At 33.9% G+C, this 62452-nt stretch overlaps 3 protein-coding genes across 4 annotated transcripts; 2 read left to right on the top strand and 1 right to left on the bottom strand.

Annotated features, from left to right (window-relative positions):
- On the top strand, positions 7021-9949 carry LOC105172158. Its single transcript, XM_011093511.2, has 3 exons — positions 7021-8856; positions 8944-9521; positions 9616-9949. Exons 1-2 carry the CDS (start codon positions 7203-7205, stop codon positions 9504-9506), a joined length of 2217 nt encoding a protein of 738 aa, XP_011091813.1. The 5' UTR covers positions 7021-7202; the 3' UTR covers positions 9507-9521; positions 9616-9949.
- On the bottom strand, positions 14658-23865 carry LOC105172157 (crossover junction endonuclease MUS81). 2 transcript variants are annotated; one of them, XM_011093510.2, is made up of 16 exons: positions 22958-23865; positions 22254-22342; positions 22066-22144; positions 21817-21903; positions 21599-21724; positions 20610-20862; positions 20093-20297; positions 19882-20006; positions 19074-19222; positions 18662-18719; positions 18217-18375; positions 17344-17423; positions 17016-17087; positions 16856-16916; positions 16233-16319; positions 14658-15084 (listed from the first exon to the last, which is right to left on the bottom strand). In XM_011093510.2, exons 1-16 carry the CDS (start codon positions 23149-23151, stop codon positions 14980-14982), a joined length of 1929 nt encoding a protein of 642 aa, XP_011091812.1. In that variant the 5' UTR covers positions 23152-23865; the 3' UTR covers positions 14658-14979. The 2 variants fall into 2 exon arrangements, with proteins under 2 accessions (XP_011091812.1, XP_011091811.1); XM_011093509.2 differs by having other exon boundaries at positions 14661-15084; positions 16856-17087; positions 22958-23863.
- LOC105172156 (tRNA uridine 5-carboxymethylaminomethyl modification enzyme MnmG) lies at positions 32494-45431 on the top strand. Its single transcript, XM_011093508.2, has 13 exons — positions 32494-32813; positions 33492-33643; positions 34782-34873; positions 35654-35767; positions 37758-38088; positions 39107-39286; positions 39476-39556; positions 41102-41320; positions 41432-41574; positions 42349-42515; positions 43904-44121; positions 44272-44364; positions 44849-45431. Exons 1-13 carry the CDS (start codon positions 32603-32605, stop codon positions 45044-45046), a joined length of 2199 nt encoding a protein of 732 aa, XP_011091810.1. The 5' UTR covers positions 32494-32602; the 3' UTR covers positions 45047-45431.

Genomic DNA, 62452 nt, shown 5'->3' with positions numbered 1-62452 from the left:
AAAATCGGAGGGGATGTGATACTTTTCTCTAATCTTATCTACAGGAACCCTAACTGTACTGACCACAGCCTCCCAAGGGTTTTTGGCGAGCCGATCCTGGAACTTGGCAAGGACCAAAGGCCCAGCCTGTTCATCCTGGAGTTTGGTGGCTGGAAACTTTTTATTCCTCTTGGGAGAGGTGGAATACGACCCATGCGAAGACCTAGAGACAGACCTAGACCCGGACCCTGAGGACGAACCAGAACCAGACTCGGAAGAGGACCCAGAAGCAGATTCAGAACGAGAGGAAGACGACCCTGATCTAGATCGTGGCTTAGGGCCAGATCGCGACCCAAAATTCGAGCTAGAGCTGGAAGGCATCGTACCTTAAAGCAGGATGACTCTGGAAGCCGCAGATCGAATACGAACTCGTGGTGGTGAGCCTTGGTCGCTGGAAGTCTTTGCGTGAGGTGGACCGAGAAGTCAAATGAGGGGGTATTTATAGGAGATCCACTCTGGAACAACGCGCCCGGATGAACCGAGGGGATCTTGCCACGTGTACGCAATCAACGGACGCGACGGTTCGACTTCCTCAAAGGCAACGAACTTGCACTTTGAAAAAGTGGGGGAGTAATGATGGGTATATGTATAATCCCCCCGCAAAAAGACTGAAAAGCCCTTCATTAAGGGTAGGATGGTCATTTCCGCGACCGGATCCGCGTACTTCGCAACGGGCGGGTCGCAGAGGACCCGACCCGGGTCGTAGGAGGTGACAGAAGACCCGGACGATGACGGCCATCCGATTAGAATGGGATCAACCAGATGAGGCCACGTGGCCCAATACTTGCCGTACAACTGTGTACTATAAATAGACTCCGATACGCCATAAATGAGGTAACTGCTATACATTTATTGAGATCGAACTTTGAGATAGAATACATTTCTCTCGATCAACCTAACTTGAGCGTCGGAGGGTCATTGTCGGGGACATACCCGACGAGCTCACGGTTCTTGTTTTATTCTCAGGGGATCCAAAACCTGTTCCGGAAGAGTTAGTCGAACAGCGGTGAGACCGTCTCAGGAGATCGAATAATTCGACCCGGATCAAGTACATTACCCCACTATGAAAAAAATATAGCAATTTACCCCCTTGTATTTTTTAAAATATAACAATTTACCTCCTTATAGAAGGGTAAATCGTTATTTATTTTTTCATAAGGGGCTAATTTGCTGATTTGCGATATCACAAAGAGTTGCTTGCATTTTTGCCAATATCTATATATATATATATTATGTATAGGCATCTAATAAATAATGGAGCAAACTGAATTTAGTAGGAATGGGAGTGGGGTATCAACTGCCGACTCTGCCCCTCCTTCCTGTAGTGGAATTTTGAATTCGAATTGAAGAGACAAATATTTGAAATAATATTATTGTATTTTTAATTTCTAAAAAGAGAGGATTAAATACAAATAAAAAAGTATATATTCATTATTTTAAATAAAAAAGTGCTTCATTAAAATAATTTTATATAAAATAAAATTTAGAAATATTATTTGTTGAACATTGCACATTAAAAGAATATAAGCAATCAAATGAAAAAAATAATAATGTAATCTCATTTTACGCAATTTTTTCTATTATGTTTTAGAGTGCATTATATTGATGACAGTTAAATTTAATTATATAAATACGTCGTTCACTTTATAAAAAACTACACGAACACATACTGAAGGGGCGTTAGACGCAATGTATTCGGGAGGATCTGTGTAAATTTCATTATTGAGTAGAGGGTGTACTTGTAATTACAATGCAATATCAACGGATATATTTGTAATTTTGCAACAAATATGTGTATTTGTGTAACTATGCGTAACCTTAGACGTATATATATATATATATATATATATATATACTGATTGTATCAGTGATAAAATTCTATCAAAAAATTATGTATTTTAATTATGTCAATCGCAATGAAAATTTTATTAGTGGATGATTTGAAGTCATCTCAACTCTTAATATCTCCGTCTTATAGAGTATTTGACTAAACTTATTTAAAATATTTTATACGCTCCTTCATCTTATAAGATGTTTTATAAATATAAAGACATTAAGATTTATTTTCAAAATAAGCTCTTAAAGTGAATAAATAAGATATCAGACTTATAAGATGTTAAAATGCTTATCATAATAAGCTCTTTATACTGTAATAGCGATCGAAAAAACCATCAAACTATTAGAATTTAAAAACATAACTAGATTCTTTTTTTTTTTTTTTCTAGGGAGGAAAAATTGTCGATTATATGAAGGATAAAGGTGAAATACCAGTAAACATACACCTGTTTTTGTCAATTGGCTGTTAAAATTAAAGAGCTTATAAGATGTTCTAAAGAAAATTGGAAGAAGTTATTTTTTTTTCTAACGAGCATTTACGATAAAATACATCTTATTTTAGAATCTTATAATTTTTTAGAAATAGTTGGGAAATTATGCTCCCGTCCCCTGAGGTTTTGTGGTATTACACATAGATCTCCTATGATTGAAAAATTACATCTAGCTTCTGTATAACGAATAAGTCCATCATTTAGTCAAAATTCACTAAATCTGTTAATATTAATAAAGGATGAATGAAAATTAATATTTATCCTCGACTAACTTAGTACTGACTTGTTGCAGATCAAATCAAACTAAATTACCCTTATAATGGTGAAGATATATCTTCTCACACGCATTAATAAAGACGTATGAAGGTAATTTGCTCATAAAATGATTTACTTAACTTATACTAAATCAGTAATAAGTCAATTGGAGATAAATATAAATTTTTCTTATTTTTTTATTAATATCAGCAAAGTTCGATGAATTTTGACTAGCGGAGGAATTTATATGTTGAACGGAAGTAAACCTCTGAGGTGTAAGATGTGGTTTCTCCAACCATAGAAGATTTATGTGTAATTATACCAAATTTCAATGGAATAAAGTGTAATTACTCCTAAATAATGTTCAAGAGCTTATAAATTTTAAAAAATCTTTTAAAATATTTTGAGAAGTTTATAAACTCAGCCAATTACCTTTTTATATACAGTGTTATGGTATTAATTAGTCATTTAATTTATGAATATAAAAATAATTATCTCGAATGCACACGACTTCCAAAAAGAAAAATATATTCGAATTAAAAGGTATTTTTATTTTTAGTTTTTGGTATTAAGTATAAGGGTTAATGACATTTTGTCGTTTGAACTATGACCATTTTTACACTTTGACATCTAAAACCTTTTTTGTATCTTTATTTACCATCACAACTTTATAAAAATTTGCACTTTGTTATTTATAATTATTTTTTAACCAAATTTTTCGTTGAAAAAACATCGCATACAGTGTAAATGTGATATTTAAAAATTATATAAAGTGATATTTTTCGTATATGTACAATATGTGATACTTTTTAATAAAAAAATCAACAAAAGAAATAGTCGTATATAGCAAAACACAAATATCACAAAGTTAAATATAATAAATTAACAAAAAAAAATTAAATAACAAAATATAAAAATAATTATAATTCGAATGACAAAATTAAATCCACCCATTGATTATATTATGAAAAATAAGGAAATGAGAAGATGGGGAGGTGGGGTGGTTTTGGTGACGCTCCTTGGGACCCACAGCCACAGGGGGCGGCCCTTTTCCTGCCGACCATTCTCCTCACTCTTTTTTCAAATAAAGCGAATCTGACCGTCCAACTTTCATCGCTCACAGTTCATAACATACCATCCGCCTTTCTAGAATTGTGTTCTCGTTGCAATTTCGTACGAGAGGTTTTAGGACAAAATTGCAATTTTGGGTCAAAAAATTGTTTTATATTTCTGAAATAGCCAACGATTTTAGACATAGTGCAAAATTAACTCCACATCTTAAAAAAATATAATCCCACATTTTAGAAAAATATAGCAAATATAGTCTTTAATATTACAATTTTTTTATAATAGGACTAATTTTATAATTTTTTCTTAAAGTGTGGGACTGTTATTGATAATTTCAAAAAATATGGGACTAATATTATAAATCATCATAAATTTTGAGACCAAAATTGTAATTTCCTCGAGATTTTAGAGTTGCAAACCCTTGCGATGGACTTTATTGTATAGGTACGGAAGATCAACGACGGCCAAACAATCATAAAGCCTTGCCATGAATTTTATTTGTGGCGAGTTTGGTGAGATGTCATCCTGACTAACACATCCTCCGTCGCAAATATTGAATTTGTAATCGTCACAATTATCCGTCGCTGATGAGAGTTTTTTCTTTTTGCTTTTTTTTTTCTTCCTGTAGTTCTATATTTATTGATTCTAAAAACATGTCTCAAAACCGTACTCCCCATTAACATCATTGGGAGAAAATATGGAAAAAACTAACTGAGTATTCATGTATATATATATAGAAAATTACTTTTTTAGTCCGTCAAGTATGTTTAATATTAATAAAATATTATTAATTTAAAATTTTCAAATATTTTTAATTACGGGACACCACAGAGAAGGGCGACGTCGGTCGTTGGTCTGGGCGATGCAGCAGAGAGTGTTGGGGGTGGGGAGAAGGTTGGGCGACGACGGGGTGGGATAGGGGTAGCGAGGTTCTAGAGGCGGAGGAGGAGAGTAGCAACAGCAGAGAAGGGTTTGGGGTGGGGAAGGTGGGGGGGGGTTTTAATTTTTTTTAAATAAGAATTTTAGTTTTATAAATTATAATATAAGTCGAAATATATTTTTTCACCTCATCTCAACTGCCACATAAGTTTAAAAATCATCAAAATATATTCAGTTGGCATGCAACGTATTATTTCCGGCTATAAAAAGAAAAATCGTCCGCCAAAGGATCTGCCTTAATCAATTTTTTAAGTTATTGGATAAAAAAAAGTGGATATAGTTACCGAACTAAAATTAATACAGCATACTTAATGAACTCAAAAAATTAATTTTTCCTATATATATATATATATGTATAGAGAGAGAGAGAGAGAGAGAGAGAGAGAGAGAATGGATAATAATGCTAGCACCTTGTCCATATATTGGCTGCTAATAAGAAGTTTGTGCAATTTATAAATTTTATTACCTTAATTCTTTATTAATGTGTCTTTTCATGAACAAAATCTATGAGATTTTAGCTAAAATGAATAATACTTCATACCACAAAATACTGTGATCGTATCACAAGTTGCATCAGTTAGTTACATGAATTTCATTAGGAGTAATTACATTTACACCCCTGAACCTGCGGTCTGTTCAAATAAGCTATTCCCCTCTCTTGGATAGTTACACATACATCTATAAAAAAATATCAATATCATCTACACAAACCATCATATTGTTTAAAAAATTACACATATACCCCTAAAAATGTCAAACATAAACTATCCCTATTTTTTCACGGTTACGACTTATTTCCATAATTATACAAAGATTAAAAATATTTATATAAACAGACTATAAATTAAGGGCATCAATAAAATCATATAATATTAATATGTGTTGTTTGGCAAGTGAGATAAAGCTCTAGCTGTCTATGTCCTGATTATAACAAAAACTGATGTTTATTTTTCTCAAGGTCAAAGCACACTCCTCATATGATATTCAAAATTTATCATATGAAAAGGTATTCCAACATAATGAAACTCCCAATTATTAATACTTTTTTATTTGTTTCTTTTGATTGAATTCATCAATCATATTAATTGAATCAAATTATTTAAAATTAGGAAGTAAATCGCACTCGATTTGTGTGTATAATTTAACTTTTGTTATACTTATTTAATTAAATAAAAAAAGATAAATTTATATCCAATCGAAATTAATAGATAAACTAAAACGAAAAAAATTATTAATTAAATTAATTTATAAAAAAATATGGTATTTGTGAAAGGAAAAAAAAATATTGGTAAGGGTATTTTAGATAATTCAAAGTTATAGGATATTTATCTACACTATTTATTAGTGTAAGAGAGGATTTGATAGCGTACATTTTAATCGGCGAAATATGTATTGACTGAAATACCCTCGTCATACTTATTCTTACAAAATGCGCGATCATTTTTTTATTTTTATATATATATATAATTAATGTAAAATATTTAAAAAATTATTAGCTCTTGTCAGTTTTTAATTTAATTTTACTCTATTTCATATAATAAAAGAATAAATTATAAACACACATGGGATATAAATTTATGGCTAATCCTAAAAAATATAATTTTCCACATGTGGGATGCTTTCAATGACCAGATGAGTCATACAAGAATTAGTTAGACAACTAATTATTCAATATTCAATTATATCTTAGCCTAATATTTAAAAATTGAAATTTTATAATCAGGTTCGAGCTTATAAATTCGAGTCTCATAAAATATATTGCTGTTTATTTGACCTTATATAAATTTATATTATTATTTTTAGTTATATGACGCATTAATTGAATTAATATATGGTTCGATTTATTGAGATATTGATGTATTTATATAATTAACATATGAAAAACATTAATGATTCAATAATTCAAACTTAAGTACGTACGCTTGCTACGTTACACTAATAATCTCTGACGGGATGAATCTGTAATTTTATAAAAAATAAATATTTATATAATTAGATTTAATTTAAAAAATATTGAGATAATTTACTCGATTTGTCAATAATTTTTTTACCAATTGATGTAGTTATTTCAGGGATCTTGTCATAATAAATAATGCAGATATATATAGGAATTTTTTGGTATGTACTAAATTTGATCGAACCAAATAAATTACAAAGCATTTGTATCACACTTGCTATTTCGGGGATCTTGTCATCATAAATAGTGCGGATATATATGAAATATTCTTGGTTTGTATTAGATTTTGTCAAATCAAATTAATTACAAAGCAATTATATCACACTTGATATATAATTAATTATTTTTCTTGACCTGTACATGTACATGAATCGTAGGATATATAGTCGGGCCGAAAGGGTTGGTTAGTGCATGTCAGCATCCAATAGTTCTCTCAGCCTTATTCAAATTCCATACGCCAATCGGAAATACAACGCAAGAAGACAACCCCACTCCTTCCACTTCAACCAAAAGCAATTCCAAAACCATAACTCCCAATTTCGATTCCTTCAAAGTTCAAACCTCTTTTCTTCCGGTGCTGGATTTCCCCAGCACCACGGAAACCCAAACCTGTTGAGATGGTGCAAAGAAAGCTGCCCGTCAAGCCAGATCATCTTAAACCCGAGAAAAACCTGTTCCACCACCAGGATTTGAAGCCCAGGGGCGCAGCAGACCTGACCAAGAAAATGAAGAAATCGGGATCGTCGAAGCAGCCAGGGAAGCCGCCGCCGACGGCTGCCGTGACGCCTCGGAAGCCGTCGCCCGTCAGTTCAATGGCCAGAACACTGAATTACATGAACAGCCCGGAAAAGTCGCCGGCCAGGCCGACGGGTGCCGTGACGCCGCAGAAGGCGTCGCCTGGCGGTTCCTTTGCCGTGACGCCGAATTACATGAAGCCCACAACCAGTTCTGATGCGAGAAAGGAGGTGAGTACCAGAAGTCCTCAAACTAGTCCTGTGAGTTCAAGTTTGCAGGGAAAGGGTTCAAAGAATTTGAAACTTGGCTTGGCGTCTGGTAACAAAGCAACGAAGACGTTTTCTCGGACAGGTAGTTTGAAAATGATGAGGACTTTGACGAAGAATCCTAGCTTTAAACCGGCGAGGGCTTCTGTGAGGAAATGTTCCCCTGTTGTTTTGTGTGAAAATTTGGATGCCCAGAGAGCAACTTGCTCATCAACTTTGAAAGATTGTAAGTTTCCTGATTACCTCAGTCTTAATCCTGGGGGAACAGAAGCAGAGGGTACTTCTGCTGTTAAGGTCTGCCCATATACATACTGTTCTCTTAATGGCCATAAGCATGCTCCGTTGCCGCCGCTGAAGTGCTTCTTGTCGGCAAGGAGGCGGATGATCAAGAATCAGAGGGGCTTGAAGTTGGGATGTCTATCGCCAAGGCGAGTAACGTGTGTTGCAGACGGTGTAAAGTTTGATGAGAAGCTCGTGATGCAGGAGTCTTTGAATTGCTCAGGGACTAGTCTGCAGAGAGACGAGGACGAGAAGGAGACAGATTTCTTTGTTGAGATATTCAGTAAGGAAAAGGGAGATACTGCTTATTATACTGGGATTGATGGGAGCGATGAAACAGCGGCAGAAGATCAAGAAGAACGCTCTCTGGAGGGACTTTCAGATGCAGCAATTTGCTATGAAGTTGATGCTGATGAAACTGTTGATGGAAATGGATATGCTGATTCGATAGACGTTGGCAGAACATGCTTCTCGGAACAGAATCAGGAGGATGAAATTGATGATGGAGTCTCTCCACCACCTTCGGTTCAAGGGGAAAGCATGCCGAGGGTTAACTTTTATGAGCTAGATTCTGAAGCCTCTGATATGGACTGGGAGACAGGGCATCACTCTGCTCTGTATGTTGATTATGATTATGAGCACTCACCTGAAATGGAGTTAGAACCTGATCCTGAAGCAGGCCAATTTGAAAATCACGTCACCCACAACAAGTTCATGGTTGAGTCAGACAACAAAGGTGGCTGTTTTGATGAATTTTCTGCTGATGATGTGCCACAAGAGTCCTTCGACGAAGAGAGTTTGAACACGGATGTGTTTTCAAGTAGCAGTGACAGCGAATCCATCAGTTCATATGAGTATCTGCAGGGCTTGAACAATATGGAGACTTCAGCAATTGGTGAAGTCTCACTGGAAGAACCAGAACCAGCTTCTGATTATAAGAATCATATCTTGTTTGAATGCAATCAGACCGCAGGAATCGGTTTTCATCTAGGTATAGATTACTAATTTACTACACTGTATCTGAGCAGCTAACTTCATTTGATTACCTAATCTCTTCTGACTGAGAATGCGATTGCAGTAGCAGGACATGAAGTGTCTGAAGGCTGTCAGGCTCAGACTGAGTTATCTGATGAAGATCTGAGCAGCAATACTGAAAATATCATGACTTCGAGCACTGAAGATCCAGCAAGGGAAACTGATTCAGAGTTTGCTCAGTTGACATCGACTGGAGGCGAACGCCAAAGAATTCATAAAGTTGAAGCAGGGAATGAGGCAAATCAAGAAGCTGAAGACACTGGCCTGGCTCAAGCGACAACCAAATGCAAGAAGCAGATCCTGGATGGGGAGGAACTGGGAGCTTTCGATCCACGAGCACCAAATTTCTTGCCTCTGGAGCCTGATCCAGAGACGGAGAAGGTTGATCTTAGGCATCAAGAGCTGGACGGAAGGAAGAACGCAGAGGAGTGGATGGTAGACTATGCACTCAGACAAGCCGTCACAAAACTTGCTCCAGCTCGGAAGAGAAAGGTCGCACTGCTTGTTGAAGCATTCGAGAAAGTCATGCCGATAACCAAATGCGATCTCCACACAAGGCATACTTCAGCATTTGACCATGCGAGACCAATTCAGGCATGCAACTGATATGACCATTTGCTGGTAAATTCTTAAAATCACATACCAAGACTAAATCTTACAACAATCTAATTTCGTTGTTGCCAAAATCATTCCACCAACGCACTCCTTATTGCAGTGCAGGAGAGGCTGAAGAACCAGCTTTGATGAAGATGGTTTCTAAACAAGAAGACCTGAAGAACGTCGGCCCAGTTAGAAACAGTGCATGTTGGCTCTCTTGAAGTTGGAGAAAAAGATGCGCAATGCAACAATGATCAAGAGTCGATGTTAAACAATCAAGTGCTTTCTTATGTGCTAGAAGTTTAGGGAGAGTTGTGTGGTGTTTTGGTTTCTTTATTGTGTCCTTTTCCATAACAAGAGTGTACCTTAACCATAACTGGTGGTTGTGTGTTGTATAAGCTGATGTTTGTTGGATTAAGAACATTAATGTCAATCATCGTATCGTTGATGTAGGAGACGGCCTCCCTCCGCATGGTAGAACTAACACACTTGGGGATGCTAATTGATTCTTTAACTTAGAATGTCCCCAGTACTACTGAGAGTAATGTAGAAGGGAAATTCTAGCTTGGATTTCGCTCGGCCAAAATTGAATTAATTATATGACAATTGTAATACACTTGCTTTGTGATTGATGTACAATTCAGGTAAAGTAACTAATTACATAGTTAAGTATGGTCGGTTTGATTCGACCAAACTCGGTGTTATCTACCAATTCATTGAGGTCATACAGTGCATTTATTCAAATAGAGCAAATCTGACCATCCAACTCTCACCACTCACAGTTCACAACATACCATTTACATACTTCCTCCTTTCTAGAATTGTGTTCTCATTGTAATTTCATATAGGAGGTTTTAGATTAATCCGTTGCAAAGCCTTGCAACGGATTTCATTTGATAGGTACGCCTTAGTGGTTGAAAAATTTGTCAAAAATGAGCGACGGAATAACTATCTGAAACTAACTGACCCCCAACAGTCATAAAGCCTTGCAACGAATTTTGTTTTGCGACGATTTTGGTGAGGTATCATCCACAACCTCCGTCGCAAATATTGAATTGTGACGGTTCGCTAACAATCGTTTTTGCTTTCGATTCTTTTCTCTTTTCCAGTAATGCATTTATGATGAAGCACAGGAAGCTTATCAATTTTATAATACTTCCATAAATTTGAAGTTATATAATGATATTTTAATGACAATCTTCTTATATATAATAGTGTAAATTTTATATAAAATTCAATATTGAATTATTTATTAAGTGTTTTCTGTAGAACAATATTTCGTAAATAACCATTAAACATATATCATCATGTTTTTGGCATTTTTTAAAATAAATTTTTAATACAATATAAATTTTCTTATTCAAGTAATGTGTTTTTAGTAAAATAAAACATATTAATTTAAAAGATATTGTCATATATCATCGTGTGATATGAGAGGATTCCTATGTTTTTTTTTTTTTATAAAATACAAGTTGTAATAAGTTCTTTTCGACTTCTAAATAATTTTTCTGAATCCACATGAAAAATGAAACCCCCAATTTAAAAAATCACGTGAAGGTCATGTGACTGAAGCAAATTTCTGATCAAATGTGTATTAAAATTGAGCTTTTTTAAGTTATAGATAACTAAAATAGAATCCTAGTAAGTTACAGAACTAAAATGAGAATTACTTGAAGTTAGAGGACTAAAACTGGCTTTAATCCTACAATAATCAACGTTAAATTGTAGTAGGATCAAGGTTGTTTTGACGAATTTCTGCAGCACACATAAACTTGTTGTGCTGCAAAGTTCTACAACATCAACTGAAAAAATTTAAGCTTGATTCTAATGCAAAATTATTGTTCCCAGTTCTTGAAATACTAAACAACGAACACTCAGAAATAATATTTTCATCAATGAATGAGTTTAATTTGGTTGTAAAAAGATTTATTTGACCTGTAATAAATTAATAATAAATTAATCGGGGTAAATATAGATTTTTATTTGAATTTTTTTTGTTTATACAATCAAATTCAATGAATTTTGATTAATGGGGGTACTTATTTGTTAGATAGAAACAAACCTCATGGGTACTAGATGTAGTTTTTCAACCAACATAAGGTCTATGTATAATTATACCAAATCTCTGAGGGTATAATTACACAAAAATTCAGAAAAGACAAGTGTTATTATCCCTTTTTAATTTTATAATTTTTTGATAAACTTAATTGAGCACTAAAATATTTGGTAGCTTTTGTTTTGTATGGACAATTTTACCCTTAAGTTTTCATTAAAAAGTGACCCAAAAGACTAAAGGAATGCAATTTAACGATAGGTTCTTTAAGGCCACAATTTAAAGATTATGGACTAAATGGTATAAAATCAACATCTAAAGGGCTATAAACGACATTTTGGCCTTTTTGAAATATTATCAGGTAATGTATAATTAGGGAGTCATGGGAGCTGCTTTATTCACAAGTGCTAGGCCTTGTTTGGGAAAACGTTGATAGATAAATGTGGGAATAAAATTGGGATATAATAATTTTATTTTTTTACTTACTTTATATGATAAAATACACTTTGCTCCCCTTAACTATTCGTGATGTAATATTTTCCTTTAAATTAATAAATGTAACACTTACCCCTATAATTAAATTTTTGGACAATATTGCCCTTATGTTTTATATGTATATATAATTTAAAGAATTTTTTTGATGATTTTTTCATTTTAAGTTTAATTAAAACTTTTGTTAGTTTGATAAATTACAGCTATCTCCTTGAGGTCTGATATAATTACAATTACTTCCTTATTGTTTGAAAAATTATAAATATTCATCTGATTTTGAAAATAATTTGTGAAGCCCTTGAACGACAAGGATAAATTACTACATTATCATTGATTATTTTTGCTGCCTTGAAATGTCATATTTTATATATTTGTAATATCTTTTTTATGTCTGCATTAAAAGTGTAGGGATTGTTTGTTACTTTAAGTAGATTTTGCACAGCCTTTCCTTCCAAATTAATTGGTAAAAATCATACAATTTCATCCAATTGTACATATTAACATAACAATTACGCATCATATGCCAATGACTATAGTAGCCCGTAAAATTCAAAAAGATATGCAAAAATATAATTAATAATCTAAAAAGATATTTTTGTCGGTTCACCACAAAGAAAGAAAACCAACAGCAGACTAATGGAATAGGCTCATTGTTAAACGACCGTTAAATTCAGGAGCGTTGTTATAATTTCTCAAATAACGAGAAAGTCATCGTAATTATACGAAACGTCATGGGAAGTAGATGTAATTTACTCTAAAGATGTAGCTGTAATTTTATGTTTGTTTGAAAAGAGTAATCATCTAAATATATAAACTTTTGTGAAATGTAAGCAGAGGCCTGCTGCTGGGGTGTTGATGTTCTTGCTCTGTGAAGCTAATTCATACTTTGTACAGCCCATGAAGATTTAAGCAAATAAACTGCAGAAAAATCTTAATTGCCACAAGGTATATAGCAAATACATGCATGTCATACAACCCTCACCACATTATGTGTTGGGCAGCAACGGAAGAAGGTTACTTCAAATCCTTCACGCATAGCACACAAAGATCACTTTGATCACTATCTGCTTCTGATGCTAAGATCAACTATGCCGCCTACACCGCCGCGCTGACACTGAGAAAAGTGGCTGATCCTGCCAGCAGATCATGAAGCAGCCATTTTCCTCTTTAAGTTTATATCCGTCTAAGTTATAACTCGTCAACAATCTCCTTGCCGGCAGCATTACATGGTAACTTAAAGGCACCTTACCAAAACCAGCCAACTCAAGCCTAGGAAACCACTTCTCGAGCTTCTCATCTATCGTCCTTCTGTCAAGACCTTCAGATGATACTATATTCTTGATTGGTTCGATGCTTCTGTGATTCGGTCCATCAAACTGTGTCTGTTATGGTTTGATTCTTGCTCGGTCACAACCATTTGGCAAAAGACCCTATAGGGCATGTAGAAAACTCGTCATTTTTGGCGAGGTGGCGGCCAAAGATATCGGTGAAGTCGAGGTAGAATAGGGGCTGGCACTATATGCACTGATCACGTCCTTTCCAAGAAAGTCGGTAAAAGTGCATGGATTCGCATGCAACGCTCTCTGTGTGTGTTCCGCATTTGGACTCATGCTGAATGAGGGGGGATGCCTTTGGAGCATCTCATCGTCAGCTGCCAAAAGAGAATGCAATTGAAGTACGGAGCTTATTGCAACAGCTTCTCCGGTTTTGACACAGAGACTCTCGACGTCAACATTCTCCAATCTGCTAACTATCGGGTTAAATTGGAATGGGATATCCATTTCTCATGAAAGACAACTTTTATAGTGTGAAGTTGCTGGTTCGTTAGTCAAAACAATTCTGCCTGTGTTGATTAAGTTTAGCATATTGGATAAATTCAATGGGGTTTAATTGTCGAAGACGAATAAAGATAAATTAAATTTATTATGTGCTCTAAAATAAATTAAAACAATCTAAAAGTTTTAAACTAAAATTAAATTAATATCTCATAGTCAAAGGAGATATTTCAATCTTTCAACTTCCCTAACAATCTTATAAAATATTTTTAAAGCTCGTTGGATGTAAAATCTTATTCTAAATTAAGATTTTAAAGTATTTGAATAAAATAATTTGATAGAGCTTACTATTAATAACATTTTTTTTGTTTTTTGTTAGTCTAAGGATTTTTTTCTAAATTTTAAAAAATAAATTGAAGATTTCTTAGTCTTTATAAAAAGGTTATAAACGGTTATAAACTCCTAACTTTTTTTTATTTTTAAAAAATCTTATAGAATGTCATAAAGAGCTTTTATAAACTCACCCAATCGTTGTTACAACAGAGCCGTAAATGGAGGTTTTGATCTAATTATTCACACTACCCCTCAACCTCATCAACCATCATGTGTAACAACCATTTCGAGCAACATACAATCATCTATGCTCCGGCCTACATTATTTTCTTTCTAATCAATAGATCTAAGGTTCATGTTCCCTAGTATGGTATCGCCATATATGATAGTAACGACACAAGGTCACTTATAGTACACCATATATGAGGTTAATGGAATGATATAGAGTACACAATCACATAAAAGCATGGGAATAAAACGAAATATTTGTTTAGGTGAGGACATAGAAGACATGGAATGTTAAAAGACAAAGGGAAGGAAAGAATAGACACATGAGTTCCATCAACAAGAACTTACCAAATTGTTTCTTTTAGCTACAGAATGAAATGTTTGAAAGGTAAGCCGCGGTTGTAAGGCTCTTCTCAAGCAACTTAGCTACAATCTTATTCACATCTAAATAAATTTATTTACATTGATTCTTACAGTGAAACTGTAATAAAAGCAACACATGCATTCCCTCTTCTTTCGCGGAGAACCTTTACAGTTGAAGTCCCAACTTATCAACCCAGAAACACACAAGCATATACATGTGTAGGTGGAAAATTCCAAACTAGGTGCCCCAAACTAGGTAGAAAATATTTTTGCTGGCAGACCCATTGATCAAGTTGTTACTCTGTCTCTTAAGCATTTCCTCTTGGGCAAAAACATCACCATCCTAGACGAAGTAGAAAAATTCAAATAAATAAAGGCACATACATGCTTTTGAAAATCTAGTGAATTCTAATACATCCTTCCGCACCAATGATTGCTGCACATGCATAAATAAAACTAATATCGCTAAACAATTTTCATGTTAGATTTTGCCAATTCAATTGATTAATTACCAACATGAGGTTTTTTTATGTACAAGAACTGTTTCCCCGTTACTTCACCAAAACTAACAAGATTTCGATGAGAGAACATTATTGGATGTGTATTTACACAAATACAGGGAGAAATGGTATAATCATGAAGAACAAACAAGGGAGGAAACATTAACGATGCATCACCAAGTAATCTGAAAATACAACAAAATCAATCTACATTTTGCAAGTCATGTTTCAAATTCAGTTACGTTCTCAGCCTTACTTGACCATGCAATCGTAGTACTTGCAAATTTTAACAAGATTTGGTTGAGTACAACTGTTACATCTAAAGATCTAACATGACCAGAGGGCCTCTTATTGACATAAGCCTGGAGCCTTCTGGAAATAAGATCAGATATATATGATGTGAAACTACGATCGTTTGTGTGGATCAAGAGTTAGGGACTTAGCATTGAATTGCAGAAAATGGTTAAAGCTGAACTGCTAAATTTGGAGTCAGTCTTACAAGTTGAAAGATAATTCACTGATGAAAATATAGTATCTTCACTCCATTAAGGTGATCTCGTCTAAAATTTATTACTAACTGAAAGAAAATGTTGTTGCCTGAAAGGATATAAGTCAAATATATGGTTACTTGGAACAAACTTACATCTCAACTACATATGTTTTTAATAGCCAAACTTCCTAAGGAACTTGAAAATTTTCTTTCTCTGTTTCTCTTATCAACATCAGACTGTAGTCGAGTTTAATTTATGCAGAGATGACTTTCAACCGTAATTTGTTATTCACACTAATTAGACTCTGGATCTCAGAAGAGAGTGCTTTGTGGCATTGGCCATCAAGGGACAGATGGAAGTGGGAAGGAATATCAGCAGTAAAAGGAAAAGATAACTTAGGCTAATGAATACTAATCTAGAAATAGACAATTAAAAAATCAAGATTTCTGAAACCTTTGGTAAACTGTAATGCTGTATCATCATAATGACAGAAAACTTACCAGGAGAGAGTATGCACGAGCAAGAGAGAGCAATGTCGGATACATATCCAAAACAGCAAGAGCAATGTCCTCAGTTACTTGTGGAACCTGTATTTAGAAAATACAAAAAGATTATCAAATTCTTCCATCTTATGTAACTGACAAAACAAGCATGTGATGGTCTCATGCGACCTTTTTGTCAAACTTCTTTACATCGAGAACTGTGTAACTGCTAGCTGGGTTGGATTGCAGAGTCCAACCAGCATAGCACTACTCCACTCATGGAAGTTTCAAATCAATACTCATTCAGCAATAAGATTTTTGTTTTACCATCTCTACCTGCTAGGTCTATGTGCTAACTCTGAGGAATCCCTCCTTCCCAACCACTAGAAAAAGTAGGACGGCAAAAATATAAAACAAGGGTCGGGGGTGGTCAAGTTAAGCAGAAAAAAAAGGCAGAAGTAAAAGAACAAAATAAAGTAATAAACATACATATAGCCAAGAGTCACTTGCGTTATCGCTAGCTTTATTATTGTCTGGAGATAGTATTTAAAAAAAAAAGGCTTCACGAGAACAGTCACATACATGTAGGCTAGCAAAATAACACAATCATATTGCCTGTATGTCTTGAATATCACTGATACCTGCATGAGTTGGACTGCAAATACATCACTAACTGTCATTTTGTCCAACTCCTCGCATGTTCTGATAAATTCGTCAAAAGGAGGGCAAACCCCAGCAAACTTCTGCTCAGAATCCAGAGATTTGTAGTATTGGTTTATTGATCGAGTAAGATAACCATACTTTTTCAATGTGTCTGCTAAGCCACTTGTTCTTTGCACATCAAACCCCTCCAAGATCTCAGTCGTGAAGCAACTGTCACAAGCAACTTACATAAGCCCTAAAAAAACTCTAACGAAACTATGATGCACTATAAGAAGACTACATAAATATGAGTAGAAATCAATTACAAGGATAAACTCCCAGTAGGAAATATGTTTACTCCTCTCCCGACATGATAATTAGGTCTTTTCTTGTAGTTAAACTCCATTTTCCATAAAGGATGATTTATATTAAAAGAAAGGTTGATATAGAAACATCATAAAACAACAGATTACACAGTGCTGCTTACGCTGTTTTGATGCTTTCAGCTGCCTCAGAGGAATTTGGATCACCTTCCACCAGATATATCATCTTCTTAAGCCCACATCTCTTTCAAATATCATTAAAATTTATCAAAGGAAAAGAAAGATAGATATTAATGATCATTCATACACCACAGCCAGATCCCTCAAGGCACGAGGAAAAATAACTTTCTAGGAAAATTTACAGAATTTGGAGATGTAGATACACAAACTCAAACAGACAGCTTTCAAGTTTAAAAAGCCTGAAACACATTTAAGTGGAAAATGAAAGAAGAGAAGTGATGATTTTGTATCATAAAAGAATTGGATGAAAATACTTGTATTACATAAAAATTGGAAGCTTTTGGACACCATTGGTTGTGCTATGGCAGTATGGCACTTGACTTTTCTTAAACAAGAGAAGAAAAAATTAATGGCATCTACTAAAACCTTCATTCTAAGAGAAAAACTACCACTGTCGAGGACTTTTCTTTCCATATTCCTGCCCTCATATAAGCCAAAAACATACATCTTTTTAGAGGACAAAAGTAGAAAAAGCTATTCTGTAATTAACAAATATATTTAGTAATTAGAATTAGGTGTCCCAATATTGCATGCATCTTCATGTATACATATTTCTTTTTTCAACTTCAGCTACTTCTATATCTAGTGTTCATGTGCTCAAACTTTGAAATGCATCATTTACCAAATATAAGGAAAAAAAGGTACCATATGCCAGATATCATTCCCAACAAAAATATGTGGCCATAGTTTGATAATGTGAGAATATACACTTAGAAAGTATCAACTGAGAACAAAAAGGAAAAGCAATCTATTAAAAACAACGATCAGATGCAAGGAATTTAAGAAAGAAACATTACCACCAGCCTCATTTTCTGATCTCGATATCTATTGTCCCTTATTGAGTGGCGTAAGTCCTCAACCTTCTTCCTTTCAACAATAAAATCAAGAACATATTCACTACCAAGATACTTATGGCGAGCTACCCAAATGCCATCACCCACAGGCAACCTTCTAACCTATAAAAGTGTCAAAAGTTAAATAATGTAACCAGATTAATGTGTGGATGTATGTGCCTTTATTGCAAGGCTAACAGCCTATGAGGGACACATGATACCACTTCAGTCAAGATCGCAATTCAGCAATGAAGGTGCTGAATTTTGCATTTGAAGAAAAAATATTGCATCAGCTATAAGACATTATGGACCTATATAACAAAGCCAGGCTGCAAAGGCAAGTGAGTAACAAAATCAGAGCTAAGATGATTGAGTTGCTTGGGGGTAGAACACAACAACTTGTGCTGACCTCTATCTGAATTTGAAACTGAGAACATATGTTCTCTATAATTTTCCTTGAACGCGATCTGTAACAGCATGAAGGATAGTATAAGAATTATAAATCAATGCAGGAGGACCTGAAATAATGTCTATACGAATCAGATTATACAGCAACACATGCCATGAAACTGAAGTAACAGGAGGAAAGCAGCTGGCAAATGTTTGAAGGGTCGTCGCAGGGGAGAATATAGAACAAAATGATTTTTATGCTAATATATGTGTATTTCTCAAAAATTAAACATATGGTTAGGAGCAAATAAGATTACATAACACCTTTAAGGCCATGAACAAATTCACACTGAACAGCTGTATTAAGACACCAAAATAAACTTAAAGCACACAGAAAGCATACAAACTTAAGACAGTTATGCTGCACTGACCCTTGCGTAGCAAATTGTTCCCGATTATCTAATATCAGAACTACTTCATATACATCCCCAAAGTTCTCCCCAAATGCCAAAGGAGGCATTGCTAAAGTATTTGGTTTAGGTTCTGATCCTCGAACATTGAGCTTGCTCACAGCATAATCCTGAACATCACATATAGGAACATGAAGAAAGTATCTAAAAACCAAATTAGACAAGCTCCTTAATTTAGTGAAATGGAATTCAAATCTAACAGAATACAATCTCTTCAGTGTTTTATAATGCTTACATGACAAATAAACAAAAAAGAAAGACCACGTACACTGATTTTCCATGTCAAATTTTCATACACAAGATTATGATCAAAGAAAAAGGCCACACAAATATTCCCAAAATGGTCTTGCAACTCCATCTATAAGGTGCTTGCACATTCTCTGTTTCTTACAGTAGCTAGTTTAGTACAAAAAAGGCAGGGTTCTGGACGAAAAATGAGAGAGAAAAAGAGGAAGAGGAAGAGAGTAATCAGGAATATAGAAACCGTGTAAGTTACAATTATATCCAAATCCTTCTTTTCCTAGTCCACAGTCTGATACGGGTTTATTGGATATTATTGGTACTTCGCCTGCTAAAGCCCCTCCAACTTTTGTATTGAAAGAAAAAGCTTGCAAGGAGGGACAGCTGACATAATCCTACTTTCTCACCCCTTTTTCTAATAAAAAAGCATGGTATCTCCCATTTACTGGACTTTGTCCCCACCGGTTCCCAACCCAAAAAAGGACAGGCCAGTACAAGACCACCTTTGGCAATCTAAAATAGAACTTACAGTAGATGAGCAAGCTTTCAAATTACATGATCTCCGTGCAAAATCATGAAGGGTTGACTTTTGGTTGCTAGATGCAGCAATATCTTGCGGTTGTATATTCTCACCAGCATACAACCCTGCTTGACCTGAGATAAAAGGCAAGAAAAATAAGCTAATAATGAAAAATCCAGCTTCTGGTAGGGGGTTGGGGTGGGGAGAGAGAGATTACTACCACTTGAATGTTGGTCTGATGATGGCATAGAATGATGGTCATCAGTCATAGATTTGGGTACAGAAGTTGAACCATAAATGTCATCTTCTCGAAGGCGACAAAGGACAGATGGCCAAAGTGAAGATATCTCCTTTCTTTGGGATGTTTCTTTAACCTCAGAGAAAGCACGGATGATTTGTTCCCTAGAAAACCCCATGCTGACAAACTACCAAAAAGAAAATGAAAAACATGAAAGCACTAGTTAATGAAAGAAAAATGAACAGTGAAAAGATTAAAGAATAAAGTGCCATACGATGCAAGAGGATTACAAAAATAATAAAGTGCCATATGATGCAAAGAAACAAATTGATGTCTTTGTATAACTAGCTTAAACTATCTGCTGACAAGGCCCAGTCACCCAACATGAATCAGCTACATAAATGAACTCATTCTAAAAAGTATGATAAAAGTAAGATGAGATCCCTTGAATAGGTTCAAACCCTAAGAAACTTGCAATACAAGTGAATTCAGAATGGACCTTATCAAGATATTCGGTGGGCACATCTATTGATATCTTCGGCTTCTTCAAATTAATAACTGCCGCGTTTCCAACCGAAGCGCCATTAATACACTCTACATCTGGGTCACCTTGTACATCCACTCTCGACTTTTTTCTTTGGTTGAAGTTCGGACATCCTTCCACACCATCCAAACTCTTATTTGCATCATTTATATTAGACCTCAATAGGCATTCACGTGCTACTTCCTTCCCTTCTTCAGTCAGCATATACCTGCATGCATAGTCATCAGAAGCATAGAAAGTTAACAGTTAGATCTATATCCAAATCAAAATGTCACAGACGGGTGCATCATTTCAGTTCATTAATTTGTTATCAAACAAGTCCCTGAGCGTGAAATGGAACGCTACTGCTTCTGAATATTGCCCATTTTATGTACCTTTGTTATTGTCTTCATAGAAAATAAAATGCAGCATAAACTCAACTATATGTGAGATAATCTTGCAAGAATTCAACATTATTTGTTTATCTAAGAATATCTAATTTAGGTTGGAACCCTTGCTTGAGCAACATGGTGGAATGTAAAAGATGTATAGCATTGAATGATGATAATAAATTATTTTTACTCAATTGATAACACTTGTTATTGAAGTGATAAATATAGGTTTACCTTTTGATTTCATGCAATTTCAACCCAGAAAGTACACAGGCTAAAGATTAAAGTGGGATAAACCACACATGAACTAGACACATAAATATCAGACAGTGGACAACAAATGTCACTCCACCAGCTTTTGTTCATTCTTTTCATGTACTTCTGTACAGCTTCTGTTTCAATGTGAATGGATCTAAGGCCCCCGTCAAAGTATATTTGACAAGCATTACGGATCATGAATGCGGGTAGGAGAGGGTGATTATGTTATTCTCTCTTCTTTTATTACCTGTTTCCAAAACTAGACATGGAAAGTATTGCAATAAAGGGGACTACAAAATGATTGAGCCAGCATACTTAGCCGGGCAGCTCGACTTCACGACAAGGCCTCTAGATATCAATGTTTTCATGCAGTTCCATCCACTGTACCAATCCCTTGGTGAGCTCCCAAAGTGTCCAGCTTTCCCTTTTGCCTTTTCTGGACTAGATGCAGAAACAAAAACATGATGAAAACAAAAAACTTAATACAAGAACCAGGTACAGAGATCATTCTTTAATTAAAACATCAAAATTACGCAATTGGCACACGAGACAATCCGCTTGTTTCAGCCGCATCAATGAGTTCCTGTTTGCACATAAATTCATTCCCATTTTCTGTCCCCCTAATCCAGATGATAAGAAAACAAAAAAGATCATAATGATAATGTTAATTAGTCTAAGATGAAGAAAACCACAAAATTATATAAAGAAATAAAATAAAAAGGAATAGTTATAATTATAAAGGGGAAAAGAAATATGACAATTAAGGCCCTAACACCATTTACCTGAAGAGTGAAATCAGTAGGGCATAGGCGACAGAATTCTTTTGTGGGATATAGCGCCTTGGTCCCTTTTTCTTATTTCCTAATAGTGTTAAGTAGTCAAGTACACAGACAAGAATCCATTACAAGGAACAATATGTTTGAATCACTAAACACCCTTATCTTTCATCTTATTGTATTACAGAACTTACCCTTTTTGGTCAATTCATCGTTCTCAGAAGAACCAGAATCGGTCTCAAAAAACCCTTTCATTTGCTTCAAAATCCACTTACCTACACCCCTATAATCACATACAAGATTCCAATCAATAAAATATTTCTTTTGTTTACTTTCACTGATCTTACTCTACATTGGAGAGAACCATATTGACCTTAGAATACAATACCAATGGATTACTCCAAAAGGAAATAAAGAAAAAATTAACATCTACAATCACTCCGCAGAACTTTTAGGTAACACATATCTTCTCATTGCCCAAATTTCTCTAGAACAAAATTACTCAGATGTCACAAGAACAGAACTTCATTTAGAGAGTAAATTGAAACCACACAAGAACGGAGCTGCTGGCAAACAAGATACAACTTGTTAATCCATCATGTGCCCTGTAGCAGTTAAAGGGAGAGTACAATTTCTTTAAACAGAATTTGTGTTTAGCATTCCTCAACGAGAACACCCAGAAGAACAAAAACTAATCTTTAAGGATAAACTAAAATTCAACTTATGCAAGGGAAAAAAAAACCACTTAAGAACTAATTGAGAGGCTACGAAAGTAGATGAAGGCGCAATCTTTCCACGAGGAACTCTCTTTCATTCCCCATTTCCCAAATGAATCCCCATATAAGAATAACATGATGAATTAACCATGCAAATTAGAAATTGAAGAGCTTTCACTCACTTAATTTGGGACAAGTCCCTTAGGGTTTTGATAGGGGTTTTGCAATTGCAAATGTTCGAATATGCCTTGGAAAGCGTCATATCCATATTTTCTGAAATGCCCTTGGCACTCTGCGCTAATTCTTGCCGCTTGTTCAACAAGTAGGCTGCCACCTCTTCGTTTCCCGGGCATACAGCCTTATTTCGATTCTCCATTTCCCCAACTTCAGTGGGTCCAGGCTTTTGGGGTGCGAATTCAGATCGATTTGGGTTTGTTTTCGCTAGGACATGCAGTCTGAATACATCCTCAGATGTATTTGTATAAAAATGGCGCCAGGGTTCCTTGATTTGAACTTGTAGAACTAGGATGTAGGGGAAACATTATTGCAATTTGGTCCCCTTGGTTTAGTTCCATTACAAAATGAACCCATTTAATAACTTAAATTTTTTTCCTAAAATAACCCTCATTCTCAAGCTATTTACAACCCTAACCAAATATTGTTGAATTAAAAATCTCATTACACGTTTCTTGAAGAAGCTTGGCTAGCACAGTCGATTGTGCAGCCTGGAGGCGGCGACTGGATAGGGAGGTGGCCCGCGGCGGACTTGGGCGGGGGTGGCGTAGGCCGAGAGGGAGACGCTGGTGGGTGCGGGAGGCTGGAGCCAGCCGAAGATGGCGTTAGCGGCACGAGGCAAATCAGGCGGAGATGGCCGGTGGTTGAACTACGGCGCGTTAAGTAGGTGCGCGGGCACGGGCTGCAGAGGGAACTTGGGCTGGAGAGTTGCGGCGGTCCCGAAGTTGAAAAAAACGACCTCGGGTTTTCCATTTGTTGAGATTTTTGGTTTTTTTTTAAACTTTTGCGAAAAGCTAAAGCAAAATGGAGAAAACCTAAAAAAAAGAAACACTATGTTTGTTTTCATTTCCAACTTATTTTTTGACTTGTTCATTTCCAACTTATTTTCGAAACAAGTCAAAACATACCCAATATTTGTCATCATTAAAAAACACCTTATTTAGGTGTTTTTAACTGTTTTAGCATAAAAACATACATATATATATACACATATATATACATAAATATATATAAAAAAAGGCATGATTTGACAATGAATAGTAATTTTTGTCTCCCAAAATACAACATTAAACATATAATACTTATTTTAAATTATCTCCAAAGACATGATTTGACAACGAATAGTAATTTTTGTCTCCCAAAACACAACATTAAATATATAATACTTATTTTAAATTATCTCCAAAAACAAAATCAAACATACATACTATCTCTAACACACACTTGTTTATTTTTGTTTTTCTCTCTCTATTTTCACAAAACATAACAAAACACTCAAAAAATGAATCCAAACATTATGAAATAATTCCATAAAAGCTCCGTGTGTTTTAAAAATTCGGCTAATAACCTCCCGTATTAAAAATGAATACAAAAAAATTCCTATATTTTTTGAAATGATGCACATGCACCTCTTCTGTCATTTCTCTTTAAAAACGTCAATTTTTATTGTGATTTGCTTGTTATGTCTTTATTTTAGTAGTCATTGATCTTTTCCATTAAAGATGAATGGCCTAGATTTAAATGATTTATAAAATATATTTTGTATTTATATATAAATTACACACAGTTAGTTACATAAATGTATATAGTTATATATATAACAATTATACTCGGTGTCGCCTCGATCGCTCGCCTTTCGACAAATTTAGGAGGGCTTAGATCTGGGCGACGATAACTCAATGTCGCTAGCCAATGTTCACCCATATACCACGGGAGGTGGAGGTCGAGAGGAAGAAGCGGAGGCGCGGGGTGCAGGGTGGCTGGCGATTTGGTGAAGAAGACATAATTTCAAAAAATATCTAACACAAAAATTAAATCAACTAAAAATATTTTAGAAATAAAATCATGTTGTTTTAAAAATTTATAAATAATATCAAATAATCTTAAAATTTTGATATTAATATATATAAAATATGTATAATATTTGCATTTGATGTAATAATATTTTTTATATATAAATATTGATGAGTACTATTTTTTTAGCACATATCATGCCTTTTTTCAATAAAATATAGCAAATATAAATAATTTATCAAAAACAATAAAGACAGGGATAATTTTATAAATTCAAAAGGAATAAAAGTTGAAAATTTATCAAAAAGTTATCCCATTCGCGTGTCAGGCACTTGTAAATAACTCTTCGGGTTTTTTTTTTTTTTTTACAAAAAGAGTCTTTTTTGCATATTTATAATTATACGGGTCTTTTATGACTATTTAATTAACACAGGTAAATTTTTAGCAATTTCTCCATTTCACGGGCGGGGGGGGGGGGGGGGGGGGGGGGGGGGGGGAGGGGGTTAATACTCAATTTTCCCAAAAACTAAAGAAAAACAGCAAATGGGACATGTGATTTGTTTGGTCCCTCGTGATATACGACCAATAAACATGTTACAAACTGACATATTTTTGCCACATTCCTAATTTCATCATTTTTTTCTAGGGATAATTACATTTCTTTCTCTTGAGATTTGATGTAATTACGTAAATCCTCTGTAGTTTGAAAATTTATATTTAACACTCCTGAGGTTTGCTTCCGTCTAACAAATGATTCTCTTCGTCAGTCAAAATTCACCGAATTTGTTGATATTAACAAAAAAATCAAAAAAAAAATCTATGCTTACCCTTATAGCATGTTTTTTTATGACCAAATTACCCTCGTACATCTTCACGCGTTAATGCATGTAATACTTAGAATAGATGATCAGAAAGCCAATTAGATTGGTTATTTTGTAATCTATTTAAGCAAATTCTTTTTCTATTTTGTAATATTGAATTAAATGAATAAGAGTAAGTATTCATTTGGCCTTACTTTGTTGTTCTTACTCATGTAATTTACGTACACTGCAACAAAGCTCACAGATCACTAATCAATAAATGAAGTTGGGTTGTGCATTTTTGAAAACCAACTTCCGACGTTTTGATCTAAAATGTTCCAAGTCGAAAACCTTGAAAATGGACATCGAGGGTTCTATTGAGAATTGCACTAAATATTGCATCCATATGATGGGTGTTGTATTTCATAGGCGACATACATATGAAACGTCTATGTAATTTTAGTAGGTAGTTGACAAAGGTTGTCAAGCCGACTGAACTAACTCGCGGTGAGTCGTCATATGAAAGCCTATAAGGCTTAATCGGTATGACTTGAACTCCTCGGCTCCTATAGTATGGGTTTAGTCCTCAAACTTGAGGATCCACGCATTCTCATATATAGGACGACTATATCTAGGGCCTGGTAAAAGATGACCATGTTCTTATGTATTTATTATAAGCCTTGTTCCAGTGCAGTAAGAACATGTATAAACATTGGTGAGTTCTAAGAGAGGATTCATTGCCTATCATGAGATGATAGCTATCTACTATGCGTTTTGATATGTATTGTACTCTCGGGAGTCTGTGGCCATAGCCGGTGATCAAATATGAAAGTGATTTTCTATATTGATCAAGTGCAGAAACATAATAAGAATATTAAGCATAGATGTCTAGTCTAGGAGGGGAACCGCTAACCAATTCCATGCCCTAGACTAAAACCGGGAGATGGCCGATGGAAGGACCATACCCCTATGGCACTCGGTAGCCTTAAGGTTCACGTCATTTTTACCTATTCTCTAGTGGCATGGACCGTTGCTAGATAGCCACCTATGGTGACGAGTGCTTTCGAATTAAGTGTTAATCGAAAATAATTAATTAAATATAATTTAATTAATCTAGCACAAAAATTTTTGTCATTAAAGTATATATTAATACAATCCCAAGTCTAGCTGATGGTAAACCTACAGAGTCATACAAAACACCAGCCAAGAAAATAGTAGAATTAATTATGAATTAATTCTAAAATGAGTGAATTAATTTAAAAAGTTTAAATTAATTCGAGAAATTAAATGATACAATCATTTAAATGTGAAAACCCATGTGATAGGAAGTCCAAGATTTAATTAAGAGATTAATAAAATTTGAGTTAGATTTAATTAAGTTCATAAGATCAATTTTAATTGAACCAGATGAATTAATTAATATGATCAACTGGTTAGAATTTAAACTTGGTAATTTAATGATATTAAATAAATCGGGTTAGGCTCAATATTTGATGAATTAATTAATTGGGCTATGGGTTAGGATTTATTTGATAAGAACAAATAAATTCCATTTGAGCTTTTAAAATTTGATTGGATTAATTCTATGGAGGCCCAAACCTATGAGTTTAATTTATTTTCAAATTAAACCCAATAAGATACATATATATATATGTAGCCCTAACTTGAATATATATATATATATATATATATTTATACATAATATACATATATATGTGTGTGTGTATGAAGTTGTAAAGATGAGGGAGTTATTGCTTGAGTACTTATGATAATAGTACCATGGGAGCACACATTGTACCTATTTTTGACTTGACATTCAATGTATACATGTATACGTACAACAAGCACATAAATGTTTCTTGTGTGTGTATAATGTATAAACTGTGTATATGTCCTCCCTCATACTTATTATTTTGACTTCTCTCTTCTCCCTCTCTTTTCTCTCTATTCTTGTTCTTCTTGAACTAGTTTCAAGTTAGAGCAATGTCATCTTGAATTTGATATACTAAGTTAATTATATAACCAAGTTTCTTATACTACATACACTTTATTTCTAACAAGATTTAGTCTAGACCACCTTGTGGTGTAGTACCTTGCGGTATAGTGTGTGTTCGACATAGAGGAAATCTCGTTGGTCTTTGCGTGAACACACAGTTGGAAGAGAAAAAGAATCTTCAACTCGAAAAAGTAAAATTCCGTGATTATATTTCCTTCACTTTATGTTACAAGAGTCACTTATTTTATTCCAAACTTGTTTTATGCTTGTTGATTGTTGAACTCCCTGAATCAAAGGATTAGTTCCTTTCAATTTAAAATTTAAATATGCTTATTTTCATGTTTCCGTTGCGTTCTTACCAAGTCTTGGGCCATATTGATTTTTTCAGTAAGGAGGTATATCTTCAACATTATAAGGGTAGTTTAGTCCGGAAAAATTATTTGACTTGCAATAAGTTAGTTTTAAGTCAAACAAGGGTAAATATCAATTTTTATTCAGTCTTTTTGTTAATATCAATAAACTTAATGAATTTTGACTAACGTGGGACTTATTTGTTAGATACAAGCAAACACCATAAGTGTTAAATGTAACTTTCCAAATCACAAGAAGTTTATGAGTAATTACCCCAAACCTCATGGGAGGAAAGTGTAATTATCCCTTTTTGTTATATCCCATTCCTACAAGCAAACGAGGCCTAAGGGTATAAGTTGAATTGAGTTGCCTGCTTGTTTTCAGTTCGATTCAAACTCGAGATTATTCAAGCTCAATTTTTTTAGTATTGTGCTTGAGTTCTATTTTATATGTTTATTCAAGCATGCGAGCTTTCTTTAATTTTTAAATATTTTTTTGATAAATAATTATCATTGATATATTATATAAAAAAATAAAAAGCATAAATTATTTAGTATGGTTTTGTTCGACTTCTAATGCTCCCAATTCTCAAAACGACGCCTTCTCTTTCACCGAACTCCCAAGTTTCAATCGACAACTAGTCTTCGTCGTGGCGTCACAACATCGGCCCATCCTCACAAACACTATCAAGGCATATTTCTCTACTCAAGTTCACAAAATGTGCTTTCGAGCCTGGCTTGAGCTCGAGCATGGGCCATAAATTTTGTTCGAGCTTGATTTGAATTCGACTTATTTCCACCCTTAAAGTGATTTGATTGTCTTAATTGATGTATGATCTAAAGTCAAATTTGTCAAATAATTGCATAATTCATCATAGTTATTGATTATACAATAACTGATTTTAAATATTTATTTTAGATTAACAATTTTATAATTGATTATACAAAAATAGACTGTAACTAAATTTCAAAGCTAACATGATGGTAGCATAATTAAAAGGGGAAAAGTATTATTTTAGTTCCTAAGTATGTCTAATTTTAATTTTAGTCCGATAACTATGTTCATTTTTATTTAAATTCAGTAACTTATGAAATTGCTTACTTTTAGTCCTCTAACAGATTTTCGGATAATTTTACCCCTATGCAACTTTTGAAAAGCAGTTTTAGTCCATATGCACTCATAGGGGTAAAATTATCCGAAAATCTAACAGATGACTAAAAGTAAGCAATTTCGTAAGTTACTGGACCTAAACAAAAATGAGCATAATTATCGGACTAAAATTAAAATTAGGCATACTTAGTGAACTAAAATAATATTTTTTCCTAATTAAAAGCTACAAATTGTAACTTTTATCAAAATGTGATTATTTTGATATAAAGTAATTTGGGCGTGTCTATTAAAATTGAGCCAAAAAATTACGTTTGCAATCAAAACACAGATCTGACAACTCAATCATAGGAATGGACATTAAAGGGTTACTTGCAGTTGCCTATAACTTAAATGCTTATTACTTTTTCGTTATAATTAAGTTGAACAAAATATTTCTATTTTACAATTATGTTTTTGAAACGTGTAGCTAATTATAATTTTTTTCTACTATAATTAGATAAACAAAAAGGTTTGTTGTCTGCTTTTGGAAATGTATTCTCAGGTGCTGACAACAGATTTTGTGTTAGACACCTTCATAGAAATACGAAAACAGTAGGATGGAAAGACTTGGCATATAAAAGAGCCTTGTAGTTGTAGCCACAACAACCATGACCAAGAGTTTGATCAGTATATGACTAAAATTGGGGAATTAGATGTGAAATGCTCTGAATGGCTCATTGAAAAACCTACAGAACATTGGTTGAGGTCACACTTTAACCCATTCCCAAAATGGGACATTTTATTAAACAACCCCTATGTGAATCTTTTAATAGCAGTGTACTGGATGCACGAGAAAAGCCAATGTTGACCATGTTAGGGTGATTACGAGAGTATTTGATGACAAGAATGAAATAGAATAGGGATAGAGTATAGAAAGTGGGTTGGCAAAAGAAACTCTATCCGAAGATTAAGAAGATTGTGGAGAAAAACATGGAAAGTGTCGCAGATTGTATTCCAATCAAGTAAAATGATTGGAATTATGAAATATCATGTTTTGATGGATTCAGGTATACTGTTCATGGTTAGTTTATTTTATTTTGATCTTGGTACACTGTTTATTTGAAATCACATACATGTTCATGAAGAAGATGGAAATTGTGTGGCATCCCATGTAAGCCTCAAACGCTTGATCAGACGACTTTGTGCACTCAGCTACCATGTGAAAACTTACTACAAAGTGTATGAGCCAGCCATGATGAACAACAGTAGATTGTGGGAGAAGACTGGATATATTCCATCATTCCCTAATAATTTTGGGAGAAAAAGAGAAGGCCAAAAAATATAAAAAGCCTTCTGCAGACAAAAACCCTAAAGAAAAGAAGAAAACAAACACGTAGAAAGGGTCAATTAAGCAAAATAAGCAAAGATGGAAAGTGCATTGTCATTTCTGTGGTGGAGAAGGGCATAATAAGAAAGAGTGCAAACAGAGGTAGAAGGATTTCCTCCGGACGAAGAAGGCAGACACAACCGTAAGAGGATATGACTCAAGCAAATGAAATTCTATTGTAAAAGCAAGACACTCAACCTGAGCAAGAGGTCAAACCACTCATTCTCAAGTGAAGTTAACTAAAAAGTGGAGTGTTTCATTTGATTCTGTCACATGCATTGTTTTATTTATTTATTTGTTTCTTGCTCATAGTTTACAAGTTTATTTATTTAATATAGATTTAACAAAGAATTAAACAGAGAAAATACATCAGAAATAGGCAAAAAAAAATTATATAACATCGACCATTACACAAAAATTAAATTGCATGAAACCAAATACTAAATCGAAAATAAATAATATAAAAAGACCATAAAACAACCAAATAAATGAAGAAAGAACGGCAAAAATAGATTGAAAGTAGGTTAAAAATAAGATTGAGACCCACCATTTTCACGGTAAAAAAGCTATTTTTGGCCCGCCAAACAGGCCTCGGTTAACAACCACGTGCTTCTTCGTTAGTGGCTAACATAAAAGTATTGAATTTACTCTCAGAGGCTGAATTATGATACCTACTTAAGCTATTTTTCAAATTTTAGTACTAAAATTGCAACATGCCTTATATAATGGTACTAAATTGCAATTTTCTCCTTTTCTTTTAACTTCTAATTTCCAAAACTTTAAGAGACCAAACTATAATTATTTCTTTGGGTAAATATCACTTTTGGTCCCTCAACTATGCCACTTATTCATATTTAGTCCCTTATATTTCTTACTCATCAAATTTAGTCCCTCAAATTTATAGATTTCATCAATTTTGGTCCCTTCCGTTACCTATCCGTTAGTTTTAAAGGGTTTGTGAAAAAAACAAAAAAACCTGCTACAGAGTGACTAGAAACCTAAACCTAACATGAAGAAATGGGTAGCCTCATCACTCTACCAAGTACTTATTCTATTAAATGAAATATTCCTTATAATACTATAAAATAAAAAACATTTAAAAACCATCTCAAAATCATACCAAAAAAATCTTAAAATCAACCAACATCAATCATTGTCATCCTATATATCCAAATAACAAAAATCAAAATATAACCAACTAAACTATCACAAAAACCAAACAATGCCATTAATTTTTATGTGTTAGTGATTTATGATATTATTTGGTGTCTGCGTTATTTTGATTGGTTATATTATAAATTTTATTATTAGGATATATAAATTAAAATGATGATGTTGGTCATCTTAAAATTTTTCAGCATTATTTTAAAATACTTTTTAACATATTTTTTTATTTTAAAATTATGTTTAAGAAATATTTCATTTAATAAAATAACTAAGTGTTGTACTTGGTGGAGTCGTGAGGCTATCCATTCTTTCATGTTTGGTCATGATCTTAAGTTTTTTTGTTTCACCAATTTGTTAAAACTACCCGATAAATAACAGTAGGAATCAAAACCAAAATTGATGGAATTTATAAATTTGAGGGGTTAAATTTGATGAGAATAAAATATGAGTCGCCAAATATGGACAAGTTATTTAGTGGGAAAAATATTATTTTAATCCGCTAAGTATGCTTAATTTTAACTTTAGTTCTATAATTATATTCATTTTTGTTTAGGTCCAGTAACTTATAAAATTGCTTACTTTTAGTCATTTGACAGATTTTTTGACAATTTTACCCCTATGAGTGCATATGGACTAAAACTGCATTTCAAAAGTTACATAGTGCATATGGACTAAAACTGCATTTCAAAAGTTGCATAGGGGTAAAATTGTCCGAAAATCTGCCAGAGGACTAAAAGTAAACAGTTTCGTAAATTACTGGATCTAAATAAAAATGGACATAGTTATCAAACTAAAATTAAAATTAAGCATATTTAGTGGATTAAAATAATATTTTTTCCTTATTTAGTTGAGTGACCAGAACCGATATTTACCCTTATTTCTTCTAACTATAAACCACCAATTGTTATCACAATTTCAACTTCGCCTTTGCTGCAACTCCCGACTCTCCTGCCATGGCTACTGCTGCAACCTTAACACTCTGAACTAAGAACCCTTTTGCGAAACCCAAATGGCCGCCACTCTATCATTTCATCTTACCCGATTTGGCTCGCACTTCCCTCTTTCTTCTTCACGCTTTACCCCTCGATTCTTCTGTAAACAGCGCCGGCAGCCGCTTAATTGTTACATTAGCCTGTATTGTCGGTTTTCCCGCACTTTGGTCAGCTCTCTTCGTCCTAGCCCACGTCGTGCTTTTTGTGTTTCAGCCTCTGCCTCTCAAGGTACGCCTGTCTTTTGTACCATTATTTTTTCCTGAAATTGTCATCGAGCAGGTTTTATGCGCATGTTCTGTTTTTCGAGTGAAGTACTTTGCCTTGTAAGTTCAGAAAACGGGAAAAAGTAAACTTATTGAGTTATCTTGTGTCTTCTTTATAGCAAATTGAACTGAGTTCCAAACTATAACTAGTGTAATGTTTTACCAGAAACTGGTAGGCTATAGTAGATGAATTTTGGTAAAATAGCTGGAAGTGTAACTTTTTTAGTGATACTTTCTAGTTTTCCCGAATACTGTATAAGCTTGAAGTGGCAGCAAAAATAATTTATGACACTACTGTTAGCCTAAGTTAAATTATGCTAATTTAGTATGAGTCTGCATCACAACCGATAATGCACCAACTTACATCCAACGGTTTTAGATAACTTATGACACTACTGTTAGCCTAAGTTAAATCATGCTAATTTAGTATGTAGTACACTCCCACGACTGTTGATGCAACAACTTACATCCAAATTTTAGTTCTGCTTAGTGTGGCACTTGGATGCATAAACAGACGCAAGTTGGAATTGTTTAAATTTTTTGGTCATTTTGACACTTGCAGAGTTTTGTCGCTTTGAAGCGTTTCATCAGCTAGAATTTTGAGAATTAACAAAAGAATTTTACATATTGGATGCATATGCAGAATTGAATAATCACCGGAACTCATCAGATGAAAGATATGATGTGATAGTTGTTGGTGGAGGCCATGCAGGATGTGAAGCTGCACTTGCATCTGCTCGTTTAGGAGCAAAAACACTTCTTCTCACGCTTAACATTGACCGCATTGCATGGCAGGTTAGTTGACAAGTCCTAAAAGTTTTTCCTCTCATTACTTTTGGTTGTAATTACATTCCTGTTACATATTTTCTTTTGTGTGTTTCCTGGTATTCAATTTTGACTATGGCAACTGATTCAAGTGTAAACTCTGTTCTTCATCTTACTCCTCCTCCCTTCTAGGGAGCACAGGAACCAAAGAGATTATTCACTTGTGTTTTGGCTTCTTTTGATGACTATAAAACATCACTTGCCTCCCCTCTTTTAAATCATTGGTAAATTATGAATTGTGACATAAGGGATTAGGTTATTTCGGGAAATATATTCAACCAACCCCAATCCTTTTACCCATTAACATCTTAGAAGATTTCACAAAGCCCTTATCACTTAGTTTTCGACTTTTCAGGAATATCTTAGCGGATGAATTAGTAGTTGTTGTTCTTGTTTCTTTAGTACCTTCGTGGATTCACTTGGTGATTGATATTGGGTGGTATGTGGACTATGACCTAATGAGATGATGTCCTGAAGTAGCATACTGAGAGTTATACGGTTTCTTTCTTGGTCCTGAGCTGTCAAATCTAAGTGAAGTTACTTTCCAAAAACCATAAGAAGCATGGGAACACTAATAACTTTTTCATTGATTCACCTACATCAGACCTGCTCGTGAGCCAGATCTTTCTGCAGCAAAAACCCTGACAATCTGTTTAGAGAAATTTATAGGAGTTGGTTGCTAATATTTATTTAATAGAAGTACCTAGAGTATAGATTATTTTGGTCGTGTGGAATGTGTTAGTGATTTCCCATTGTGAGTAGCTACGGTTTGTGCTCTGGTGCTGTATATATTTCTTTTTATATCTAATTGCAATGGAGTTTGCTGATTAAAAATACACTTACAGGCACTGGAAGGAGGATTTAGAAACATATTGACCTTCAAGATAACCAGAATCCAATTGATGCTACAATAGGGCACAATAAAAAAGATAAAAGTTATGACTCTTATATGAACATATAACCAAGAAGTTTTCCTATTTGCTATAATGGTGATAGTAGTGAAGCATTGCAATATTGTCAACAATTTATGATTTCTTGTCAAGGGAGTTTGCTCTTAGTTTTCCTGAAATTCACTTATAGTTCCATTACTAAGTTGAGATGAATACAGCCCTGCAACCCAGCTGTTGGCGGCCCTGCAAAGTCGCAACTTGTACACGAAGTTGATGCACTTGGTGGTGAAATTGGAAAGGTAGCAGATAGGTAAAACAGACTGAATCCTTGAATGTTTGTTAAACTCTAAAATTACTATTTCTTTACGATTAAATTGATCATGTTGTCTCCTTAGTCTATTTTATAGTGTTCAGGCGTGCCATGCAACTAAATATGCACTTCACCATTATGACAATCCTTCCACACTCCTTACCTCTGTAAAGACTCACTGTAAAATTTTGTCTTCTGATTAGTTTGAAGGGAGCTGACGGCTTATCCATTACTGCTGCTTGTTTCTTGTTCAACTTTTGTAAACTTTTTCCAATGCGTTAAATTTGATTGACATCAAATCCACTTGGAAAAAGAAACTGTACTTGTATTTAGCTTATCCAAACATGAATTTTCCAATATGCCCGAAATGAATATCAGAAATTAAATGAGGAACACAAGAAATCCAGATTTGGACATGATTGAGAAGAAAATATAGAAAGCATTATACAGGTAGAGAAAATAACATGAATAATAAAAGAACTGGTCTGTGATCATCTGTGTGGCATCTGGGGATTGGATGTTATGCTATGACATCATGATAATAGTCCAGATGGATATAACATTCACCTGATGGATGTAAGGCATCGAATTTTCTTTTATAGGTATAAGAAGGATTCAAATTAATAAACAGTATGCAATTATTTTTGCCTTTGTTTTAAGATGTATTGTCTCGTATTTGCTTTATACCCCTTCCTTTCTCATACACATTTACTAATTTACAGCAGAATTTCATTTTCTGTTTATACGGCTCTACAAATGATCAGATGTAGCATTCTTCAGGTGTTACTTGCAAAAGCGAGTTTTGAATGTCTCAAGGGGCCCTGCTGTTAGGGCACTGCGCGCTCAAACTGATAAAAGAGAATATGCTTCAGAAATGAAGAAGATTGTTGAAAGGCAAGTATATTCATTCATCTATAGAAATATTAATCGTTCATGGTTTGTTGAATACTCAGAATGATTAACTCCAAGATACCATCAATTTGACTACAATTTATGTTTTGTAACTACAATATTTTCTTTGCTTTTTGAAGCTTTCGATTTTGTTTGTCTTCTTCCTTTTCTTTTTTACCCTGAGATATAGCTTATGAACAATTCATTTTGAGGATGCTGTTGCCTCTGATGAATGCCACTGCTCTGTAAAGAATGCATACAACAACGATTACAATGTGCTGGGGAATTTTCCATTGAAGTGATAACTTGTTAACTGTGATATTATTGCTCTTACACCATGTGATAATGAAAATGAACTTCTAATTCTCATATTTCGAAACTTTCTCAGTACTAACAGCTTTTGTGGTCAGACTGGGCTTGTTACTTTATAAATAAAATTAACTTGTACAGAATTTCAACTTTCTTTGTTAGAGTTTTCTATCATTATATCAAAAAAATTGCAACAGGCATGATAGCTGCTTTTATGTGTATTAGTCCATGCAAATGCATGGACCAAAAAGATGTTTGGATCTTTTGTTATCAGGTGCATATATATTATGACATGCAATTTAAACCTTAATTGAACTATTGAAGCACATTTTAGTTGGTTATACCTCTATTTTCTCTTCTACTTAAGATTTAGACCTGCCAGTAAATGCTAGCTTTACTGTAGATGGGATACAATATACTTGTGGAGAAGTTGTGGCACTGGGGAGACTCAAAATATTCCTCTGGCTACTAAGAACAACCAACAATTGATATATGAAATATTGTGTTTTAGATATCGAGTAAATACATTTTATATTCTTTTAGTAAGAAATCTTTTGGTCTATTTTTGCGTCTTTGCTGCTTAAGTTGGGGTGTTATGTAGCAGCATCACCATGAGCTGCAGGATAAATGCATGATCTTCATAGTATTTTCTACATTTCAGTAGTCAGCGGTGTTTGTAACAGAGAGGAATGATATACAATAGTTTTTGATGCATATATGTATATATATCTAAATGCAGTAGATTCACTGTATGCTAATTCATGAATTGAATCATGACCATATAAGCTATTCCACTATTTAGAGATTCCATATAGATTTGACCCACCAAAGAAGTGCAAAGACCTTAGATTGGGCTCCGTACTTAGAGCCAAATCAATATACAACTATCCTTCTATAACCATTTGTATGGGTGTATGGTGTGTGTGTATACAAATATATAAGTGATAAACAGTGGCCATTATGCATTATCCTATACTACTGTCTTAGATCTACCAGTTCTGGTTTGCCCTAATATTCAATGTTTAGAAAATACCCCTTCTGCCCGCCCCTTTCCCTTCCATGCAGCCCTTGGCAGCACTCCCCAGTTCCCAATATTCATCCTAACCCCCTGACTGCCCCACAAAAACCTCCCACCCTCACCTCTATTTCTATTTCAAGACTAGAGGAGACATGTATTTAAACATATATATATAGATGTATATCATATATGTGTGCATATATTTGCGAATCTAGGTTCGGTGGGGAGACAAAGTGACGGGTGGGCCTGGCGTTGAATCACTGATTGTTTCATCTAGTATTTTGGCATTCAAATAGTTCCATAGAATAAATAATAGCAAAGCTCCAACCAATAGTTATAATTATCATGTTCAACAGTGTATGCAACGAAGTATCATAACGAAGTATCATGCAGATATGATTTCTGAAACAGTGTAGACTCTATTCCAAATTCTTTTGGTTTCTGTGAGTTCCAACTTGTTTGTTTACATCTTGCTTTCGTATGATTACACTTGTTTAAATTCTGCTTTTCATGAAGCCCATTCTGGTGAAATTCTAGCTGGAAGCGGTTGTGTATAAGTACATGAAGTACTTGCAACATAAAAGTACAAATGATTTGGATACTTCATCCACTTATTACCACACCATTTCTTGCAGTCATTTTCTAACTACCAGTTCCTCTTTTCAGCACCCCTAACCTTTCTATTCGAGAAGCTATGGTAACAGAGATTTTGGTGGGGAAGAATGACAATGTGGAAGGTGTTCATACATTCTTTGGCATGAAGTTCTATGCACCTTCCGTAGTTCTCACTACTGGCACTTTCATGAGTGGGAAAATTTGGGTTGGCAGAACTTGTATGCCTGCAGGGAGAGCTGGTGAATCGTCTTCACAGGGCCTAACAGAGAATTTGCAGCAGTTTGGGTTTGAGACTGACCGGTTAAAAACTGGAACTCCTGCCCGTGTAGATTCTCGCACAGTAGATATCTCTGGGTTGGAGCCTCAACATGGAGATGAAGAGGTCATCTCACTTAATTTTATGTAGGTTCAGTAGAAATTAATGAGAAATAGCTTTCTGCTTTGTTATCTGCTTAATATTATATGTGAAAATTCTTGCATCATCCCAATTTTCCTTTATATTAGAATTCAAGAAATAAGTTAGGAACATGAGTTTGTTTGAAGATTATAGTTTGGTTACGTACTGTTTAATTCAATGTTAGCAGCTATACCAATTGAACACTGCTGTCAAGACTTTACAAATTTTCTTGTAGTTGCCCTCAATTTTGACATTGCACATGGATGGATTTTGTAGCTTATGTCCAAGTTCCCTGATCAGCTGTGTGGAGATATTGCTTGGTTTTATGCAGCAATGTGCTGATTTTTCTTGTTTACTTGATATTAGCTTATTTTATTTAGTTGGCCCCAACAGTATAATGTTGTCCAGCTTTATCTTTTATGTAGTAATATAAACTAAATTACCCATCTGTAGAAACTTTACCTTGTCCTATTTTCTGCATTTAATCCATGTCATGTAGTAAATATGGTAGTTGGTCAGCATGATTCAACTGTTAGCTTCATACCAAATCTCTGCTATGCTATGCCACCACTGTTTACGATCTGCTCTGCTTGTCTTAGTTTTATTATCTACTACAACTTATTGGAACATTTTCTGGTGCCTTCATGATTGTATTAATTAAATTGTGAAGTGTGGTATTGGTTATACTAGTTGGTCAGCATGATTCAACTGTTAGCTTCTTACCAAGTCTCTCTTATGTTATGCGACAACTGTTTACAATCTTCTCTTCCGTGCTAGTTTTGTTATCTGCTAGAACTTATTTGAACTATTTCTTGTGGTCCTTCACGATTGTTTATTTGAATTTTGAAGTGTGATACTCATGTTGAACAACTGTTTATGATCTTCTCTGCTGGTCTTAGTTTAATTATCTGCTATAACTTATTGGAACCATTTATTGTCGCCCTTCATGATTATCTTAATTAAATTGTGAAGTGTGTTATAAAATTTGTTTGAATATCGACAGATAAGCTGGTTTAGCTTTGATCCTAATTACCATATTGAAAGAGAACAATTGTGCTGCTATCTCACACGTACTACAAAGAGGACTCATCAGTTGATCAAAGAGAACTTGCATGAGACCCCTACTTATGGGGGATGGGTCGAAGCTAAGGGACCTCGGTACTGCCCCTCCATTGAGGACAAGGTGCAGGCATTGTGACTATTCTCACTTGCTTTGCGTTCCTTTCTCACAAGCACAAAACACGCACATGGTGACCCACTAAAATATGCTATATAGAATGTTATGTACTTTGAGATACTGCATGTGCTTTTGGAACTTCTTCCGTTATCTATGTCACGTTTCCCTAATGTGGTTCCTGATATTATTCTGCAGATCGTTAGATTTCAGGATAAAGAGTCACATCAAATATTTCTAGAACCGGAGGGTCGGAATGTGCCTGAACTCTATGTGCAGGTTTTAGAGCTTTCCCCTTTGTCTGAAGCCATTGTTTTAGTTTGCTTTTGACATAATAGATGTGTTTGCAGAAGCACTGCACACTTCTCTGTCAAGAATAGCTGCATACATGCTCTTGCTTGCTAGCATCCATCTGAAAGTTCCTAAGAATGTTTAAGTTTGAGTTATCCTGAACTCAGCTATCTGAAAATACTCATACTCTGACTATAGCTTTTGCTTCCAATACTAATATTGGTAACTAGTCATTTTATTGGCTAATTATATTATATCTTGCATTCTACTGCTCTCATAAATGTCACGTGAATATTATGTCATTTTCCAGACCCACAAAGGACTCCTAACGCTTCTGAGTTTCTCTATGAGGAGCAGCAGAAGATAGAATTTGTCGACTGTTTAAATATTAGTATTTACCTTATCAGATGTATAGTAACTTGATGTCGTGAACAACAATTTATGATTTTGAAGGACCTTAGAGGTATGCCTAGTTTCACGTAGATTATTGAATTCATTTGATGGTTAACGCTTTGGCTATTAAATGGTCGAGGACCTTGACATTGGCGGCTAGTTTGGAGTGAAAATGAGTTCTCCCTGGTTCAGGGATTTACTCGTACTGTAGAATGAACGTAGCAAGGGTTGATTCCATTATCTCTTTCTTCCAGTACTTGAATTGAAGTTCACTTCGAAATGGGCCCATGTAAGGCTCTGGAGAGTTTCATTTCCCTGTTGCATCCCTTGTGGATTTCTTTGGCCAATGTCATTCAGAGAAGCTTTATTGTAACCTTGAAGGAATAAATGTAATAGAATAATGTGTAAAGAGAAAGAACTGCTTCACCAAGCCTAGAAATGCCTAACTCCATCACTCTTGTTCCAAGCTTCATAAGAAGATCAAAGACCTTACGTATGTATTTTTGCTCAATTGTTGCATCACATTGTGATTTGTTAGGGTGCGTTTGGACAATGGTTTTCCTGTAAGCTTCTTTTACCCCTTTCTCTGTCCTCATCTTTTAGCTATTCAGGAGTTCTTTTAATTGCTAAGAAAGCTGCATGGGAAGATAGTAATGTTTCCTGAAAAGCGTACCGCTCTCCGCTCTCCGCTTGTTTCTCCATCTTCTGAATTTTGCCATTTCTGCAAGATTATCTCTTGACATATCGGATACATTGTTAAGGGTGATAGTAGTTATATGTTGTAAAAATTTTGGTTTTGCTTTTAAATGAATTTATGGACGAGTTTACTGCCTGGATAAAAGTCACCATTGCAGTAATGATATCCTCTTAAGATATTATGGAAAGTCTTTGTTTTCTGGAAGTTTACTTGGAATCCTTACAGTTTTATTACTTAAGTTCCTTACCCTTTTAGTAAGGTATTATAAGATCATATTAAGGTAGGAAAATTTCTCTAATGAGTCTTGACTGTTTTCTCCCGAACTTGACTTCGAATGAGAAATTAATTTGAGATCTTATGGTGACACTGTTAGTTTTAGCATACACAAATTAGAAGTTATCTCTGTTTTTCAGGAAAAACATTATGTTCTGCTTGTTTCACAGGGATTCTCGACGGGTCTACCAGAGCAACTACAGCTGCCACTCTTGAGAACTTTACCTGGACTTGAGAATTGTTCAATGTTGAGGCCTGCCTATGCTGTGGAGTATGATTACTTGCCAGCACATCAGTGTTTTAGGTCCCTCATGACAAAGAAAATCGAAGGACTCTTTTTTTCTGGTCAAATAAACGGAACAACTGGCTATGAAGAAGCCGCTGCACAGGTATTTATCTTCGCATACAAAGTTAACTTTTGTCATAATTCCCATCAGTGATATCATTACTGTTTGTCATCTGTCGAAGATTATATTCTTTCCAATGTCTCTATCTTACAGGGCATTGTTTCTGGACTAAATGCTGCTAGACATTCAGATGGTAAATCTTTAATTGTTCTGGAGAGGGAAAGCAGTTATATAGGGACTTTAATTGATGATCTGGTGACAAAGGACCTTCGAGAGCCTTATCGTATGTTAACAAGGTATATAAATGTATAGGTTATCCATCTTTACAATTCCATGTTGTGCACATTCTTCCAGTACTTGTATGGAGCATTTTGGTTCTTGGAGAATAGTAGGTAGCTGCGAGCGTTCATGTTAAACATACAGCAATATGTATGATGATCCGGTTCTCAGGCATGTCTTGTGTCCAAACCTGAACTAGAATATTTATTACACGGTTCATACCTCTTGAAAGGAAAAATTGAAAATACTCGGACATAAAGAGATCAAAGACACGATGCTTATGTAGTGTGTCTTGGTTTGTTGGCTGCTAAGTGACAGACTGTACTCATGAGCAGTTTATGAAGTTCGGTGAGCAGTTAGGTTGACTTGTTTGATGGTTCTGTGACATATGGGGACAGGTATAAACAAGTTGATCCATTAAGTGTCTCAAGCTGTATGTTTATGGTCCTTAGCCAATTCATCAATGTTATCTGGACTTTGTAAAGCAGTGAAGGATGTGATTGAGCTATTCATACATGAGCTAGGTTTAAGCTAATGGCCTAGCTCTCTTACCTCCATTCAGTATTGCTTGTTGTTGATCTGCATAGTGCATATATCTTTTTGTGAGGCTTGAAATTGTGTGATTATGTTGCGACTTTTTGTTTTATCCTTTGCCACTGTCCAATTCTTGGGCAACTGAAAAGGATATTGACATCCAATTCTTGACAAAGTGAAGAGTAGAATAGAAAGTGCATTGCTCCTTAATCTTTTGAATTATCTTTCTTATTAGTTATCTGCTTTTCATCTTTCAGCCGCTCTGAACATCGGCTGCTTCTGCGATCTGATAATGCCGACAGCCGCCTCACACCTTTGGGACGTGAAATTGGTCTAATAGATGACATGCGTTGGAACACCTACAAGGACAAGCAGGCTCGAATTTCAGAAGAGAAAAAGCGACTGAAGACAGTCAGGGTTTCAGGTTGATTTTCTTCTTTTCTTTGGAGGAACTTATGCTTGTTGTCAGTGTCATCCAATCATTGTCTTGGGGATACAACATTGAGCTTCAAATGGTTTTCTGAAGGGCAAAAATAATTTTTTAATTTGTAAAAGTTTTGGAAAACTTAAGAATGTGCACATACTGTTGTGCTGCCCTTCTTTTTCTTTATGCTTCATTTGGTTCATGAAAGAAAGACAATGAGGGGGAAGGTTTATTGGAACTTGCTTTACATAAGGGAGTTATAATACTTTTCATTTATATTGTTTGGTATGATCCAAATGGAAGAAAATCTTACATTCTTCCCCTTATTTTATACAATAAAAAAAAGTAGAATTGGAAAATTCATCTTTCTCAGTTTTACTAATTTACCTTTTTTTATTTATAATACTGTTAAAAGATTTAAATTACACATAATGAACTCATAATTTTAGTGGGAGGAGGGATGTATGAAAGCAAGAATATAAACAGAATAAATGGACAATATCATATACAAATCAAGATAAGGAATTTTTGTCGTTTGAGCCCTATACTTTTACTTTTACACTGAAGTTTAGACAGAATTGAAATTGGGGTCCAGACGGGTTTCAGCTTACATGTTTTACTTTTCCTCCATTTATTCTTTCAAACCAAGCACATGCCTCTTCTTACGCACCCACTTACTTCCAGTTCAATTTTATGTTGTCTTTTCTGTTCCAACCAAACTTTTAGTGACTTCCACCTAATTGTATTGTATACTTCAGCTGTGTGAACGAAATCAAAATGACTTTGTAAACTATCCTATGAGCTGAAGTTATGGTCCGGTTTCTCACAGAAGTTACATATATTGGGATGATCAGATAAAGTTGGATATATATGTAGTGAAAGCTAGAAAGGAATAAATAGAAAAAAAATGTTAAACTTGATGTGTGACTTGAAAACATTGTATATACTGTTCATTTCGAGTCAATTGAGGAATCCTTGCTCTTAATCTTTTTTCATGACTTACTTGTTATTTCCTCATGTAATATTTGCATACTGCTGGTTTTGGAGTTTGCTTGTGAAGAGGAATTGGCATATAGAAAAGATTCCAAGCACCTCATTCTAGATGGAAATACTTGGGAAATCTTGGAATTCCTCCATATATCAGCATGAGATGTTCTCTGTTGCAATTTTACAATGCCCAATTAGTAGAAATATTTTGCTTGTGTAGATGCTGGAGGTGTATAGTTGGTAAATCAGATTAAAATATCCAAATAAATTTTGAATTCATGCAAAGAATTTCATTCTAGCAAAAGTGCAGTGGTTTTAGAAAATACCACAAATGTCATATACATAGATCAACACAACCTAAGCCTAACCTTAACCTAACTGCTCATGGGCCTTGATTTCAGGAGGCAATTTAGCTGCTGAAATCACTGAGGTGTCTGGCCAGCCAGTGAAGGAATCATCTACATTAGAAACCCTCCTAAAGAAGCCACATGTGCAATACAAAATATTTGACAAACATGGATATGGAAATGATCTGCTATCTAGGGTGGAGAAGGAATGTGTAGAGATAGACATCAAGTATGAGGGCTTCATTATACGTCAGCAGAGTCAACTCCAGCAGGTAGATAATTGAAGCATCATGGTCATGTTTAAGAAACTTAAGCTGACTCATGATATATTTTTCATTCAACTAGCCTGCTTTTCCTCTATGCTTTACTGTCTTGGCTTATTGGCAGAATCTCATGCTAATGACCTTGTTTGGGGTTTTTAGATGGTTCATCAACAGCATAGACGACTTCCAGAGGACCTTGATTATTATGCTATGACAACTTTGTCTCACGAAGCACGTGAGAAACTGTCGAAGGTATTGTTGCCTAATTGATTGACATTATGCTATTTTCCAAAATTATGTCATGCTCCATTAGAAAAAATCTATCATGATTAGTTGCATGCAGTTCTCAAACTATAGGCTGTTGCTCATATGGAGCAGGGTATAGATTTATACTGTCATTTCTTTCCACATAGCCTTCCGTTTCTTTCTTGGTTTTTGGGCTGCGAGCATAGGGCATATTGAGCTTTTCTTTTCTTCCCTTATTAATTCTAAATTCATGTACAGATCTATAGAGGCCTGGAAATAATATATCTGAATAATGCTTTGTTTCTTTACGGGTCTTAGCAGATGGAAACCACTGTACTCTCATAAACCCAAGTAAACAGCACTTGTTTATTGCATATACCGAGAATGCATTGATATTTGATATGGATAATCAGCAAGCAATTATTAGTTGGTTGCTAAAACTTTAAGCGGAACTAACCTGAATTCCTAATTATGAATTGCTCATCTACAGGTCAGACCACAAACAATTGGGCAAGCAAGCAGAGTAGGTGGAGTTAGCCCTGCTGATATTACAGCACTCCTTATCATACTAGAATCAAACAGGAGGAGAGCTCAGGAACAAAGACGGCATCAACTTCTCACCTCCGTTATGGTCAATGGGGCCCAAGAAGTATCTGGAACCCACATTAAAGAGGCAACAAACACTTAAAATTTTACAAATTTAACGTTTTCTGTTCTTGAATTTGTCTGATCCGTGGTATAAATGTTTTTGTTACATCTTCTCGTTCACCTGCTTTCCTACAACTTGAGCAGGTGAACCCAGTGCATTGGTTTGACACTCTTGAGGCGACATTCTTTGTGCAGCGGAAAAGATAATGTTGGTATATATGATTCTTCAAAGTTGTTCCATTTTCATTGTATTTATACAAACTTGAGATGATTTATCTGTATATCTTCTTTGTAGTTTTTCTGCCTCCAATTCTCCTGTCTGTTTACACCATAATCTCATATGTTCCATAATACAGGGACATCATGTTACAAATGGACGGGTTCTGGACATGTTTGATTTATAATTAGTGTCATCAGACAGAATATATCTGTGTCAAGTTAATTTTCTTGATGGTGATTGTAAAGTTATTTTCTAGGGTAAGTTACGACGTGCTCCCTTAAGGTGTGTTATAATTACAAATATTTTTTATATTTTGAAAAATTGCAAATACTCCATTAAAATTACAGATATCTTAACAAACACCCTCTTGTGACTGCCCGTTGTTGAATGGTATTTGTTAGGATATTTGTATTTTTAAGGGGTATTTTTAATTTTTTTACAAAATAAATAATTTAAAATATTTTAGAAGAATTTGTTGTAATTTATCTAATTTTTACAAAGTAAAAAGAACCTGACAGAACTCTGGGTTGTCTTGTCAGAGAGAGCTGGAATGGCTTCTTGATCCATGTACAATTATTATTTAGGATACTCGAATTATACTGATATAGCAACATTTTTATGTACTAATCAGGGCATATGGTGAGTTCAATTGCGTTTGAGTTATTAGTTAAAACTATAAAAATACTACTTTATTATTATTATTAATTTTATTTTTGTACTACAACCGTTTTATTATTAGCAGATATCTTTATACTCTTTAAAATTATTTCATTTTGTTTTAATCCCTTTCATATCATCGTTTCCTCTTAAATTTTGACCACTTACTTTTATTTATGGCAAAGCCCCTCAAATAAATATATATAACGGAAGTTTTAGTAAAAAGATATTTAATTTTGATATTTTTAAAATTATTGTGTACACATATCTCTTCTTTGTTGGACAGATCTTGGATTTTAACTCAAGTTTCCTTTAACTTCACATTATGTACATAAAAAAGATAACCTCGAAATTGGAAAAAATGAATAGCAGTGAATAAAAAAAACGTATAAAATATAAATATAGGAGATGGTGATATGATTAGTTGGAGAAATGGTCTATTCTAAGGCCTGCATTAGGAGTATTCAGAGTGAGGTCCGGTGGAGATGGTCTTGGTTTGATCTGCAACAAGGGATGTAATGGGCGGCTAGGAAGAGGAGAGATACGCACTTGGTCAATTCGGCTATTGTAAAAATAATAATTTACAGTTGAAAGTATAAAAATGGATTTTCAGGCTGAAGCGAGGATATCTAGCTCTTTTTAAGGAGATTCAAGTCCACTGCAGCAAACTTCTCACTGGTCCAACATTATCACTCTTGACTTATCCCCTCTAGGATATAACAGCCCGACAACGTAATACGATTCTAACTCACTCTGGACAAGTAGTAGAGTCCAAAACTATATAAAAAAAATAAAAAAAAAAGAACACCTTCCAACAAGTAATATAACTCTCTCTTATAATTGCATGTAGTATATGTGTCAATGTGTGTGTCATAAAATAAGTAGAATGATCCCCTTTTATAGCAGTAGAAATCATCCATCATCTTAATGTGAATTAGTGGACAATTATGTAATAGAAAGTGGTGATAAATGGATAGTAATGTGTATGAATATAGTGTAGTAGTGGAATGATGGTATTGAAGAAATATTATGACCATAAACATCCACTAACCTCAACTTCAATAGGAGGAATATGAAGAGATATATATTTTTAATTTAAATAATAAATACAATATATATATACGAACAATCCCCCACTTATTTTAAATTAAAATTAAAGAGAGTATACTAGTTGAAGGGAGACTATTACGCATAATGAAGGTGTGCTCTGTATTGAACCTCCACTCAATGAAACAGTAATGTCTACTCCAAAGTCAGTATTAGTCTCAAACTTGAACTATGATTGCGTAGGGGAAATAAAGTATCACTGCACACATATAACAGTCAAGGTATTAACATGCGCTTTATTAGCCAGCACATTACGACCTTGTGTTATCCTGGTTTTCATGAGTGTTTTTGAGAATAAGCCCAATTCTCATAGGAAGCGGCCTACTTCCACACTCATATAGGTGAAATCTGTCAAGGGTGCTCCTGTAATTATAACACCCCACTCATTCGAGCTACAGATTTTCATTAAGAGTTAATAAACTCAACTTCCACAAATCCTTACAGGATAAATGCACTCATATCATAGGGATGGAAAATAATTAAAATAAGATAGTGCATTTCAAAACAAGCCATCATATGATTCGTTTTTTCCATTGAACATGGTTATAGGATCTCTAGTCCCCAGGTTGGGTTTCCTCATACATGAATTATAATTGAATAGGCTTTTACCCCATCCCCCTCAATGTGTTCCATATCCTTTCTCTTGCCAAAGCCTTAGTTAATGGATTTGCAAGATTATCACAAGATTTAACATAATCAACATTGATATTACCACTTATCAAGTATGATCTCACAGTATTGTGTTTTCGTCTTATAGGTTAGAATTTACAAATATAATAAGGGTTTTGTACTCTACCAATTAAAATTGGAGCAATTAGTTTCTCAAAATATGGTATTTGAAATAATAAATCTCTCAATCAATTTGCTTCCCCACAGGCCGAAGCTAAAGCAATATGCTCAGCCTCCATGATAGAATTAGCAATAATTGTTTGCTTTTTAAACTTCCAAGAAATAGCAGCACCACCCAAAATAAAAATAGAACCAGTGGTAGAACACGAATCACCTAATAAGGTGTTATTTCATAGCTCTGGTTATGGCATGCCAATGTTCAATACCTTGTTTGCTTGTAAACCTGCTAAGTACTCCTACAACATAGGCAATATCAGGCCGAGTGCAATCAGTCGCATATCTCAAGCTTCTAATTAAACTAGCATACTCCTTTTGATTTATCACATCATCATCATTTTCAACAGGAAATAAGTGAATACTTGGATCAAAAGGAGTTGTAACATGATTACAATCAATAAAATTGTAGTTGCTCAAAATTTTATCAACATAATGCAACTGGTCAAGAAAAATACCATCACACATTTTGATAATTTTTATACCCAAAATAAAGTTTGCCTCACCAAGATCCTTCATATCAAACTGACTACTAACCATATTTTTTGTCTCTTTAGGAACATGCAGAGTAGATACAAAAATCAATCATCCACATAGAGACAAACAATTACATGTGAATTATTCCAAGACTTATGATATATGCACTTGTCACACTCATTTGGTTGCCCATCCTCCGCAGCCGGCCTAAACTATTCTACTGCTTTGCAGCTGAAAGGGAATCGGGGATGGCAAGGGCAATTTTAGCCATGTCATCAATAATGTTTCAAGATTGCAACCCACAACTCCTAGACCTAAGCTCAACAAACTCGGCGACGTGTGTTCCCTTTTTCGATGGAATCTTTGGCCTTCCCTTTTTCCATGCAGGTTGGCATTTCTCTCCCCCAATCTTTGTGTTGTCTTTTCTTTTTGTGACGATCTTGGTGTGTTTGTGCTTTTGCATGTGCTAGTATATGTATTTGTGCTTGTGTGTGCGAGTAAATTTGACCTTTTTTGTCTTTCGACTGTGTTCTCATCTATCTCAAGAACACTTCACAGTAAAATTCTCAGCAACAATGCCCTAATCATTTTGATTTCTCTCAATAAAATTTGGGCTTTATTTTAATTTGATTTACTATAAATCAAAAAAGGCAAAATTTCACTTTTGGTCTCACTAAATAGGGCCATTCTCACTTTTGGTCCCGCGCTTTAGGTGCTCAACACTTATAGTCCCAAAACCCTAATTTTTTAACACTTTTAGTCCCACACCGTTAAAAACTGACGGAAATGGCACGTGACACGTCACGTGCCTTAGTCAGCTGGTATGGTCCATGTTGGTCAACGGTAAAATATCACTTTTGGTCCCACTAGATAGCGTTATTCTCACTTTTGGTCCCACTAGATGTTGGTCAACGGTATAATATTTTTTATAATTAAAATTATTATTTAATATGATATATAGAATTTTATGTTATATTTTAATATATATTTGTATTACGTTAATATTTTTTAAATTGACAAGTAATTCACTTATGATTCTTTATTATTTATAAATTTATGTCAAAATTTGGTAATTCTTATGAATTAATCTAAAAATCATAATAATAATAAAGATTAAAAAGTTTAATCAATAATTAAGATATCTTAAAATTTGGGCACCTGATTCATACGAAATTTAAATATATACAAGATTGTGTCTATTAGATCATATCAGACGGTATGATTTAAAATCACATGGCCTGATTCAACGATACACCGTTTTGAATGATTACTCTTATGTTTCGATATCAGATGGTTTGGGTGTGTTTTTAGCATCTTGTTTAATTTTTTTTATTGGGTTTGGGTGTGTTTTCAGGGGACAATGATTTGGTTATTTCTTGTTGTTGTTGTTTGGTTTTATAAAAGAGTTGTAATGTTGTATGGAAGATCATTATCGATTAGCAAAATTTCTGAAAAATTTTGTATGTAATGTTGTAAAATTCTTCTGCTTCCCACCTCTATTCTTCTGCAATTTCTGGAACAAAATCGAGCTCGAGCTCGAGCTCGAGAACTCGAAAATAATGTATCGAGCTCGAGCTCGAGCTCAACCTCAGTGAGCTCGTTGAGCTCGAGCTCAAACAAAGAACCCTCTCACACTCAGTTTCTTTTTCTTTCCCAGCCTCATTCATGGGGGCTCTTAGGCCTCTCTGTCTCTCTGCATTTTATCATACCAGTAGTATTTGTCTGAGAAGTTGCAAGATTTGGTCCAGTGGATGACTCAATGAACACAGCTCAAACAAAGAACCCTCTCACACTCAATTTCTTTTTCCTTTCCAGCCTCATTCATGGCGGCTCTTAGGCCTCTTTGTCTCTCTGCATTTGCATTCTTCTCACTCTCACTCACTCTGCTTCAGATGTTGAGTTGCTTTTGATGAAGATTAAGCTTTCACTGTAAGGAACCGCCGAGAACTTGCCGTTGTTGTCCTGGAATGTCTCAGTCCCTTCTTTATTAGGATTTTGGGACTACAAGTGTTGAAAACGTAAAGCGTGGGACCAAAAGTGAGAATGACCCTATCTAGTGGGACCAAAAGTGATATTTTGCCATTGACCAACATGTACCATACCAGTTGACTAACGGCACGTGCAAGTCACGTGCTGTTTCCGTCAGTTTTTAACGGCGTGGGACTAAAAATATTAAAAAATTAGAATTTTGGGACTACAAGTGTTGAGCACCTAAAGCGGGGGACCAAAAGTGAGAATGGCCCTATTTAGTGGGACCAAAAGTGAAATTTTGCCATCAAAAAAATAATAGTTGGATTTCTCTCCATAAAAGTTTCGCTTTATTTTAATTTGGTTTATTATATAACAAAAAGAAAAACACTGGGTATGGGTCCGACCTAATCCGAAAATATGGTGTGTTCCAGTGCTTTTGTGACTATAGACCTATTGAGTCTTGAGTTGGGTGGGTAGGATTTGGGCCTCAATAATATATTTAGATTTTATATATTGACAGACCTAGAGTTAAGGGATCCGAACTATTTATATACTTATTTAATGTGAAAAAAAGAAATAAAAACATAAATTATTTGGAACTTTTGTTTAAAGTTCATCTTTTAAAAAATTATATCTTCTTCTCAGAGTCAACCTAATTTGAAATTGTAGTTTGTCGTGATACGAAAATATGTGCAACTTTTATTTTAAATTCATCTTCTTTTCCATAAATTAAGCATTGGCAAAAAGGAGATGCACAATTTTTGAGTGGGCCATAATCACAAAAATTTATAATTAATTAGTCCAAACCACAAACTCCCCTTAAATATTTAAAAGATGGAGCACATGCAAATCAGATGCTCTATTAAATAATTGACCATTGATTTAATAGACAGAGCACGTGATTTGCACGTACTTTGTTAAATGTTTAATAAAAATTTTATTATAATTAAATTGCCAATTTTTGTGACTTATGGACTAAATATGGTGAGCGTTAAAATAATGGAATAAGAAAGGCAAAGAAAGCAAATTGTGGGACATAAATTTCAATATTTTATATTCTTATCCATACCATATATATACTTTCAAGGAATAATATACGACAAGCCAAAAAAAAATATAATAATTAGTTGAAAAATTTCAAATTCACATCATAAAACTACTTTCCGTGAGTCTTATCAACAAGTGGACAGTTAAATAATATTGAATTTTGTTATCGAACAATTTAGAGAATCTACCTTCTTGATTGTTGTGTTGTGTAAAGCAATTATTCAAACACATATATATTTCTGTCAGTCTTACCTAATTTGAAATTATGGTCTGTAGTTTGTCGTGACACTAATAATAGATGGTAAGTATAATAATTTAATATTACAAAAATTTTGCTTTCTAATGTCGTGTTGCCGATTTGTTATAAATGGCATTAATTTTGACCTAATTATTACACTGTGCGCATTAAACTCTCGACACCAAACTGTTTATATATTTATTTAATGTGGAATTCAAAAGACATGAATTATTATGAAACTTTTGTTTGAAATTCATCTTCTTTTCCATAAATTAGTCAATCTATCACATAGAAGATACATAAATTTTTAAATCTTGTGTTGTGCTAGATATATAATTATTTCTTTTAACTTCTTTTGTGATACATAAATTTTGAAATCTTGTGCTAGATATATAAATTATTTCTTTTAACTTTTGTGGAATTTTAGTTGGAAGTTCATCTTGTTTTTCAAAAACCTCATTCAGTCAAGTCCCTAATTCGAGAATTTACTTATCACATATTCAATCTAGCATCATTTTTATTCATACTATACATAAATCCTCAATTTAAAAATCCTTTCCCCATCTTATTTATTACGCTCTTATCATACTAGAGAGAGCACATGAATTGCACGTACTTTGTTAAATATTTAACGAAATTGTTTGTTATGTCTGCTAGTTTTTTGTGACTTATGGACTAAATATAGTGAGCGCCAAAATAACGAAACTAAAATCACAAAGAAAGTAAGTTGTGGGATGCAAATTGCAATATTTTGTATTCTTATCCATACGATATATATACTTTCATGCAATAATATACGACTAGCCAAAAATATATATAATAATCAATTGGAAATTTACAAAATGCATGTCATAAAACTACTTTTCACCAGTACTATCAGTAGGTGGAAAGTTAAAATATACTAGTACTACTGCTGAACAATTTAGAGAATCCACCTTCCTGATTATCATGTTGCGTAAAGACATTATTTATATATATATATATATATATATATTCTATAGTCTTATCTAATTTGGTTTTATGGTCTGTAGTTTGTCGTAACGCTAATAATATATGATAAGTATAATAATTTAATATTAAAAAAGTCTTGCTTTCAGATGTCGTATTGCTAATATTATGAGAAATTACATTAACTTTGACCATATTATTACAATGGTAAGCATTATAACTTTTTTTCTTTGGAATCTGTGTGCCTACAAATGTGAAATTAAAAAAACATGAATTTCTTATAGAACTTTTTTTTTTTGAAATTCATCTTCTTTTTCATAAATTTTAAAATCTTGTGCAGGATGTATAAATTATTTCTTTTAAATTTTTTGAAAAGGGGATCATGAGAAAAGATAATGTCAATTAGTAATATCGAATATTGTATTGTATGTTAATTCAACACGACTAGAGTAAAACTCGTGGTGCATTATAAAACGTAGTAAATGAGAGAATCTAATATTGTACAAACGCTGGTCTATATAATGCAAATACAGTATGCAAGCTCACACTAGTAAATAAAATATTTTGTCCTATTTTCTTGTTTCTCACACATAAGGTTTCACATAGTTCTTCTCACTCTGTTCTCTCTCTTTCTCTCCCTCTCCCTTTACCCAAAACAAAATTTAGATCAGACCGTTTTTTCTTTTTTGCATGCAACTAAATTCTTTGGTTGACACTAATTCATAAGCTGAATTTCTTTCTTTCATTTCTGCAGCACAACAACCGTGCGTTCAAAGAACTAAGGAGGACGAAAATGATGGAGAATCCAAACTGCTGACAGTATATGGTAAGTAAAAATAATTTTGAATTACAAAAAATCTTGCTTTTTGTATATAAATTGGATTAATTGAGACCTAATTAATTATTACACTAGTATTTGTTGTAATTTATTTTAAAATCCGTGTATGTTACAACTCATTGCTCTCGAATAATAGGCTAAAATTACCCATGCCCGACCCAATATTTTTTAACTCATACTCGTTAAATTAAACTGATTGGATTTGGATTGAACAAAATACACTGATGTTTTCCATTTTATCAATACCCAACTTATACCCAATTTTTTTCGCAATTCCACGTACCACTCTCTTGAGTTAAACAATAGCAACAATGCCCTAATCAATTTATTTATCTCAATAAAATTTAGGCTTTATTTTAATTTGATTTGTTACAAAACAAAGATAAAAGTTTGATTTTTCCCAATAAAGATTTGGCTTTATTTTATTTTGGTTTATTGTACACAACAAAATAGAAAAGTATTGGGTATAGATCCAATTCGACTCGAAAAATAAGATATATTACAGTACTTTTGGGACTACGTACAGACCCATTCAGTATGTTTGGTTTTGATTTTGGCTCATCTAAATATAGAGTATGTTTGGCTTGTTTGGTTTTGTAAGTTTTAGATATATTTTTTATTATTTTAAAACAGTTTTAATTTCTTTTTATCCAAAAAATACAATTAATTAAAAAATAATATTTATTTTAATCCACTCACAATTAAATAAATTATATATATTTTTATATATATATATATATAAATATATATAAAAGAGACACGATTTGACAATGAACAGTACTTTTTGTCTTCCTACTATCCAACATCAAATATAACATACTTATTTTATATTATCTCTAAAAACAAATCCAAACATACACACTATCTCTAACTTATTTTTATTTATCTTTGTTTTTCTCTCTCTATCTCCACAAAACACACCAAAACAAGTTAAAAACAAAACCAAACATTATTGAGTCTTGAGTTGGGTGGGTAGGGTTTGGGCATCAATAATATGTTTGGATTTTATCCATTGATAGGCCTAGAATTGAGGGATCCAAACTATTTATATATATACTTACTTAACGTGGGAAAAAAATCATAAATTATTTTGGAACTTTTGTTTAAAGTTCATCATTTTAAAAATTATATTTTCTTCGGACAATCATACCTAATTTGACCTTGTAATTTGTTGTAATGCTAAAATACGTGGTAAGTATAATAATTTAAATCTATAAATTGCATTAATTTTTACATAATATCACAGCCGTATGCGCTGCTACTCATCTAATTACCTGAACTATTTTGTATACCTATTTAACTCGAAAAATTAAACAAAAGAACATTAATAATTATGCAACTTTGTTTTAAATTCATTTTCATTCCAACAAATTAACCATTGGCAAAAAGGAGAAATACAATTTTCGAGTGTGACATAATCACAAAAACTTATAATTAATTAGTCCAAACCACAAACTCCCCTTAAATCTTTAACAGATGGAGCACGTGCAAAGCAAGTGCCCCATAAAATAATTGACCATTGATTTAATAGACAGAGCACATGATTTGCTCTTACTTTATGAAGTGTTTAATGAAATTTTTTATTACAACTAAAATTTCTAATTTTTCTGACTTAATTATGGACTAAATATGGTGAGTGTTAAAATAATGGAATAAAAAACGCAAAGAGAAAAAGTTGTAGGACATAAATTTCAACGTTTTCTGTTCTTATCCATACCATATATATATACTTCCAAGAAATAATTTGCGACAAGCCAAAAATATTGATAATAAGTAATTGTGAATTTCAAAATTCATGTCATGAAACTACTTTACACTAGTCTTATCAATAGGTGGAAAATTAAATAATATTAATTGTGTTGTCGATTAATTTAGAGAATCCACCTTCTTGATTGTCGTCTTGCGTAAAGAAACTTTATATTTATATATATATTCTGTCAAATCTTGTCTAATTTGAAATTATGGTCTGTAGTTTGTCGTGACGCTAATAATACATGGTAAATATAATAATTTAATATCACAAAAATCTTGCTCCCTAATGTCGTGTTGCGGATTTATTATAAAATGCATTAATTTTGACCTAATTATTATACTGTTATGCGTTTCAACTTTTTTTTCCTTTGCAATCCATGCACATTATTTAATGTGGATTTCAAAAAACAAGAATTATTATGGAACTTTTGTTTGAGATTCATCTTCTTTTCCATAAATTAATCAACTATCACAGAGAAGATGCATAAATTTTGAAATTCGTGTGCTAGATATATAAATTATTTCTTTGAACTTCCTTTGTGATACATAAATTTTGAAATCTTGTGCTAGATATATAAATAATTTCTTTTAATTTGGTGGAACTTTTGTTTGAATTTCATCTTGTTTTTCAAAAACCTCATTCAATCAATTCCCTAATTCAAGACTTAACTTATCACAAATTCAATTTAGTGTCATTTCTATCCGTAGCGTACATAAATTCTCAATTTAAAAACCCTATACTCATCCTACTTATTACGCTCTTATCCATATATATCATATATATACTTTCAAGCAATAATATAGGATAAACTAAAAATAAGTATAAGAATTAATTGAACATTTACAAAATTGATATCATAAAACTATGTTTGCCATTAGTATGAATAGGTTGAAAGTTAAATAGTATGTGCTGAATGATGCAACGAAAAAGTAACGAGAATAATCCACCTTTCAAATTGTTGTGCTGCGTAAACAAAATATTCAAGAGTTATATTTTTCTTCTGACAATCATACCTAATGTAACCTTATAGTTTGTCGTGTTGCTAAAATATGTGATAAGTATAATAATTTAAATATGTAAATTGCATTAATTTTGACCTAATTATGACAGGCGCAAAAATTATAACTCATCTAATTGCTTGAACTATTTATACTCATTTAATTTGGAAAATTAAACAATAAAGCATTCATAATTGTGCAACTTTTGTTTTAAATTCATCTTCTTTTCCATAAATTAACCATTGCCAAAAAGGAGATACACAATTCCGAATGGCCCGTAATCATAAAAATTTGTAATTAATTAGTCCAAACTACAAACTCCCTTAAATATTTAAAAGAGGGAGCACGTGCAAATTGAGTACTCTATTAAGTAATTGACCATTGATTTAACTGAAGAGTATGTGATTTGCATTTGACTTTGTTAAATATTTAACAAATTTTTTTATTATGATTGAAATTGCTAGTTTTTGTTACTTACGGATTAAATATAGTGAATGCTGAAATAATTGAACCAAAATTACAAAGAAATTAAGTTATAAAACGTAAATTGCAATGTTTTGTGTTCTTATCCAACCATATATACTTTCAAATAATAATATGCAACAAGCCAAAAATATATGTAAATGATTAGTTGGAAATTTACAAAATAAATGTCATAAAACTACTTTCCGCCAGTATTGTCAATAGGTGAAAAGTTAAAAAATATTGAATATTACTGTTGAACAATTTAGAGAATTCAGCATCCTGATTGTCGTGTTGCATAAAAAAACTATTTAAGTATATATATATATACACATATGTATATATTTTCTGCAGTCTTACCTAATTTGAGTCTATAGTCTGTAGTTTGTCGTGATGCTAATAATACATGGTAAGTATAATAATTTAATATTATAAAATCTTGCTTTGAGATGTCGTGTTGCGGATTTTATAAGAAATTGCGATAACTTGGACCTAATTATTACACTGGTATGCATTACAACTTTTTTTTCCCCTTTGAAATTGATGTGCGTTAATTACAACTCAACATACTTGAACTGTTTAATATATTTCTTTAATGTGGAATTCAAAAAACTTGAATTATTTATGGAACTTTTGTTTGAAATTCATCTTCTTTTTCATAAATTTTGAAATCTTGTGCTGGATATATAAATTATTTGTTTTAACTTTCTTTGAAAAGGAAAATAACAATTGTATGTGAATAGAGTATTTTTAAGGCTTAAAATATTGGGTATCATGAGAAAAGATGATGTAATAACAAATATTGTACTGTATGTAATTCAACACAATTTCAAATTAACCATTGGCAAAAAAGAGATACACAATTTTTCAGTGGGTCATAATACGAAAACTTATAATTAATTAGTCCAAATTACAAACTTTCCTTAAATAGTTAACGGATGGAGCACGTGCAAATCAAGTGCTCCATTAAATAATTGACCATTGATTTAATAGACAGAGCACGTGATTTGCACGTGCTTTGTTAAATGTTTAATAATTTTTTTTATTATAATTAAAATTGCTAATTTTTATGACTTATGGAGTAAGTATAGTGAGTGTTAAAATAATGAAATAAAAAACGCAAAAAAGGTAAGTTGTGGGATACAAATTTCAATATTTTCTGTTCTTATTCGTACCGGTATATATACTTTCAAGGAATAATACACGACAAGCCAAAAATATATATAATAATTAGTTGAAAATTTTCAAAATTCACATCATGAAACTATTTTCCAAAAGCCTTATCAATAAATGAAAAGTTAAATAATATTGAATTTTGTTGTCGAACAATTTAGAGAATCCACATTCCTGATTGTCGTGTTGCGCAAATAAATTTTTAAATATTGACATATTTTTCTGTCAATCTTACCTAATTTGAATTATGATCTGTAGTATGTTGTGAGCGCTAATTATGCATGGTAAGTATATGATTAATATCACAAAAATCTTGATTTCTAATATCATGTTGTAGATTTATTATAAATTATATTAAACTTTGACCTAATTATTACAGTGTTACGTGTTATAACTTTTTTTCCTTTGCAATCTGGGTGGATTAAATTCATGACACGCAGACTATTTATATATTTATTTAATTTGAAATTCAAAAAACATGAATGATTATGAAACTTTTGTTTGAGATTGATCTTCTCTTTCATAAATTAATCAATTTATCACAAAGAAGATACATAAATTTGAAATCTTGTGCTAGATATATAAATTATTTCTTTTAACTTCCTTTGAAAAGGAAAATAACAATTGTACAGAATCTTTTGAGGGCTTAAAATTTTGGGCACTCATGAGAAAAGATGATGTCAATTAGTATAACCAACATCATATCTCCTATGCAATGTATTCAACACCATTTGAGTAAAAATAGTAAAACATAGTATAAGAGAGTATCTAGGGTCGTATAGGCGCCTGCCTATATAATGCAGTAGAATACAGTATCCAAATTCACTCTGGTAAAGAAATTATTTTCTCCGTGCAAATTTTCTTCTTGTCTCTCGCTCTCAAGGTTTCACGTCTCACTCTCTGTTTTCCTCTCCCCCCTCCCTAAAAAAAAATCCAGATCGAACCATTTTTTTGTTCTCTGCATGCAACTGAATTCGGTGGTTGACGTGGATCCCTAACCTGAATTTCTCTCTTTCATTTCTGCTCAGTGAGTTCAAAGAACTAATGAGGACGCAAAAGGCGGTGAATCCAGACAGCCTTGAAATCAACCCCACGGGTGGTGCCGAACCCGAGTTGCGAGCCAATGAGGGGGGCCCGTGCGAATTGAACAGTGCGGATAGGGTGCATGACAATCTGCACAGAGTTAGAGTGAGTGAGGCGAATGGCTTTGTCTTTTATACGAGGAACAAGAGGTTCAAGAGAAGAAGAAGCGAGGGTGTAAGTATAACTGAACCTCCGGAGGCTGTGAGATCGAACGATGAAGATGCAGTTCATGGTGGTAATGTGGGTGGTGGAGAGGGCGAGATGATGGAACTTGAAATGAAGGAGGATGGAGTGGCAAAAATCGATAGGCCTCCAGAGTTTACGCGATCGGGAGGACTGAAGAGTGAAGAATTGGAGGCGTCGGGTGGTCGGACAAAGGGGAAGATGGAGATGGAGATGTCCAAGGAAATCCTTGTTCTAGGGTGCCCAACAACTGCTGACGAGCTTTTACAGACGGGATTGCTGGAAGGATACTCAATTTTCTACGACGGTGGCGATAGGGTAACGGTCAACAATCACCATCGGCATTAATTATAACATATTTCTCTTTTTTTATAATTGCTGCCATTGTTGATTTTATCATTACTGTTGGCTTGAATGTGCATGAACTGTGCAGTGCTTGCTAATATATTGTGTGCATGTTTTTTTCTCTGTGAAACAGCCTGAATTCAATCAAATCCAAATTGAAAACTCGGTCTATATTGGAATTGGATAAAAAAAGATATGGTTTGGTATTTAGTTTTTATTGGTTTGTAGAATGGCACCGAATACTAAAATATTAATTTTTTATATATATATTTTTACATTTAATCATGTACATATTTATATAAATAAGAATTGTGACTACAATTTTTAATATTTAATTTGGAATTCAAAAAACACCAATTATTATGGAACTTTTGTTTGAGATTCATCTTCTCTTTCATAAATTAATCAATTTATCACAAAGAAGATACATAAATTTGAAATTTTGTGCTAGATATATAAATTAGGTTTTGCACAATTCTTCTCGCTCTATATTTTTCTCTCTTCCTCCCAAATAGAATCTAGATTGAACCTTTTTTTCTTTTCTGCATATAACTAAATTCTATAGTTGATAACTCTGCAATTATAATGATTTTATAGCAATTTAATTTCCCTTTTTAAGCCAAAATATTCCTAATTATGTGATTTTATTGCATATTCAGCAAAAAGAAAGATTACAAGGACGTTTCTGCAAAATTGACAAAGTGCGCCCACGCTTAATGGAGTAGTCAACTCGGGATAAGGATAAGCACAAACGATTTCCCCAAGAGATAAAGGAATCAAGTGTTTAGATTTAGAAAGGATTCTTTTAAACTTATCTTTTCTAATCTATTTACCTTTTTAGAGTTTATCACGTATCCATCCCCCCACTACGTCTAGATTCGTAAGGGACTTTTATTATAAATAGGGGGGATCTCTTCATTAGAAATCGTTCAGTTTTTATCCTAGAACTCTATAGAATTCTCTGTTCATCTCTTCTCTTTTATTTTATTTTACTACCGGAATTAATGGAATTCCACTTTCTAGTGTGTTCTTCCATTAATATGTCCGGCTAAATTCCTTATTTTCTGGTTAAGGTATGGTGATTGCTTGATTCCCATTATGTTGTGAGATCTAATCTGCGTTCTACACTTGTCAAACAAATATTCATGTTATTCTCTGTGCTTTAATTACAAACATCTGATTTATGAATGATTCGGCCGGTTGTTCATTATCAAGAAGGTTTGCTTAGCTAATTGAACTTTATAAATCCGTGTAATTGTTTATTTAGTTCAATACTTAGTGGCAACGTAGCATGATTAGTTATGTCACAGTATTTAATTATGTTATGGGGAATGCATGATCTAGTTTAAACGAATTGTCCTCGTAGGAGTTTGTTGATTAGAATCAGGCCTTCCTAATTCTTAATGCTGTTAATAGATTAAATCTTGTGGACGTTCCCAAGGTTGTCTGTTAATTAGAGATCTAGCCAACGGTCGTACCTTGGCTAACGAAAAGGTAAGGAAAGGTGAGGTTGTTAGGTCGTACCAACGACCATAACTGGTTTATTTGTCCAATACACGTGTTATTCTTGCATCAATGATCAACTCACGAGAATCAAGCATAATCCTAGCCTTAACCGGGAAATCTCTCTCTCTCATATCTCTATCAGGTAATTTTAATTATTTAGTTTTTTATCACTTCTATTTATCACAATCTTCTCCATTATTTTTCATTTTTCTAAAAGAAATTAACTTAAAACCAATCCCTGTGGATCGACCCTACTCCCACTTTCACAAGTGTAGTAGGAATTATTTTTGGTGACTTCGACACTCATCAAACTTAATTGTAATTTATAAGGGGTATATATATAAGGTTATGAAACAATATTAATCGTAGGGATGGGAAGTTAAATTACTATCTTACAAATGGGTAGTCCAATGTTACTTAATGAAATTGTCACGAGTGTGGGTGTATATTTATTACTATAGTATTTTTTTTTATTCCTGAAAGATCGATCAATGACATGACGTTGCCCGATCTAAATCAGCAGCCACTGTGCATTGAATACCCCGATTTAGAGGTAGATTTTGAACTGAAATCTGGATTAATTCATTTACTTCCTACCTTCCGTGGTCTCGCAGGTGAAGATCCACATAAGCATCTGAAGGAATTCCATGTGGTGTGTTCCGGAATGCGACCACAAGGCATAAGCGAGGAACAAGTCAAATTGAGAGCATTCCCCTTCTCTCTCGCCGATCAAGCGAAAGATTGGTTGTATCTCCTACCTTCAGGATCCATTACAAGATGGAACGATCTCAAAAAACAGTTCCTTGAGAAATACTTCCCTGCCTCAAGAGCCACAACAATCCGGAAGGAGATCAGCGGGACAATACAATTCGCGGGAGAAAGTCTTTTCGAATATTGGGAAAGATTCAATCGGCTAGTGGAAAGTTTCCCCTATCATCAAATCCCACTTGTTGAGGATAGGAAACTAGTAGATGCGGCAAGTGGCGGAGCATTGTTCGACAAAAACCCCACCGAAGCGCGTAAACTAATCTCGATTATGGCGTCTAACACGCAACAATTTGGGGTTAGACACGATGATCCACCTAGAAAAAGCAACGAGGTAAGTAATCTTGAAGAACGTTTAAATCAACTCACCACTGTTGTTGAAAAAGTTGTTGCAGATACTTATCAACAAGTCAAAGCGTGTGGTATCTGCACCTTAACGGGGCACGCTACCGACATGTGCCCAACTCTTCAAGAATCAACTACCGAACATGCCGACGCCGTAGGAGGATTTGTCGGACAACAACAGAAAAGATATGACCCTTTCCCCAACACATACAACCCCGAATGGAGGGACCACCCGAATCTGAATTACGGCAACCAACACTTTCAAAAATCCCAATACCGACCACCTCAACAACCTAACCCCACGCCTAACACATCCCTCGAAGACATGATGAAAGCACTAGTGATCAACACACAACAATTCCAGCAACAGACCCAGGCGAGCTTCCAACAATTCCAACAACAGACCCAGCAGTTCCAGCAACAGACCCAGATGAGCATTCAAAATCTAGAGTCTCAAATCAGTCAACTGGCGTCATCTGTTGGTAAG

The sequence above is a fragment of the Sesamum indicum genome, linkage group LG10 (assembly GCF_000512975.1).
Source record: "Sesamum indicum cultivar Zhongzhi No. 13 linkage group LG10, S_indicum_v1.0, whole genome shotgun sequence".
Lineage (NCBI taxonomy): Eukaryota > Viridiplantae > Streptophyta > Magnoliopsida > Lamiales > Pedaliaceae > Sesamum > Sesamum indicum.
The sequence above is the reverse complement of the archived record's forward strand: the minus strand, read 5'-3'. Positions and strand labels throughout refer to the sequence as shown.

Coding starts and splice junctions, on each gene's coding strand:
- LOC105172158 (XM_011093511.2), top strand. CDS start 7,203: ATGGTGCAAAGAAAGCTGCCCGTCAAGCCAGATCATCTTAAACCCGAG. Junction 8,857..8,943: donor AGGAATCGGTTTTCATCTAG/GTATAGATTACT, acceptor ATGCGATTGCAG/TAGCAGGACATGAAGTGTCT.
- LOC105172157 (XM_011093509.2), bottom strand. CDS start 23,151: ATGGAGAATCGAAATAAGGCTGTATGCCCGGGAAACGAAGAGGTGGCA. Junction 21,725..21,816: donor TTGTCTCGTGTGCCAATTGC/GTAATTTTGATG, acceptor TTCTGCATCTAG/TCCAGAAAAGGCAAAAGGGA. Junction 16,320..16,855: donor TTGCAGTCCAACTCATGCAG/GTATCAGTGATA, acceptor TTCTAAATACAG/GTTCCACAAGTAACTGAGGA.
- LOC105172156 (XM_011093508.2), top strand. CDS start 32,603: ATGGCCGCCACTCTATCATTTCATCTTACCCGATTTGGCTCGCACTTC. Junction 32,814..33,491: donor TTCAGCCTCTGCCTCTCAAG/GTACGCCTGTCT, acceptor ATGCATATGCAG/AATTGAATAATCACCGGAAC. Junction 38,089..39,106: donor CTCAACATGGAGATGAAGAG/GTCATCTCACTT, acceptor GAATATCGACAG/ATAAGCTGGTTTAGCTTTGA.